A 72089-nucleotide genomic window follows, 5' to 3' on the forward strand; every position below is an offset into this window, starting at 1 on the left:
TTGCAGAGAGCATGCTACAAAGATTTCCGTACAATAATGCAGATATACTATAAGATTTAGTTCTAAATATTTAAAAACCCAATAGGGTATCCTGTCGAAGCGGTTAACATTTCAACACTATATACGGATAGGTAAGACTAGGATGAACCTAGCCTGCTTTCGTGTTTATGACGCATGTCTAGGCGATGCCCGGAAATACCGTGCGAAATGTGTAAATATGCAACCACGTAAAGCATGGTGAAGTCATAAGGTGAAATTAATCTGATTCTTCTTCTAAATAGAGTTAAACGCTTTTTCGCGCTTTAGAACTCTTCTGGCAAAATTCTGCGAGTGGTCGGAACGAGGCATATTGTAAGAAGAAACTTCTACCCAACATATCTACTTTTTATGGACAGTCCAAATATTCTGATGTAAAGACGTTTTATGTTACAAGTATGATTGCAATCACTAATCATTACAAAAATTGATTAAGGTATTATTCATAGTAAGAACAATCAGAAACAAGCACCTGATGTTTTATATCAGTGAAGTTTTGAGCAGTCATTGTCCTAAATCCGACATCGGCGATTGTTACACCACTGTCCAAGTTAAGCGGATTGTTGTGCGCTAACAGACATGTTTAAACCGCCTCATTTTATATGTTCCTGTCCCAAGTCAAGAGCCCGTAATTCAGTAGTTGTCGTCGGTTTTTCTTTCTTGTTTGCTCTTAGTTTATTGTTTACGCACCGTTTTGATTTCGCTTAATTTTTAATTGTTTTATATTGTTTTAATTGCTTTTAATTGATAGCTTACTACACGATATACCATTACAGTATTATTTATTTCAATGCTTATATTCTGCCATTGTTTGATTATTGTTGCAGTATATGGGGTAGTTGTTATGAAAGTGGAATAAATAAACTTATAAATAAGTTATTAAAGAAATCTGCTAGGGTTATAGTAGAAGCTGACATAATGATATCCTCCAGTTTATTGTTTAATAAATCAAACTGGTTAAATGTGGAAAAACGAATTCAATATCAAAAGGCAATACTTGACAATGTATTTAAATCATTGAAGGACATGGTTCCTAACTATTTACAAGAAAACTTTCATTTTACTGATTATCAAAATTATAATTAACGTTCAGCTGATGAAAAATTATTAAATCTTCCGGAGCCAAAAACTAAGTTTTGGAAGAAAACATTTACATATTTTGGTTCTCAAATATGGAACAGTTTACCACAAGAAATAAAGATGAGTAATACACTTGTATCTTTTAAAACAAAATGTTACAAATTTTTCATAAATTGTGCAAATTAATATGCTTTTTCTTTGATATCTATATACAATTGTATATTGTGTATATGTTACAGTGAATTTGTAAAATCAGGGATTTTGTAAAATCCCTGAAATTTCAGGGTTTTTGTATAATTACTGAACTGTTTAGTGATTTTATAAAATCCCTGATTTTGACTAGGGATCTTACAAAATCACTGAAATAATTACGATCTTTTTTACAGATTCCCTGATTGAATTCAGTGAATTTGTAAAATAAATAATTCTTTTTGATTAAACAATTCTTTAAAAAAAAAGTCTACAGCAGTTACACTAAACAAGTTTGAGGTTAATTTAGCCTTAGTACTATATACTTAATACTTAGTGAACAATTTTCACAAAACAACTGACATACTGTAGAAAAATGACTCGGGCACATATGTTTTTAAATCAAGAGCAAACTTATACACAAAAATTACTTCAAATAATTGAGGGAAAAATTAAAATGTAAAATATTGAACCAAGAAAAATATGAAGAAATTTTAAAACCTTTTGCTAAAAATCCACAGAAAGAAGACAAAACAAGCTCTTTATTATTACCTTGTTCGAAACTAAGTTAAAGTTTATTATATAGTGCTTCTGTAATTACTTAAAAGTATAAACCAAGTATGTCAAATTTTATAATCAAATACAAAGACAAACATTGGAGTCATTGCCGTAATGAGAGGAGAAAAAACACATGGAAAAAGTAAGAAATTGATTTGTCACAGTGATCCAGTGGCAGATATTACATGCATATCGGGACGAGAGTATCTTTTTGTGACATGAAAATTAATATATAAAAAGCAAATAAGTGTTGTATTATTAATTTGCAGCCTATAAAAGACATATATATCCACAAAATATTAATAGTAAAACAAATAGACAACATATAAGTATAGGTAAAAATACTTTGTTTTGTACTTGCATTTCTTACTTTGGTCATATCTCAGATACGGCCTTATACATGTGTTCATTCATTGAGTGATAAAAGATTAAATAAGTTTTATACTTTCTTCACTCTTTAGATTCAAATCAAATTACAAGTAAACATTTGTTTGATGTAGGTATAAAGTTTTTCAATGTAGAGATGTGAAAAAAATCTTTAAAAAATGCCGGGCATTCATCAGATAACGATATCAAATCTTAAGCAATATCTTCAGTGATTTTACAAAATCACTGACATTTTCAGGGATTTTACATGCTGTGAATCCATGTCTGTTTGTCTCTGGTGGATTTAGGTCTCATCCTAATTCTTGTACAAATCGGTTTTTTATTTTTAATTGTGAGATAATAAAAATTAAAAAGGCAATATTATTTTTAACATATCATCATGTCAACATAACCATTACACTGAGATTTCCCTAGATGTGTATTGATATCATGGAAAGATTGTCACAAAAACTTGCATAAGGAAATCTGTTTGCAATTACAGTAAATGTATTAGCAGATACGACATGAATAAAATAAGTTATCGAAAATAAAAAAAGAACGCATTTCTTCATCTCGTAGTTTTTGCTTCATATTTTCAATTTTCTTCTGCTTCTTAAAACAAGGATTGGCCAGACTGTTCCAATTGTATTATTTACATAAATAAATAAATATATAATTTGTTTAGAAAATAGCCTTTTTCCTTAACATTTTTAGGTATTGTACATCTTTTTAATTTTTTTAACCTTGATCATATAACAAAATCTTGTATGTGCTGGCGTTGTTGTGCTCGTTAACAGAAAGATGGACACGTGAAATAAACCAATTAGGTAATAGTTTATATTTAAGAATAACCAACTAAAAAAAGTTGCTGTAAATGCAGCGCAGTTAGTTCCCCCTGAACACATCTTTTGCAATCAAAGGGAGGTAAACTGTACGAACATAAAGATACAATTTAGGATCCTAATGGGCAAACTCAGTACAATGTCTAGTTGTAGATGGTTGCTAAACATTTACAATATATAATAACTTTATTGCAAAAAGTAAAACCCCTAGCTATATAGATAATGCAAATGAATATAAACAATACAATTAATAACGAATGTACGAATGATAAATACCTGATTAAACAGTTTAATTGCATAATACAGCATATTTGATGTATATAAAAATAAGGGGATGTGGTATATTTGCCGATGAACACCTTTCCACCAACGTTCAAATGAAGTGGATTTAAGCAATTATAGGCAACCGTACGGCCTTTAACAATGAAAAAAAACCAATACCGTATAGACGTCTACAAAAGACCCCGACCTGAAAACTATGAAACAAGTTTTCAGGTCAGGGCCTTTTGTAGACGTCTATACGGTATTGGTATGAAACAATTCAATTGAGAAAACTAAAAGCCTAATTTCTTGATAACCCTCGAGAATTTTAAATTATGTACGAGGAAAATAGGAATTTGAATGTAAAAATTAAAATAAATATATTAGGATGGATAAGGGAGTAAAGAATTATGATCAACTTCTTGAAATCTGACAAAAACAAAATGTTTTCTTTAATAAATGATTCATTAGCCGGTAAATCAAACCTGAGACTAATATACTGTACAACACTGTAGTCTCAGATCATACTACTCAAAGGTCTATTAAACATCATACAAAAAGTCATGTCATAGTAACTTTCCTCATAATCGGCTAATTCAGTGAACAATGAAAAAAAAAGATTAGAATAACTGGAGTACAAAATTAATGCTTTATTTTCTTTAAATTTGGGTAGAAATATTATACTTTCTCAAACATATACATTTTTTTCAAACGTAATTAGAAACCGGTTTTATATGAAATAAAGTATTATCTGAAACTAATTTCCTTTAAACTACTCCTAACTATATGTATACTATAAAAAATAAATCTCATTAAAGATGGGGTTAAATGTGATCTAACAAGACTTTAATTGCAAATAAACATAACAAAATAAATTCTCTTAAGTTAGAAGTAGAAAATATTTTAGATTCGCGTTATTCGTTATTAAATTCCAACTGTAAAACATTCAATAAATTCTGATAAACTTGAAATATATTGTATTGTAAATTTACTTTAATGTGAATTAATTTTCAGATCTAAGTAATTCAGTAATTTCTGACAAACTTGTAGTAGAATTTCCCTTAAATTTCAAGTATATTTCTAAACTTAAGTAGAAAGGAATTTATTGAAAAAATAAATTTTAGTAAACGCATGCGTTCATGCAGTGTTATAGTCACATAGTAAAAAAGTAATATTTTTATGTCAGGATGGATTGTATTATACAAATGATGCCAATTTTCGAACACAATGACTACAGAATTTTGTTCGCATCAATTCAGAGTGCTAACATGTCTTCTTTTTATTCATAATATTGAATAGTAAACTAGTTTTAGTGTTTTCATACCTTAGAATGACTAGAATAACAAAATTATTTGTCCACATCAACCAAAACTTACCATATTTGCACTTTATACTGTAAATCTTATAGTCGCATAGTAAATCAGTTATATATGTATGTCAGGATGGATTGTATTATACAAATGATGGCAATTTTGGAACACAATGACTACAAAGTTTTATTCGCATCAATTAAGAGTGCTAACATGTCTTCTTTTTATTCAAAATATTGAATCGTAAACTAATTTTAGTGTCTTCATACATTAGAATGACTGGAATAACAAAATTATTTGTCTGCATCAACCAAAACTGACCATATTTACAATTTATAATGTAAATCTTATAGTGCCATAGTAAATCAGTTATATTTTTATGTCAGGATCACTGCATGAAACTATATATTTAATTTGTAATTATACCCTTGATAAACTACAATTAAATTCTCATTTTAAATGTATACTTTTAAGTTTATTTATTATTTAAATTTCGCATTTAATTGTGGTTTAATTTGAATTTAAGCTATTAATTAAATTCCTACATTTAATTGTGGTTTAAACCAACCCTTATGGTAGCTTAAATTTAATGTATAAGTAAGTTTAAATGAATTTATATTTGCATAAATTCTTAATTTAAGCAAGAATAGTTCAATTTAATTTTCATTTTACTTAAAATTTAAGTGCAATTAAGCAAATATAAATACCTATTTTCAAAGTGTCTTTTAATTTAATCTTCACTATACTAGACATTTAAGAAAATTTAATCAAACATTATATAGATATTTTGAAAGTTTAATTTTAAATAATCTTCATTTTACTAGACATTAAAGAAAATTTAATCAAACATTATATAGATATTTTAAAAGTTTAATTTTGAATAATCTTCATTTTACTAGACATTTAAGTCTGAATTTAAGCAAGTTTATTTTAATTCATATTTACAAAATAAATGAATTTAAGCAAATATTGAATTGCTATATTACAAGTTTAGCTGCATTTAATCTTCACTTTATCCAACATTTAAGTCTTTCTTTAGGAATAAATGTTTAGTTTAACAACAACTTGGACTTTGCTCATTTTTGAAGGCCGTACGGTGACCTAAAGTAGTTAAATTCTGTGTCATTTGGTCCCTTGTGGAGAGTTGTCTCATTGGCAATCATACCACATCTTCTTTTTTTTTATATTATCTGAAATTAAATTTGAATAAAAGTAGGATTCAAGAAAAAATACTGAATTTAAATATTAAAGCAGCTTTTCTTTTAAATCGGGATTAAACTTTTTGATCTATTTGTGTCTGATTTGCTTAAGATTCTATGTATAATGTATACAATATAGATACTATGGGTTTGAATCCATAAAATGTATATACTTTTTCAATGAAGCAGGCGAGTTACTTTGCCTGCTTAATATTCTGTTGAAATCCACATTATGTTTTGTACTTGCAAACATATTGTTATTCAAAGGTACAAAAGTAGTTTACCGGCCACTTGTCTTGAAACTTAACCATATTAACAGACCCTTAAGAACATGAAATGATAAAATTAAAGCAGTACTATATTAAAATACATGTACTTGTTTAGTTTTCTTCCAATATATACCCTGTAATTTATCAGTTTTTCTTGCATTTTTTGGAATGATTGTTGTTGTCTTGCTGAAATTTACCCCACATCTGCCCTGTTCTTTATACAAATATGCCATCAACATCAACTAGTGTCTTTTTTTCTTTGTCAGAAATAATAAGAATAAAACAACAAAGTAAAGTTCTAATTTAATTACTAGCCACAACAGTTATAACTTCATTTTGGAATATATACCAGCTAGATCTGACTGCATTGTAAGCCATTCATCCGAAACAACATAAAACATCTTTTCATTTGAACTTCATTAAATTAATTCTATCAACAAATCAGAATATAGAACATGAGTTTTGGAGTTGTCTCTCTTTAATAATTAAATAAATTCTGTTGACATGGCACAGTTGAATATTCTGATAAATTTGTGTGTACTCATCAATAAAACAATTAAAAGAAAAAAATCAGAAATAACCTCATCAGTATAGTCAGTTTAATTTTCATTAAATAAAAAAGTCCTGTAATCAGTGGGACATTTTTTTAAAGAAAGATCTGTGAAAAAACTTATTTTATGGAATTACCAATACTGTAAATCAGATATTAACCTTTCATGACCTTTCAGCAGGGATGGGGTAATCGTAATCTGTAATCGTAATCGATTGTAATTGATTACATTTTTCCAAGTAATCGACAGTAATCTGTAATCGTCAACATTTTCGATTACATGTAATCGTAATTTAATCGATTACAGCAAAAATTATCCTGTAATCATAGATTACTTTTTGATTACATTTCGATTACTTTAGCAATATAGTTTGACAAAATAGAACCTAGTTTAGATGAAAATTGACAACTGCATGTATTCTTCATTTTATGGTACAGATTAAATAAAATGTATAAATAGGACTTGAGATTTCAATCAAATATCTTATTCAGCTTTATGTTTGCCTCAAAGCTGCCTTATGTTCAATCAGATTTCCTGACAAATTATACTGTATTTACAGCTTTTCATACAAATGACTTACAATTTTTGGTAAAACTTAAAGATCTTCAACATATATATGTGTATATATATAAAATGAAAAATAGAAAAATAGCTTAAGTCAAGTTATTTACTACATATACATTGAGGGAAACAGCTTGATTGTGTAAAAATGTTCTAAAGCATGAATATCAATAAGAGATTGAGTATTATCTTGAAATAGATCAACCTTTGGTCCATGATATAATGTTATGAAATTAGAATTAAGACAGGTTTCAAAGACATCTTGACAATGAACCCATGCATTTATAATCTAGTTCAATAAAAGAGACTCATTTACTTGTATCCCATTTTGACAATAAAAATATATAGTGTTTATGAATTTAAATAGAGTATAAAGAAGTCTCAACTGTGGTTTTAGCCTTTCTGTTCAGATGATCAAAGACATTTAATGAGTGACATGCATTATAACTTTGTTTTGATTTCAATTATGTCTAATCATGCTAATGAAGTATAAGATTTACATTATTTGGCCCTAGGATATAAATATTACTCCATTGACAGCTTTATAATCTATAATTAAGAAGATTATTCAAACAAAAACATAAGTCCGTGCATTTAATTAGTTTTAAGTATTCACCTGTCAAATTATCAGATATCTAGACAAATTATAACACTATTATTTTAAAGTTTTAATTTTTATAGTAATGAACATTATGAAATTATCATCTAAAAATTCGAATTTATAATCTGCCAATAAAGAGTTAAACGAGCAACAAAATTTTAGTCAGTAAGACAGTATGTCATAAAATATGTGCAAGATATGAAGCAAATGACCCATAATAAAAAAATGTGACTGGTGCATTGGTGGAAGTCAATGCAGGAACTTTATCACCACTCTCTATTGTTGACCCATATTTCAAGAACTTGCAATTTATTTGGTTTATCGGTCTAGACAGCAACTGTTTAAAACAGGACATTTAGAAGCAGTGATTGTGTAAAGTTCTTAATTTTCACTAACAAACTCATTGACTAGTATAATTGTTGTAAGCTTTCTTTAGTTATCTTAAAAAAAATCAGCATGTAATTGACAGTAATCGAAAAGTAATGTAATTACTTTTGATAAAGAAATCGATTGTAATCGATTACACACGAAAATCCGTGTAATCGCGATTACACAAAAATCATTCATGTAATCATCCCTGCCTTTCAGCCAATAGAAAAAAACAAGCAAATACAAATATTCACATGCTTATTATACTTAGATCTTCTTTTCATTTGAAATATCAAGAATGTTTGGAAATTGTGAGAAAAAAAGTCAGCTAAAAGCAATGAATGTGAAGATAAATAAAGATAAGACTGTTTCAGTGAGTAGAATGGAATCTTATTTTTACTTTTTGGGAAAACAATTTGATATATATGAACAAAAATCATATTAAAACAATGACATAAATATTCAAACAATCTCACCATACCACAAAGGTTATAACAAACAATTATAAAAAAGGAGTTACTTACCCTAGATCAGAGAAGTACAGAATGTCCTTGATATCAAAGCTATATGTTTACATGGATTATTTTGAGTTAGGCTACTTGTATTTATCATAAATGAGGTTCTTAATTTGATATCTTATGTAGACAAGACAGATAAAATATGTTACAAAGTAATCACTTACAATTCATTTTGTACTATCAAACTTAAAGCAGATAAAAGTACAAAGCAAATAAATTTTACTGTCATTGAAATATATTTTGTTATAACTAGCATATGACACATACAGTCACCCATCAGATTATACTATGAGTATGCACAACACAGATATTTCCACGCCCCTACATTGTAAATCACATACAACTCCATAATTGTACTTTAAAAACCTTGCAAATGAAATACATTTGTAATTTACATTGAATTAAAAATGTTTGAGTTACTTCTCCTAGATCAGAAGAGTCAAGTATGTCCTTTATAAATTCTACTCTGTTGTTAAAGCTATATTAACATGTTTTATTTCTAGATGGGATACTTTTATTCATCATAAAGGAGGTTTTGAATTTGAAATCTTATGTAGATAATGGTTGATAAAAATGTGTAGTAGCGTAATGAATTACAATACCATCAAGCTAAATTAAGATAAAACTTTCCAAAGAAGATTTATTTGCAAATGCATTTACTTCATTGAAGTATGTTTTTAGAACTAACAAATGATACAAAGTCACCAATGACGTAAATGCACGACACACATTTTCCCACACCCCAGCATTGTAAATCAGTAACAACTACTTAATTGTACTGTAATTATAACTTTAAAAACTTGTTGACAGGGATATTCAAGAAACAAATCCAAAATGTTTGCACTTAAAAATGTTTCAGTTACTTCCCCTAGATCAGAAAAGAACAGAATGTCTTTTCTGCATTCTACCCTATTGTTAAATCTCCATTTACAAATTACATGTAGCATAAATTAGGTATTGACTTTTATATTTTATGTAGATTAACTAGGATAAAAATATGTTACATTTATAAAAAATTACACTACCATCCAATTAATTGCAAATTAAAGTACACACAAAATTAGTTATACTGCCCATCAAAATAAATATTGTCATAACTAACAAATGACATAAAATACTATTTTGTTGAATACAAACAATACATGTATATAAGATTTCTGACCTCAAAAATATTTATAATCAGAATAATTTGAAATTAAGAATCACCAGTTAATATTATAATTTCAATTTGAACTAGGCGTGTAATTGTCATTGAAAATAAAGTAGATAAATTTAATACTTATAATTTCATTTAAATATATACATGTGTATAGCAAGTCATTAAAATCATTTATTAACATACATATTTTGACTTTTTGATTGAAAGCTGTTGAACTACAGGCAATTTCTCTTCTATCTTGAAAGCTATTGAATTTCACATTTATAATATCAACTTTACATGTATTCATTCAAACTAGTTAACTCAAAGAAAAATTATAAATATCTCCCATCATTTATACAAAAAAATGTTTATAATTCATCTTATGTATAATGTATGTGTGTATCAAATAAAACTATTTCGTTAAAGTGGAGTTACCTCCCCTATATGACAATAATTGATACTTGTGTTAGAAAAATAATTATTGATAGTAGAAACCTAATTGAATGAATAAATCACCATGTATGTCAGGTACTTTTTTAAATCTTCAAAATTTCCAATTTTCAACCACTTTAGTTGAAGTTTTTTTCCTAATGAGCCATTGATATAATCTGGAAGCAATATCTTCTTAGCTTCAAAGTGTTTTTCTTGGTACCTGAAATTAATAAATGCATACATTTAAATATTAAATATAATGCAGGTTATACATGTGAAAAAATATATAGCCAAACATGTATGTTAGTTTTTTTCATGAATGATAATTTTGGTAATACAGATTTGCAGGTAATCTTATATATTAATGCTTCTTTATCATCAGGGCTCGACAAAAACGCTTGTCCGATTGTCCGGTACCAGAGGAAAAAAAGGTCGGACAAGTAAAAGCTATATCAAGCTTGTCCGACGGGACAAGTAAAATTATTCTGCAGAAAATAAATTTAATCCAACTTTGATGAAAAAGTAATCATAAACAAAAAACAAGAAAAGAAGATAAAAACAAGTATTAATTTGACATGTTTACTTGCAATCGATAATTTAAAAACAGGTTCTTTGTCAGGTACTTTTTAACAGGTAAAAGGTATACTATTCTCGGAAACCAGTCTTACTGATCCGAATAAGCGATGCGCTTTGTAGATAAGGTAACTTTACAAGACAGTTGTCACCACCTTAGAAACGAAAGGATTCGTCTCCAAGTTTTATAGACAGTTTGGCACCGTAGGAGACATATTTAATAGACATGATTAATAGACAGTTTGGCAACCCAGGAGACATTTCAGGACCAAGACAAATCAGTACCTCTTTTCCTATCTTGTTCTGTTGCTTTGTAATGCATACCTTACCGGTATTTTTTTTAACAAAAATATTTTTTAAATAAAAATGAAGAAATTATTCACCATAAAATTCACGAAATTATATTTGATCATATGTAAAAAAAAACAATACTTGCAATACGGTGACCTATAGTTGTCAATTTCTGTGTCATTTGGTCTCTTGCAGAGAGTTGTCTCATTGGCAATCATACCTCATCTTTTTTTTTATTCATTGCATTTGAATAAACTTTTTTAATCTTAAAGAACCAGGATACAAATCCAATGAGTGTACATTGTCAAGCCTATCAGACGGTGCCTCATGTGCAGAGTCTACTTTGGCATTAATGAAAACTAGAACCTAAGTCATGCATCGGACAGACTTGTATAACAAAATTATTTCTCTGCAACAAACCAAAACTGACCATATTTCCACTTTAAATTGTAAATCTAAGAGTGCCAGCATGTCATCGTTTTATTCAAAATATTGAATGACAAACAAATTTCAGTGTTTTCATACCTCGGACTGACTCAAATAACAAAATTATTTGTCTGCATCAACGAAAACTGACCATATTTACATTTATTATGTTAATCTTAAAGTCTCATAGTAAATTAGTTATATTTTTATGTCAGGATGGACTGTATAATACAAATGTCAGCAATATATGACCACAATGACTACAAAATTTTGTTAGCATCAATTTAAAATGCCAGCATGTCTTCTTTATATTCAAAATAATGAATCCTTAACAAATTTCAGTAGTTTTCATGCCTCAGACTAACTTGATTAACAAAATTATTTGTCCTCATCAACCAAAACTGACCATATTTACACTTTATAATGTAAATCTTATACATGTAGTCCCATATTAAATCAGTTATAATTTTTAATTTGAGGATGGACTGTATAATACAAATGACAGCAATATATGACCACAATGACTACACAATTTTGTTCGCATCAATTAAGAGTGCCAGCATGTCCTCTTTTTATTCAAAATATTGAATCATAAACAAATTTCAGTGTTTTCATACCTGTGACTGACTCATATAACAAAATTATTTGTCTGCATCAACCAAAACTGACCACATTTACACTTTATAATGTAAATCTTATAGTCCCATTGTAAATCAGTAATATTTTTATGTCAGAATGGACTGTATAATACAAATGACAGCAATTTATGACCACAATGACCACAATATTTTGTTCGCATCAATTTAGAGTGCCAGCATGACCTTTTTTTATTGCAAATATTGAATTGTAAACAAATTTCAGTAGTTTTCATGCATCGGACAGACTCGTATAACAAAATTATTTCTCTGCAACAAACCAAAACTGACCATATTTCCACTTTAAATTGTAAATCTAAGAGTGCCAGCATGTCATCGTTTTATTCAAAATATTGAATGACAAACAAATTTCAGTGTTTTCATACCTCGGACTGACTCAAATAACAAAATTATTTGTCTGCATCAACGAAAACTGACCATATTTACATTTATTATGTTAATCTTAAAGTCTCATAGTAAATTAGTTATATTTTTATGTCAGGATGGACTGTATAATACAAATGTCAGCAATATATGACCACAATGACTACAAAATTTTGTTAGCATCAATTTAAAATGCCAGCATGTCTTCTTTATATTCAAAATAATGAATCCTTAACAAATTTCAGTAGTTTTCATGCCTCAGACTAACTTGATTAACAAAATTATTTGTCCTCATCAACCAAAACTGACCATATTTACACTTTATAATGTAAATCTTATACATGTAGTCCCATATTAAATCAGTTATAATTTTTAATTTGAGGATGGACTGTATAATACAAATGACAGCAATATATGACCACAATGACTACACAATTTTGTTCGCATCAATTAAGAGTGCCAGCATGTCCTCTTTTTATTCAAAATATTGAATCATAAACAAATTTCAGTGTTTTCATACCTGTGACTGACTCATATAACAAAATTATTTCTCAGCATCAACCAAAACTGACCATATTTGAACTTTATAATGTAAATCTTATAGTCGCATAGTAAAAAAGTAATATTTTTATGAAGGATGGATTGTATTATACAAAGGATGGCAATTTTGGAACACAATGTTTACAAAATTTCGTTCCCATCAATTAAGAGTGCCAGCATATCCTCTTTTTATTCAAAATATTGAATTGTTAATAAATTTTAGTGTTTTCATACCTGTGACTGACTCATATAACAAAATTATTTGTCTGCATCAACCAAAACTGACCACATTTACACTTTATAATGTAAATCTTATAGTCCCATTGTAAATCAGTAATATTTTTATGTCAGAATGGACTGTATAATACAAATGACAGCAATTTATGACCACAATGACCACAATATTTTGTTCGCATCAATTTAGAGTGCCAGCATGACCTTTTTTTATTGCAAATATTGAATTGTAAACAAATTTCAGTAGTTTTCATGCATCGGACAGACTCGTATAACAAAATTATTTCTCAGCATCAACCAAAACTGACCATATTTGAACTTTATAATGTAAATCTTATAGTCGCATAGTAAAAAAGTAATATTTTTATGAAGGATGGATTGTATTATACAAAGGATGGCAATTTTGGAACACAATGTTTACAAAATTTCGTTCCCATCAATTAAGAGTGCCAGCATATCCTCTTTTTATTCAAAATATTGAATTGTTAATAAATTTTAGTGTTTTCATACCTGTGACTGACTCATATAACAAAATTATTTCTCAGCATCAACCAAAACTGATCATATTTGCACTTTATAATGTATATCTTATCGTCGCATAGTAAAAAAGTAATATTTTTATGTCAGGATGGATTGTATTATACAAAGGATGGCAATTTTGGAACACAATGATTACAAAATTTCGTTCGCATCAATTAAGAGTGCCAGCATGTCCTCTTTTTATTCCAAATACATGTATTGAATCGCAAATAAATTTCAGTAGTTTTCATGCCTGAGACTGACTAGAATAAGAAAATTATTTGTCCGCATCAACCAAAACTGATCATATTTGCACTTTATAATGTATATCTTATCGTCGCATAGTAAAAAAGTAATATTTTTATGTCAGGATGGATTGAATCATACAAAGGATGGCAATTTTGGAACACAATGATTACAAAATTTTGTTCCCATCAATTAAGAATGTATTCTTCTGACGTTTCAGTCTCGTTGAAATCTCGTTCTAGAATTATTTCCAAAACATGTGATACAAGTGGAAAATAGCAATGAATTTAAAAAATATCATAATCAAACTGAACTCAGTAAAAAAATTGTGTATTTACAATAAGTAGTTTCTGAGTAATAAATTTTTCAAATTTTATTACCAATCAAGTCAGTCTTTTTAGCCAATTTTTTGAGAAAATGGTTGAGGGGTACAAGAAATGTTTTACCAGAAACAGGTACTAATACATCCCATATCACTTTTTTGTTTTCAAATTTCTAAGATATGTATTTTTCAATCATTTATAACAAAGAAGTTGAAATAATGAATCCTTAACAAAAGTATTTTGTTCTTAAAACAGAGAAAAATCATAAATTTACAAAATTGACAGCATGGTAAATTTGACACGAAAAAGCATCAAAATATGATAAAACTTTCTTATATTAACACCTACCTATAGTTTTTTTAAGTTAAATTTATATAGATTGGTCAACTTCATCGTTATTGAAAGTATGAAAAAAAGTGTAATTGTAGAACTGTGATTTTTGTCACGATAATAGCCCAAAAATGGGCAAAAACTGCTGAAAAATGGGAAAATCATCAAAATTGGCTACTTTTAAAGGGCCGTAGCAAAAAAGGAATTGCACCACCATAAGATTTTTTCTTCACCAATTTTTTTTTACAGTCATATAATCCCAAAAATCAGGTTAAGAACAAAAGTTTAATTCTAGTAATTTTTGGCTCCTCAGAGGTGTAAATCCTTAAGAGTGCCAGCATGTCCTCTTTTTATTCAAAATATTGAATTGTAAACAAATTTCGGTGTTTTCATACCTGTGACTGACTCATATAACAAAATTATTTCTCAGCATCAACCAAAACTGATCATATTTGCACTTTATAATGTATATCTTATAGTCGCATAGTAAAAAAGTAATATTTTTATGTCAGGATGGATTGTATTATACAAAGGATGGCAATTTTGGAACACAACGATTACAAAATTTCGTTCGCATCAATTAAGAGTGCCAGCATGTCCTCTTTTTATTCAAAATACACGTATTGAATTGCAAAAAAATTTCAGTAGTTTTCATGCCTCAGACTGACTAGAATAACAAAATTATTTGTCTGCATCAACCAAAACTGACCATATTTACATTTATAATGTAATTCTTAAAGTCTCATAGTAAATTAGTCATATTTTTATGTCAGGATGGACTGTATAATACAAATGTCAGCAATATATGACCACAATGACTACAAAACTTTGTTAGCATCAATAAAGAGTGCCAGCATGTCTTCTTTTTATTCAAAATATTGAATCGTAAACAAATTTCAGTAGTTTTTATGCTTCAGACTAACTCGTATAACAAAATTATTTGTCCGCATCAACCAAAACTGACCATATTTACACTTTATAATGTAAATCTTATACATGTAGTCCCATATTTAATCAGTTATATTTTTTTAATTTCTGGATGGACTGTATAATACAAATGACAGCAATATATGATCACAATGACTACAAAAATTTTTTCGCATCAATTTAGAGTGCCAGCCTGTCCTCTTTTTATTCAAAATATTGAATTGTAAACAAATTTCAGTAGTTTTCTTGCCTCAAACTGACTCGTATGACAAAATTATTTGTCAGTATCAACCAAAACTGTCTATATTTGAACTTTATAATGTATATCTTATAGTCACATAGTAAAAAAGTAATATTTTTATGTCAGGATGGATTGTATTATACAAATGATGCCAATTTTCGAACACAATGACTACAGAATTTTGTTCGCATCAATTCAGAGTGCTAACATGTCTTCTTTTTATTCATAATATTGAATAGTAAACTAGTTTTAGTGTTTTCATACCTTAGAATGACTAGAATAACAACATTATTTGTCCACATCAACCAAAACTTACCATATTTGCACTTTATACTGTAAATCTTATAGTCGCATAGTAAATCAGTTATATATTTATGTCAGGATGGATTGTATTTTACAAATGATGGCAATTCTGGAACACAATGACTACAAAGTTTTATTCGCATCAATTAAGAGTGCTAACATGTCTTCTTTTTATTCAAAATATTGAATCGTAAACTAATTTTAGTGGCTTCATACATTAGAATGACTGGAATAACAAAATTATTTGTCTGCATCAACCAAAACTGACCATATTTACAATTTATAATGTAAATCTTGTAGTGCCATAGTAAATCAGTTATATTTTTATGTCAGGATCACTGCATGAAACTATATATTTAATTTGTAATTATACCCTTGATAAACTACAGTTAAATTCTCATTTTAAATGTATACTTTAAGTTTATTTATCATTTAAATTTCGCATTTAATTGTGGTTTAATTTAAATTTAAGCTATTAATTAAATTCCTACATTTAATTGTGGTTTAAATCAACCTTTATGGTAGCTTAAATTTAATGTATAAGTAAGTTTAAATGAATTTATATTTGCATAAATTCTTAATTTAAGCAAGAATAGTTCAATTTAATCTTCATTTTACTTAAAATTTATGTGCAATTAAGCAAATATAAATACCTATTTTCAAAGTTTATTTTAATTTAGTCTTCACTATACTAGACATTTAAGAAAATTTATTCAAACATTATATAGATATTTTGAAAGTTTAATTTTAAATAATCTTCATTTTACTAGACATTTAGGAAAATTTAATCAAACATTATATATATATTTTAAAAGTTTAATTTTGAATAATCTTCATTTTACTAGACATTTAAGTCTGAATTTTAATTCATATTTACAAAATAAATGAATTTTAGCAAATATTAAATTGCTATATTACAAGTTTAGCTGCATTTAATCTTCACTTTATCCAACATTTAAGTCTTTCTTTAGGAATAAATGTTTAGTTTAACAACAATTTGGACTTTGCTCATTTTGGAGGCCGTACGGTGACCTAAAGTAGTTAAATTCTGTGTCATTTGGTCTCTTGTGGAGAGTTGTATCATTGGCAATCATACCACATCTTCTTTTTTTTTTATATTATCTGAAATTAAATTTGAATAAAAGTAGGATTCAAGAAAAAATACTGAATTTAAATATTAAAGCAGCTTTTCTTTTAAATCGGGATTAAACTTTTTGATCTATTTGTGTTTGATTTGCTTAAGATTCTATGTATAATGTATACAATATAGATACTATGGGTTTGAATCCATAAAATGTATATACTTTTTCAATGAAGCAGGCGAGTTACTTTGCCTGCTTAATATTCTGTTAAAATCCACATTATGTTTTGTACTTGCAAACATATTGTTATTCAAAGGTACAAAAGTAGTTTACCGGCCACTTGTCTTGAAACTTAACCATATTAACAGACTCTTAAGAACATGAAATGATAAAATTAAAGCAGTACTATATTAAAATACATGTACTTGTTTAGTTTTGTTCCAATATATACCCTGTAATTTATATGTTTTTCTTGCATTTTTTGGAATGATTGTTGTTGTCTTGCTGAAATTTACCCCACATCTGCCCTGTTCTTTATACAAATATGCCATCAACATCAACTAGTGTTTTTTTTTCTTTGTCAAAATAATAAGAATAAAACAACAAAGTAAAGTTATAATTTAATTACTAGCCACAACAGTTATAACTTCATTTTGGAATATATACCAGCTAGATCTGACTGCTTTGTAAGCCATTCATCCGAAACAACATAAAACATCTTTTCATTTGAACTTCATTAAATTAATTCTATCAACAAATCAGAATATAGAACATGAGTTTTGGAGTTGTCTCTCTTTAATAATTAAATAAATTCGGTTGGCACAGTTGAATATTCTGATAAATTTGTGTGTACTCATCAATAAAACAATTAAAAGAAAAAAATCAGAAATAACTTCATCAGTATAGTCAGTTTAATTCTCATTAAATAAAAAAGTCCTGTAATCAGTGGGACATTTTTTTTAAAGAAAGACCTGTGAAAAAACTTATTTTATGGAATTACCAATACTGTAAATCAGATATTAACTTTACATGACCTTTCAGCCAATAGAAAAAAACAAGCAAATACAAATATTCACATGCTTATTATACTTAGATCTTCTTTTCATTTGAAATATCAAGAATATTTGGGAATTGTGAGAAAAAAAGTCAGCTAAAAGCAATGAATGTGAAGATAAATAAAGATAAGACTGTTTCAGTGAGTAGAATGAAATCTTATTTTTATTTTTTGGGAAAACAATTTGATATATATGAACAAAAATCATATTGAAACAATGACATAAATATTCAAACAATCTCACCATACCACAAAGGTATAACAAACAATTATAAAAAAAGGAGTTACTTCCCCTAGATCAGAGAAGTACAGAATGTCCTTGATATCAAAGCTATATGTTTACATGGATTATTTTGAGTTAGGCTACTTGTATTTATCATAAATAAGGTTCTTAATTTGATATCTTATGTAGACAAGACAGATAAAATATGTTACAAAGTAATCACTTACAATTCATTTTGTACTATCAAACTTAAAGCAGATAAAAGTACATAGCAAATAAATTTTACTGTCATTGATATATATTTTGTTATAACTAGCATATGACACATACAGTCACCCATCAGATTATACTATGAGTATGGACAACACAGATATTTCCACGCCCCCACATTGTAAATCACATACAACTCCATAATTGTACTTTAAAAACCTTGCAAATTAAATACATTTGTAATTTACATTGAATTAAAAATGTTTGAGTTACTTCCCCTAGATCAGAAGAGTCAAGTATGTCCTTTATCAATTCTACTCTGTTGTTATAGCTATATTAACATGTTTTATTTCTAGATGGGATACTTTTATTCATCATAAAGGAGGTTTTGAATTTGAAATCTTATGTAGATAATGGTTGATAAAAATGTGTAGTAGCGTAATGAATTACAATACCATCAAGCTAAATTAAGATAAAACTTTTCAAAGAAGATTTATTTGCAAATGCATTTACTTCATTGAAGTATGTTTTTAGAACTAACAAATGATACAAAGTCACCAATGACGTAAATGCACGACACACATTTTCCCACACCCCAGCATTGTAAATCAGTAACAACTACTTAATTGTACTGTAATTATAACTTTAAAAACTTGTTGACAGGGATATTCAAGAAACAAATCCAAAATGTTTGCACTTAAAAATGTTTCAGTTACTTCCCCTAGATCAGAAAAGAACAGAATGTCTTTTCTGCATTCTACCCTATTGTTAAATCTCCATTTACAAATTACATGTAGCATAAATTAGGTATTGACTTTTATATTTTATGTAGATTAACTAGGATAAAAATATGTTACATTTATAAAAAATTACACTACCATCCAAGTAATTGCAAATTAAAGTACACACAAAATTAGTTATACTGCCCATCAAAATAAATATTGTCATAACTAACAAATGACATAAAATACTATTTTGTTGAATACAAACAATACATGTATATAAGATTTCTGACCTCAAAAATATTTATAATCAGAATAATTTGAAATTAAGAATCACCAGTTAATATTATAATTTCAATTTGAACTAGGCGTGTAATTGTCATTGAAAATAAAGTTCATAAATTTAATACTTATAATTTCATTTAAATATATACATGTGTATAGCAAGTCATTAAAATCATTTATTAACATACACATTTTGACTTATTGATTGAAAGCTGTTGAACTACAGGCAATTTCTCTTCTATCTTGAAAGCTATTGAATTTCACATTTATAATATCAACTTTACATGTATTCATTCAAACAAGTTAACTCAAAGAAAAATTATAAATATCTCCCATCATTTATACAAAAAAATGTTTATAATTCATCTTATGTATAATGTATGTGTGTATCAAATAAAACTATTTCGTTAAAGTGGAGTTACCTCCCCTATATGACAATAATTGATACTTGTGTTAGAAAAATAATTATTGATAGTAGAAACCTAATTGAATGAATAAATCACCATGTATGTCAGGTACATTTTTAAATCTTCAAAATTTCCAATTTTCAACCACTTTAGTTGAATTTTTTTCCTAATGAGCCATTGATATAATCTGGAAGCAATATCTTCTTAGCTTCAAATTGTTTTTCTTGGTGCCTGAAAATAATAAATGCATAAATTTAAATATTAAATATAATGCAGGTTATACATGTGAAAAAATAAATAGCCAAACATGTATGTTAGTTTTTTTCATGAATGATAATTTTGGTTATACAGATTTGCAGGTAATCTTATATATTAATGCTACTTTATCATATTAAGATTAAGTACGAATTTGTAAAATACAATTTGGAAAAAATACCAGTAAGTCATGTAGGTATAAAATTAAGACAGTTACCTTATGCATGCCTCTGTTTTGTTTTTTTTATTTGAAAATATGTCTGTTTTTTTCTATCATGCCAGGGGTTTTTTTTGTTTTTGTTTTTTTATTTGAAATCATAAAATGTCTTTAAGTTTAAACAAAAGATATCTATTTGAAATCAAGAATAAAGTACACAAAACATACAGTTTATATTGAAAAAATAATTTGAAGGATAAATTAAAATGGCAATATTGCAACAGCATGCTTACATGTATGGAAGGTATTATGTTTGATTGCAGTTTGCAATGGAGACGAAATAGAGTTAAACTACTTCAAACACATTTTTTACATATAATTTGCTTTTTATCTAATAAACTAGTAAAATAGGCTCTTACATAAGTCAGAATAAAGGAATAACATGTATTTCATGTTTCAGTAATATCAAATATTATCTCATTTCATCACATACACCATAATGGGTCAGTCTTCAAACATTTCAATGGATACTATATTTTTGCACATGAAACTGTCATATAAACTTTACAACAGCTTGCTCATAACTTCACCATACCTGAATTAAAAAAAAAATAACATGCAAATGATACATTATATAAGAAAAAACACATGCTTTTACTCTGCTACATGAACTTTACATGACAAATATGACACTATTCAAACAAGAAAACTATTAACATGATTAATTGCCATTACATATATATTTTCAACTCTTTGGTTTTAACTAGCCAAAGCTTGAAATCCAAGACCTTCACAATCTAGATCATTGTTCATACTACAATCAGATTCTGTAGGGAACAGTTGGTCAGCCAAATGACACAAATTTGTCTAACATGTGTCCTCTTTTTATTCAAAATATTGAATCTTAAACAAATTTCAGTGTTTTCATACCTCAGACTGACTAGAATAACAAAATTATTTGTCTTCATCAACCAAAACTGACCATATTTGCACTTTCTAATGTAAATCTTATAGTCCCATTGAAAGTCAGTTATATTTTTTATGTCAGAATGGACTGTATAATACAAATAACAGCAATATATAACCAAAATGACTACAAATATTGTCTGATCAATTAAGAGTGCCAGCATGTCCTCTTTTTATTCAAAATACATGTATTGAATCGTTAACAAATTTCATTAGTTTTCATGCCTCAGACTGACTCGTATAACAAAATTATTTGTCCGCATCAACCAAAACTGACAATATTTGCCCTTTATTTTGTAAATCTTATAGTCGCATAGTAAAAAAGTATTTTTTTTTTATGTCAGGATGCATTGTATTATACAAATGGTGGCAATTTTGGATCACAATGACTACAACATTTTGTTCCCATCAATAAAAAGAGTGCCAGAATGTCCTCTTTTTATTTAAATATGAATCGTAAAAATATTTTGGTGTTTCATACCTCAGACTGACTAATAACAAAATTATTTGTACGCATCAACCGAAACTGACCATATTTACACTTTATAATGTAAATCTTATACATGTAGTCCCATATTGAATCAGTTATATTTTTTTATTTCAGGATGGACTGTATTATACAAATGACAGCAATATATAATGTAAATCCTATAGTTGCATAGTAATTTACTAATATTTTTATGTCAGGATGGATTGTATTTAACAAATGATGCGTATTTTAGAACACAATGACTACAAAATTTTATTCACATCAATTTAGAGTGCCAGAATGTCCTCTTTTTATGCAAAATATTAAATCGTAAACAAATTTCAGTACTTTGCATGCCTCAGATTAACTCGTGTAACAAAATTATTTGTCCACATCAACCAATACTGACCATATTTACACTTTATAATGTAAATCTTATACATGTAATCCCATACTAAATCAGTTATATTTTTTTATTTCAGGATGGACTGTATAATACAAATGACAGAAATATATGACCACAATGACTACAAAGTTTTGTTTGCATCAATTTAGAGTGCCAGCATGTCCTCTTTTTATTCAAAATATTGAATCTTAAACAAATTTCAGTGTTTTCATACCTCAGACTGACTAAAATAACAAAATTATTTGTCTGCATCAACCAAAACTGACCATATTTACACTTTTTAATGTAAATCTTATAGTCCCATTGTGTCTGCATCAACCAAAACTGACCATATTTACACTTTTTAATGTAAATCTTATAGTCCCATTGTAAATCAGTTATATTTTTATGTCAGAATGGACTGTATAATACAAATGACAGCAATATATAACCACAATCACTACAAAATTTTGTTTGCATCAATTAAGAGTGCCAGCATGTCCTCTTTTTATTCAAAATACATGTATTGAATCGTTAACAAATTTCATTAGTTTTCATGCCTCAGACTGACTCGTATAACAAAATTATTTGTCCGCATCAACCAAAACTGACAATATTTGCCCTTTATTTTGTAAATCTTATAGTCGCATAGTAAAAAAGTATTTTTTTTTTTATGTCAGGATGGATTGTATTATACAAATGATGGCAATTTTGGATCACAATGAGTACAAAATTTTGTTCCCATCAATAAAAAGAGTGCCAGAATGTCCTCTTTTTATTTAAATATGAATCGTAAAAATATTTTGGTGTTTCATACCTCAGACTGACTAATAACAAAATTATTTGTACGCATCAACCGAAACTGACCATAATTACACTTTATAATGTAAATCTTATACATGTAGTCCCATATTGAATCAGTTATATTTTTTTATTTCACGATGGACTGTATTATAAAAATGACAGCAATATATAATGTAAATCCTATAGTTGCATAGTAATTTACTAATATTTTTATGTCAGGATGGATTGTATTTAACAAATGATGCCATTTTTAGAACACAATGACTACAAAATTTTATTCACATCAATTTAGAGTGCCAGAATGTCCTCTTTTTATGCAAAATATAAAATCGTAAACAAATTTCAGTACTTTTCATGCCTCAGACTAACTCGTGTAACAAAATTATTTGTCCACATCAACCAATCTAGATCATTGTTCATACTACAATCAGATTCTGTAGGGAACGGTTGGTCAGCCAAATGACACAAATTTGTCTAACATGTGTCCTCTTTTTATTCAAAATATTGAATCGTAAACAAATTTCAGTGTTTTCATACCTCAGACTGACTAGAATAACAAAATTATTTGTCTGCATCAACCAAAACTGACCATATTTACACTTTTTAATGTAAATCTTATAGTCCCATTGTGTCTGCATCAACCAAAACTGACCATATTTACACTTTTTAATGTAAATCTTATAGTCCCATTGTAAATCAGTTATATTTTTATGTCAGAATGGACTGTATAATACAAATGACAGCAATATATAACCACAATCACTACAAAATTTTGTTTGCATCAATTAAGAGTGCCAGCATGTCCTCTTTTTATTCAAAATACATGTATTGAATCGTTAACAAATTTCATTAGTTTTCATGCCTCAGACTGACTCGTATAACAAAATTATTTGTCCGCATCAACCAAAACTGACAATATTTGCCCTTTATTTTGTAAATCTTATAGTCGCATAGTAAAAAAGTATTTTTTTTTTTATGTCAGGATGGATTGTATTATACAAATGATGGCAATTTTGGATCACAATGAGTACAAAATTTTGTTCCCATCAATAAAAAGAGTGCCAGAATGTCCTCTTTTTATTTAAATATGAATCGTAAAAATATTTTGGTGTTTCATACCTCAGACTGACTAATAACAAAATTATTTGTCAACACAATGACTACAAAATTTTGTTAGCATCAATTAAGAGTGCCAGCATGTCTTCTTTTTATTCAAAATATTAAATCGTAAACAAATTTCTGTATTTTTCATGTCTCAGACTAACTCGTATAACAAAATTATTTGTCCGCATCAACCAAAACTGACCATATTTACACTTTATAATGTAAATCTTATACATGTAGTCCCATATTAAATCATTTATATTTTTTTAATTTCCGGATGGACTGCATAATACAAATGACAGCAATATATGACCACAATGACTACAAAACTTTGTTCGCATCAATTTAGAGTGCCAGCATGTCCTCTTTTTATTCAAAATATTGAATCGTAAACAAATTTCAGTGTTTTCATACCTGTGACTGACTCATATAACAAAATTATTTCTCAGCATCAACCAAAACTGACCATATTTGAACTTTATAATGTAAATCTTATAGTCGCATAGTAAAAAAGTAATATTTTTATGAAGGATGGATTGAATTATACAAAGGATGGCTATTTTGGAACACAATGATTACAAAATTTTTTTCCCATCAATTAAGAATGTATTCTTCTGACGTTTCAGTCTCGTTGAAATCTCGTTCTGGAATTATTTCCAAAACATGTGATAAAAGTGGAAAATAGCAATGAATTTAATAAATATCATAATCAAACTGAACTCAGTGAAAAAAATTGTGTTTTTACAATAAGTAGTTTCTGAGTAATAAATTTTTCAAATTTTATTACCAATCAAGTCAGTCTTTTTAGCCAATTTTTTGAGAAAATGGGTGAGGGGTACAAGAAATGTTTTTACCAGAAACAGGTACATCCCATATCACTTTTTTCTTTTCAAATTTCTAAGATATGTATTTTTCAATCATTTATAACAAAGAAGTTGAAATAATGAATCCTTAACAAAAGTATTTTGTTCTCAAAACAGAGAAAAATCATAAATTTACAAAATTGACAGCATGGTAAATTTGATACGAAAAAGCATCAAAATATGATAAAACTTTCTTATATTAACACCTACCTATAGTTTTTTAAGTTAAATTTATATAGATTGGTCCACTTCATTGTTATTGAAAGTATGAAAAAAAGTGTAATTGTAGAACTGTGATTTTTTTCACGATAATAGCCCAAAAATAGGCAAAAACTGATGAAAAATGGGAAAATCATCAAAATTGGGTACTTTTGAAGGGCCGTAGCAAAAAAGGATGTGCACCACCATTTGATTTTTTCTTCACCAATTTTTTTTTTACAGTCATATAATCCCAAAAATCAGGTAAAGAACAAAAGTTTAATTCTAGTAATTTTTGGCTCCTCAGAGGTGTACATCCTTAAGAGTGCCAGCATGTCCTCTTTTTATTCAAAATATTGAATTGTAAACAAATTTCGGTGTTTTCATACCTGTGACTGACTCATATAACAAAATTATTTCTCAGCATCAACCAAAACTGATCATATTTGCACTTCATAATGTATATCTTATAGTCGCATAGTAAAAAGTTTTATTTTTATGTCAGGATGGATTGTATTATACAAAGGATGGCAATTTTGGAACACAATGATTACAAAATTTCGTTCGCATCAATTAAGAGTGCCAGCATGTCCTCTTTTTATTCAAAATACATGTATTGAATTGCAAAAAAAATTCAGTAGTTTTCATGCTTCAGGCTGACTCGTATAACAAAATTATTTGTCCGCATCAACCAAAACTGACCATATTTACACTTTATAATGTAAATCTTATACATGTAGTCCCATATTAAATCAGTTATATTTTTTTAATTTCTGGATGGACTGTATAGTACAAATGACAGCAATATATGACCACAATGACTACAAAATTTTGTTCGCATCAATTTAGAGTGCCAGCCTGTCCTCTTTTTATTCAAAATATTGAATTGTAAACAAATTTCAGTAGTTTTCTTGCCTCAAACTGACTCGTATGACAAAATTATTTGTCAGTATCAACCAAAACTGTCTATATTTGAACTTTATAATGTATATCTTATAGTCACATAGTAAAAAAGTAATATTTTTTATGTCAGGATTGATTGTATTATACAAATGATGCCAATTTTGGAACACAATGACTACAAAGTTTTCTTCGCATCAATTAAGAGTGCTAACATGTCTTCTTTTTATTCAAAATATTGAATCGTAAACTAATTTTAGTGTCTTCATACATTAGAATGACTGGAATAACAAAATTATTTGTCTGCATCAACCAAAACTGACCATATTTACAATTTATAATGTAAATCTTATAGTGCCATAGTAAATCAGTTATATTTTTATGTCAGGATCACTGCATGAAACTATATATTTAATTTGTAATTATACCCTTGATAAGCTACAGTTAAATTCTCATTTTAAATGTATACTTTAAGTTTATTTTTCATTTAAATTTCGCATTTAATTGTGGTTTAATTTGAATTTAAGCTATTAATTAAATTCCTACATTTAATTGTGGTTTAAATCAACCTTTATGGTAGCTTAAATTTAATGTATAAGTAAGTTTAAATGAAGTTATATTTGCATAAATTCTTAATTTAAGCAAGAATAGTTCAATTTAATCTTCATTTTACTTAAAATTTATGTGCAATTAAGCAAATATAAATACATATTTTCAAAGTTTATTTTAATTTAATCTTTACTATACTAGACATTTAAGAAAATTTAATCAAACATTATATAGATATTTTGAAAGTTTAATTTTAAATAATCTTTATTTTACTAGACATTTAAGAAAATTTAATCAAACATTATATAGATATTTTAAAAGTTTAATTTTGAATAATCTTCATTTTACTAGACATTTAAGTCTGAATTTAAGCAAGTTTATTTTAATTCATATTTACAAAATAAATGAATTTAAGCAAATATTAAATTGCTATATTACAAGTTTAGCTGCATTTAATCTTCACTTTATCCAACATTTAAGTCTTTCTTTAGGAATAAATGTTTAGTTTAACAACAACTTGGACTTTGCTCATTTTTGAAGGCCGTACGGTGACCTAAAGTAGTTAAATTCTGTGTCATTTGGTCTCTTGTGGAGAGTTGTCTCATTGGCAATCATACCACATCTTCTTTTTTTTAATATTATCTGAAATTAAATTTGAATAAAAGTAGGATTCAAGAAAAAATACTGAATTTAAATATTAAAGCAGCTTTTCTTTTAAATCGGGATTAAACTTTTTGATCTATTTGTGTTTGATTTGCTTAAGATTCTATGTATAATGTATACAATATAGATACTATGGGTTTGAATCCATAAAATGTATATACTTTTTCAATGAAGCAGGCGAGTTACTTTGCCTGCTTAATATTCTGTTGGAATCCACATTATGTTTTGTACTTGCAAACATATTGTTATTCAAAGGTACAAAAGTAGTTTACCGGCCACTTGTCTTGAAACTTAATCATATTAACAGACTCTTAAGAACATGAAATGATAAAATTAAAGCAGTACTATATTAAAATACATGTACTTGTTTAGTTTTCTTCCAATATATACCCTGTAATTTATATGTTTTTCTTGCATTTTTTGGAATGATTGTTGTTGTCTTGCTGAAATTTACCCCACATCTGCCCTGTTCTTTATACAAATATGCCATCAACATCAACTAGTGTCTTTTTTTCTTTGTCAGAAGTAAAGTTCTAATTTAATTACTAGCCACAACAGTTATAACTTCATTTTGGAATATATACCAGCTAGATCTGACTGCATTGTAAGCCATTCATCCGAAACAACATAAAACATCTTTTCATTTGAACTTCATTAAATTAATTCTATCAACAAATCAGAATATAGAACATGAGTTTTGGAGTTGTCTCTCTTTAATAATTAAATAAATTCGGTTGACATGGCACAGTTGAATATTCTGATAAATTTGTGTGTACTCATCAATAACACAATTAAAAGAAAAAAATCAGAAATAACCTCATCAGTATAGCCAGTTTAATTTTCATTAAATAAAAAATTACTGTAATCAGTGGGACATTTTTTTAAAGAAAGACCTGTGAAAAAACTTATTTTATGGAATTACCAATACTGTAAATCAGATATTAACTTTACATGACCTTTCAGCCAATAGAAAAAAACAAGCAAATACAAATATTCACATGCTTATTATACTTAGATCTTCTTTTCATTTGAAATATCAAGAATGTTTGGAAATTGTGAGAAAAAAAGTCAGCTAAAAGCAATGAATGTGAAGATAAATAAAGATAAGACTGTTTCAGTGAGTAGATTGAAATCTTATTTTTACTTTTTGGGAAAACAATTTGATATATATGAACAAAAATCATATTAAAACAATGACATAAATATTCAAACAATCTCACCATACCACAAAGGTTATAACAAACAATTATAAAAAAAGGAGTTACTTCCCCTAGATTAGAGAAGTACAGAATGTCCTTGATATCAAAGCTATATGTTTACATGGATTATTTTGAGTTAGGCTACTTGTATTTATCATAAATGAGGTTCTTAATTTGATATCTTATGTAGACAAGACAGATAAAATATGTTACAAAGTAATCACTTACAATTCATTTTGTACTATCAAACTTAAAGCAGATAAAAGTACATAGCAAATAAATTTTACTGTCATTGAAATATATTTTGTTATAACTAGCATATGACACATACAGTCACCCATTAGATTATACTATGAGTATGGACAACACAGATATTTCCACGCCCCCACATTGTAAATCACATACAACTCCATAATTGTACTTTAAAAACCTTGCAAATTAAATACATTTGTAATTTACATTGAATTAAAAATGTTTGAGTTACTTCTCCTAGATCAGAAGAGTCAAGTATGTCCTTTATCAATTCTACTCTGTTGTTAAAGCTATATTAACATGTTTTATTTCTAGATGGGATACTTTTATTCATCATAAAGGAGGTTTTGAATTTGAAATCTTATGTAGATAATGGTTGATAAAAATGTGTAGTAGCGTAATGAATTACAATACCATCAAGCTAAATTAAGATAAAACTTTTCAAAGAAGATTTATTTGCAAATGCATTTACTTCATTGAAGTATGTTTTTAGAACTAACAAATGATACAAAGTCACCAATGACGTTAATGCACGACACACATTTTCCCACACCCCAGCATTGTAAATCAGTAACAACTACTTAATTGTACTGTAATTATAACTTTAAAAACTTGTTGACAGGGATATTCAAGAAACAAATCCAAAATATCTGCACTTAAAAATGTTTCAGTTACTTCCCCTAGATCAGAAAATTCTACCCTATTGTTAAATCTCCATTTACAAATTACATGTAGCATAAATTAGGTATTGACTTTCATATTTTATGTAGATAAACTAGGATAAAAATATGTTACATTTATAAAAAATTACACTACCATCCAATTAATTGCAAATTAAAGTACACACAAAATTAGTTATACTGCCCATCAAAATAAATATTGTCATAACTAACAAATGACATAAAATACTATTTTGTTGAATACAAACAATACATGTATATAAGATTTCTGACCTCAAAAATATTTATAATCAGAATAATTTGAAATTAAGAATCACCAGTTAATATTATAATTTCAATTTGAACTAGGCGTGTAATTGTCATTGAAAATAAAGTTCATAAATTTAATACTTATAATTTCATTTAAATATATACATGTGTATAGCAAGTCATTAAAATCATTTATTAACATACACATTTTGACTTATTGATTGAAAGCTGTTGAACTACAGGCAATTTCTCTTCTATCTTGAAAGCTATTGAATTTCACATTTATAATATCAACTTTACATGTATTCATTCAAACAAGTTAACTCAAAGAAAAATTATAAATATCTCCCATCATTTATACAAAAAAATGTTTATAATTCATCTTATGTATAATGTATGTGTGTATCAAATAAAACTATTTCGTTAAAGTGGAGTTACCTCCCCTATATGACAATAATTGATACTTGTGTTAGAAAAATAATTATTGATAGTAGAAACCTAATTGAATGAATAAATCACCATGTATGTCAGGTACATTTTTAAATCTTCAAAATTTCCAATTTTCAACCACTTTAGTTGAATTTTTTTCCTAATGAGCCATTGATATAATCTGGAAACAATATCTTCTTAGCTTCAAAGTGTTTTTCTTGGTGCCTGAAAATAATAAATGCATAAATTTAAATATTAAATATAATGCAGGTTATACATGTGAAAAAATAAATAGCCAAACATGTATGTTAGTTTTTTTCATGAATGATAATTTTGGTTATACAGATTTGCAGGTAATCTTATATATTAATGCTACTTTATCATATTAAGATTAAGTACGAATTTGTAAAATACAATTTGGAAAAAATACCAGTAAGTCATGTAGGTATAAAATTAAGACAGTTACCTTATGCATGCCTCTGTTTTTTCTTTTTTATTTGAAAATATGTCTGTTTTTTTCTATCATGCCAGGGGTTTTTTTTTGTTTTTGTTTTTTTATTTGAAATCATAAAATGTCTTTAAGTTTAAACAAAAGATATCTATTTGAAATCAAGAATAAAGTACACAAAACATACAGTTTATATTGAAAAAATATTTTGAAGGATAAATTAAAATGGCAATATTGCAACAACATGCTTACATGTATGGAAGTATTATGTTTGATTGCAGTTTGCAATGGAGACGAAATAGAGTTAAACTACTTCAAACACATTTTTTACATATAATTTGCTTTTTATCTAATAAACTAGTAAAATAGGCTCTTACATAAGTCAGAATAAAGGAATAACATGTATTTCATGTTTCAGTAATATCAAATATTATCTCATTTCATCACATACACCATAATGGGTCAGTCTTCAAACATTTCAATGGATACTGTATTTTTGCACATGAAACTGTCATATAAACTTTACAACAGCTTGCTCATAACTTCACCATACCTGAATTTAAAAAAAATAACATGCAAATGATACATTATATAAGAAAAAACACATGCTTTTACTCTGCTACATGAACTTTACATGACAAATATGACACTATTCAAACAAGAAAACTATTAACATGATTAATAGCCATTACATATATATTTTCAACTCTTTGGTTTTAACTAGCCAAAGCTTGAAATCCAAGACCTTCACAATCTAGATCATTGTTCATACTACAATCAGATTCTGTAGGGAACGGTTGGTCAGCCAAATGACACAAATTTGTCTAACATGTGTCCTCTTTTTATTCAAAATATTGAATCTTAAACAAATTTCAGTGTTTTCATACCTCAGACTGACTAGAATAACAAAATTATTTGTCTTCATCAACCAAAACTGACCATATTTGCACTTTCTAATGTAAATCTTATAGTCCCATTGAAAGTCAGTTATATTTTTTATGTCAGAATGGACTGTATAATACAAATAACAGCAATATATAACCAAAATGACTACAAATATTGTCTGATCAATTAAGAGTGCCAGCATGTCCTCTTTTTATTCAAAATACATGTATTGAATCGTTAACAAATTTCATTAGTTTTCATGCCTCAGACTGACTCGTATAACAAAATTATTTGTCCGCATCAACCAAAACTGACAATATTTGCCCTTTATTTTGTAAATCTTATAGTCGCATAGTAAAAAAGTATTTTTTTTTTATGTCAGGATGCATTGTATTATACAAATGATGGCAATTTTGGATCACAATGACTACAACATTTTGTTCCCATCAATAAAAAGAGTGCCAGAATGTCCTCTTTTTATTTAAATATGAATCGTAAAAATATTTTGGTGTTTCATACCTCAGACTGACTAATAACAAAATTATTTGTACGCATCAACCGAAACTGACCATATTTACACTTTATAATGTAAATCTTATACATGTAGTCCCATATTGAATCAGTTATATTTTTTTATTTCAGGATGGACTGTATTATACAAATGACAGCAATATATAATGTAAATCCTATAGTTGCATAGTAATTTACTAATATTTTTATGTCAGGATGGATTGTATTTAACAAATGATGCGTATTTTAGAACACAATGACTACAAAATTTTATTCACATCAATTTAGAGTGCCAGAATGTCCTCTTTTTATGCAAAATATTAAATCGTAAATAAATTTCAGTACTTTGCATGCCTCAGATTAACTCGTGTAACAAAATTATTTGTCCACATCAACCAATACTGACCATATTTACACTTTATAATGTAAATCTTATACATGTAATCCCATACTAAATCAGTTATATTTTTTTATTTCAGGATCGACTGTATAATACAAATGACAGAAATATATGACCACAATGACTACAAAGTTTTGTTTGCATCAATTTAGAGTGCCAGCATGTCCTCTTTTTTATTCAAAATATTGAATCGTAAACAAATTTCAGTGTTTTCATACCTCAGACTGTTTAGAATAACAAAATTATTTGTCTGCATCAACCAAAACTGACCATATTTACACTTTTTAATGTAAATCTTATAGTCCCATTGTGTCTGCATCAACCAAAACTGACCATATTTACACTTTTTAATGTAAATCTTATAGTCCCATTGTAAATCAGTTATATTTTTATGTCAGAATGGACTGTACAATACAAATGACAGCAATATATAACCACAATCACTACAAAATTTTGTTTGCATCAATTAAGAGTGCCAGCATGTCCTCTTTTTATTCAAAATACATGTATTGAATCGTTAACAAATTTCATTAGTTTTCATGCCTCAGACTGACTCGTATAACAAAATTATTTGTCCGCATCAACCAAAACTTACAATATTTGCCCTTTATTTTGTAAATCTTATAGTCGCATAGTAAAAAAGTTTTTTTTTTTTTTATGTCAGGATGGATTGTATTATACAAATGATGGCAATTTTGGATCACAATGAGTACAAAATTTTGTTCCCATCAATAAAAAGAGTGCCAGAATGTCCTCTTTTTATTTAAATATGAATCGTAAAAATATTTTGGTGTTTCATACCTCAGACTGACTAATAACAAAATTGTTTGTACGCATCAACCGAAACTGACCATATTTACACTTTATAATGTAAATCTTATACATGTAGTCCCATATTGAATCAGTTATATTTTTTTATTTCACGATGGACTGTATTATACAAATGACAGCAATATATAATGTAAATCCTATAGTTGCATAGTAATTTACTAATATTTTTATGTCAGGATGGATTGTATTTAACAAATGATGCCAATTTTAGAACACAATGACTACAAAATTTTATTCACATCAATTTTGAGTGCCAGAATGTCCTCTTTTTATGCAAAATATAAAATCGTAAACAAATTTCAGTACTTTTCATGCCTCAGACTAACTCGTGTAACAAAATTATTTGTCCACATCAACCAATACTGACCATATTTACACTTTATAATGTAAATCTTATACATGTAGTCCCATACTAAATCCGTTATATTTTTGTATTTCAGGATGGACTGTATAATAAAAATGACAGCAATATATGACCACAATGACTACAAAATTATGTTTGCATCAATTTAGAATGCCAGCATGTCCTCTTTTTATTCAAAATATTGAATCGTAAACAAATTTCAGTGTTTTCATACCTCGGACTGACTAGAATAGCAAAATAATTTTTCTGCATCAACCAAAACTGACCACATTTACACTTTATAATGTAAATCTTATAGTCCCATTGTAAATCAGTTAAATTTTTATGTCAGAATGGACTGTATAATACAAATGACAGCAATATATAACTACAATGACTACAAAATTTTGTTCGCATCAATTTAGAGTGCCAGCATGTACTCTTTTTATTCAAAATATTGAATCGTAAATAAATTTCAGTGTTTTCGTACCTCAGACTGACTCAAATAACAAAATTATTTGTCCGCATCAACCAAAACTGACAATATTTACACTTTATAATGAAAATCTATATAGTAGCAAAGTTAATCAGTTATATTTTTATGTCAGGATGGACAGTATAATACAAATGACAGCAATTTATGACCACAATGACTTCAAAATTTTATTTGCATCAATTTAGAGTGCCAGCATGTCCTCTTTTAATCAAACTATTGAATTGTTAACAAATTTCAGTAGTTTACATGCCTTGGACTGACTCATATAACAAAATCATTTCTCCACATCAACCAAAACCTACCATATTTGCACTTTATAATGTAAATCTTATAGTCGCATAGTACAAAAGTAATATTTTTATGTCAGGATGGATTGTATTATACAAATGATGGCAATTTTTGAACACAATGATTACAAACTTTTGTTCCCATCAATAAAGAGTGCCAGCATGTCCTTTTTTTATTCAAAATATTGAATCGTAAACAAATTTCAGTAGTTATCATGCCTCAGACTAACTCGTATAACAAAATTATTTGTCCACATCAATCAAAACTGGCCATATTTACACTTTATAATGTAGATCTTATACATGTAGTCCCATATTAAATTAGTTATATTTTTTTATTTCAGAATGAACTGTATAATACAAATGACAGCAATATATTATGTAAATCCATAAGTTGCATAGTAAAAAAGTAATATTTTTATATCAGGATGGATTGTATTATACAATTGATGCCAATTTTGGAACACAATGACTGAAAAATTTTATTCGCATCAATTTAGAGTGCCATCAGTTATATTTTTATGTCAGAATGGACTGTATAATACAAATGACAGCAATTTATGACCACAATGACCACAATATTTTGTTCGCATCAATTAAGAGTGCCAGCATGACATCTTTTTATTGAAAATATTGAATTGTTAACAAATTTCAGTAGTTTTCATGCATCGGACAGACTGGTATAACAAAATTATTTCTCCGCAACATTCCAAAACTGACCATATTTCCACTTTATAATGTAAATCTAAGAGTGCCAGCATGTCCTCGTTTTATTCAAAATATTGAATGACAAACAAATTTCAGTGTTTTCATACCTCAGACTGACTCAAATAACAAAATTATTTGTCTGCATCAACGAAAACTGACCATATTTACATTTATTATGTTAATCTTAAAGTCTCATAGTAAATTAGTTATATTTTTATGTCAGGATGGACTGTATAATACAAATGTCAGCAATATATGACCACAATGACTACAAAACTTTGTTCGCATCAATTAAGAGTGCCAGCATGTCCTCTTTTTATTCAAAATATTGAATCATAAACAAATTTCAGTGTTTTCATACCTGTGACTGACTCATATAACAAAATTATTTCTCAGCATCAACCAAAACTGACCATATTTGAACTTTATAATGTAAATCTTATAGTCGCATAGTACAAAAGTAATATTTTTATGAAGGATGGATTGTATTATACAAAGGATGGCAGTTTTGGAACACAATGATTACAAAATTTCGTTCCCATCAATTAAGAGTGCCAGCATATCCTCTTTTTATTGCAAATACATGTATTGAAACGCAAATAAATTTCAGTAATTTTCATGCCTCAGACTGACTAGAATAACAAAATTATTTGTCTGCATCGACCAAAACTGACCATATTTACATTTATAATGTAAATCTTAAAGTCTCATAGTAAATTAGTTATATTTTTATGTCAGGATGGACTGTATAATACATATGTCAGCAATATATGACCACAATGACTACAAAATTTTGTTAGCATCAATTAAGAGTGCCAGCATGTCTTCTTTTTATTCAAAATATTAAATCGTAAACAAATTTCTGTATTTTTCATGTCTCAGACTAACTCGTATAACAAAATTATTTGTCCGCATCAACCAAAACTGACCATATTTACACTTTATAATGTAAATCTTATACATGTATTCCCATATTAAATCATTTATATTTTTTTAATTTCCGGATGGACTGCATAATACAAATGACAGCAATATATGACCACAATGACTACAAAACTTTGTTCGCATCAATTTAGAGTGCCAGCATGTCCTCTTTTTATTCAAAATATTGAATCGTAAACAAATTTCAGTGTTTTCATACCTGTGACTGACTCATATAACAAAATTATTTCTCAGCATCAACCAAAACTGACCATATTTGAACTTTATAATGTAAATCTTATAGTCGCATAGTAAAAAAGTAATATTTTTATGAAGGATGGATTGAATTATACAAAGGATGGCTATTTTGGAACACAATGATTACAAATTTTTTTTCCCATCAATTAAGAATGTATTCTTCTGACGTTTCAGTCTCGTTGAAATCTCGTTCTGGAATTATTTCCAAAACATGTGATAAAAGTGGAAAATAGCAATGAATTTAATAAATATCATAATCAAACTGAACTCAGTGAAAAAATTGTGTTTTTACAATAAGTAGTTTCTGAGTAATAAATTTTTCAAATTTTATTACCAATCAAGTCAGTCTTTTTAGCCAATTTTTTGAGAAAATGGGTGAGGGGTACAAGAAATGTTTTTACCAGAAACAGGTACATCCCATATCACTTTTTTCTTTTCAAATTTCTAAGATATGTATTTTTCAATCATTTATAACAAAGAAGTTGAAATAATGAATCCTTAACAAAAGTATTTTGTTCTCAAAACAGAGAAAAATCATAAATTTACAAAATTGACAGCATGGTAAATTTGATACGAAAAAGCATCAAAATATGATAAAACTTTCTTATATTAACACCTACCTATAGTTTTTTAAGTTAAATTTATATAGATTGGTCCACTTCATTGTTATTGAAAGTATGAAAAAAAGTGTAATTGTAGAACTGTGATTTTTTTCACGATAATAGCCCAAAAATAGGCAAAAACTGATGAAAAATGGGAAAATCATCAAAATTGGGTACTTTTGAAGGGCCGTAGCAAAAAAGGATGTGCACCACCATTTGATTTTTTCTTCACCAATTTTTTTTTTACAGTCATATAATCCCAAAAATCAGGTAAAGAACAAAAGTTTAATTCTAGTAATTTTTGGCTCCTCAGAGGTGTACATCCTTAAGAGTGCCAGCATGTCCTCTTTTTATTCAAAATATTGAATTGTAAACAAATTTCGGTGTTTTCATACCTGTGACTGACTCATATAACAAAATTATTTCTCAGCATCAACCAAAACTGATCATATTTGCACTTCATAATGTATATCTTATAGTCGCATAGTAAAAAGTTTTGTTTTTATGTCAGGATGGATTGTATTATACAGAGGATGGCAATTTTGGAACACAATGATTACAAAATTTCGTTCGCATCAATTAAGAGTGCCAGCATGTCCTCTTTTTATTCAAAATACATGTATTGAATTGCAAAAAAAATTCAGTAGTTTTCATGCTTCAGGCTGACTCGTATAACAAAATTATTTGTCCGCATCAACCAAAACTGACCATATTTACACTTTATAATGTAAATCTTATACATGTAGTCCCATATTAAATCAGTTATATTTTTTTAATTTCTGGATGGACTGTATAGTACAAATGACAGCAATATATGACCACAATGACTACAAAATTTTGTTCGCATCAATTTAGAGTGCCAGCCTGTCCTCTTTTTATTCAAAATATTGAATTGTAAACAAATTTCAGTAGTTTTCTTGCCTCAAACTGACTCGTATGACAAAATTATTTGTCAGTATCAACCAAAACTGTCTATATTTGAACTTTATAATGTATATCTTATAGTCACATAGTAAAAAAGTAATATTTTTTATGTCAGGATTGATTGTATTATACAAATGATGCCAATTTTGGAACACAATGACTACAAAGTTTTATTCGCATCAATTAAGAGTGCTAACATGTCTTCTTTTTATTCAAAATATTGAATCGTAAACTAATTTTAGTGTCTTCATACATTAGATTGACTGGAATAACAAAATTATTTGTCTGCATCAACCAAAACTGACCATATTTACAATTTATAATGTAAATCTTATAGTGCCATAGTAAATCAGTTATATTTTTATGTCAGGATCACTGCATGAAACTTTATATTTAATTTGTAATTATACCCTTGATAAGCTACAGTTAAATTCTCATTTTAAATGTATACTTTAAGTTTATTTTTCATTTAAATTTCGCATTTAATTGTGGTTTAATTTGAATTTAAGCTATTAATTAAATTCCTACATTTAATTGTGGTTTAAATCAACCTTTATGGTAGCTTAAATTTAATGTATAAGTAAGTTTAAATGAAGTTATATTTGCATAAATTCTTAATTTAAGCAAGAATAGTTCAATTTAATCTTCATTTTACTTAAAATTTATGTGCAATTAAGCAAATATAAATACATATTTTCAAAGTTTATTTTAATTTAATCTTTACTATACTAGACATTTAAGAAAATTTAATCAAACATTATATAGATATTTTGAAAGTTTAATTTTAAATAATCTTCATTTTACTAGACATTTAAGAAAATTTAATCAAACATTATATAGATATTTTAAAAGTTTAATTTTGAATAATCTTCATTTTACTAGACATTTAAGTCTGAATTTAAGCAAGTTTATTTTAATTCATATTTACAAAATAAATGAATTTAAGCAAATATTAAATTGCTATATTACAAGTTTAGCTGCATTTAATCTTCACTTTATCCAACATTTAAGTCTTTCTTTAGGAATAAATGTTTAGTTTAACAACAACTTGGACTTTGCTCATTTTTGAAGGCCGTACGGTGACCTAAAGTAGTTAAATTCTGTGTCATTTGGTCTCTTGTGGAGAGTTGTCTCATTGGCAATCATACCACATCTTCTTTTTTTTAATATTATCTGAAATTAAATTTGAATAAAAGTAGGATTCAAGAAAAAATACTGAATTTAAATATTAAAGCAGCTTTTCTTTTAAATCGGGATTAAACTTTTTGATCTATTTGTGTTTGATTTGCTTAAGATTCTATGTATAATGTATACAATATAGATACTATGGGTTTGAATCCATAAAATGTATATACTTTTTCAATGAAGCAGGCGAGTTACTTTGCCTGCTTAATATTCTGTTGGAATCCACATTATGTTTTGTACTTGCAAACATATTGTTATTCAAAGGTACAAAAGTAGTTTACCGGCCACTTGTCTTGAAACTTAACCATATTAACAGACTCTTAAGAACATGAAATGATAAAATTAAAGCAGCACTATATTAAAATACATGTACTTGTTTAGTTTTCTTCCAATATATACCCTGTAATTTATATGTTTTTCTTGCATTTTTTGGAATGATTGTTGTTGTCTTGCTGAAATTTACCCCACATCTGCCCTGTTCTTTATACAAATATGCCATCAACATCAACTAGTGTCTTTTTTTCTTTGTCAGAAGTAAAGTTCTAATTTAATTACTAGCCACAACAGTTATAACTTCATTTTGGAATATATACCAGCTAGATCCGACTGCATTGTAAGCCATTCATTCGAAACAACATAAAACATCTTTTCATTTGAACTTCATTAAATTAATTCTATCAACAAATCAGAATATAGAACATGAGTTTTGGAGTTGTCTCTCTTTAATAATTAAATAAATTCGGTTGACATGGCACAGTTGAATATTCTGATAAATTTGTGTGTACTCATCAATAAAACAATTAAAAGAAAAAAATCAGAAATAACCTCATCAGTATAGCCAGTTTAATTTTCATTAAATAAAAAATTACTGTAATCAGTGGGACATTTTTTTAAAGAAAGACCTGTGAAAAAACTTATTTTATGGAATTACCAATACTGTAAATCAGATATTAACTTTACATGACCTTTCAGCCAATAGAAAAAAACAAGCAAATACAAATATTCACATGCTTATTATACTTAGATCTTCTTTTCATTTGAAATATCAAGAATGTTTGGAAATTGTGAGAAAAAAAGTCAGCTAAAAGCAATGAATGTGAAGATAAATAAAGATAAGACTGTTTCAGTGAGTAGATTGAAATCTTATTTTTACTTTTTGGGAAAACAATTTGATATATATGAACAAAAATCATATTAAAACAATGACATAAATATTCAAACAATCTCACCATACCACAAAGGTTATAACAAACAATTATAAAAAAAGGACTTACTTCCCCTAGATTAGAGAAGTACAGAATGTCCTTGATATCAAAGCTATATGTTTACATGGATTATTTTGAGTTAGGCTACTTGTATTTATCATAAATGAGGTTCTTAATTTGATATCTTATGTAGACAAGACAGATAAAATATGTTACAAAGTAATCACTTACAATTCATTTTGTACTATCAAACTTAAAGCAGATAAAAGTACATAGCAAATAAATTTTACTGTCATTGAAATGTATTTTGTTATAACTAGCATATGACACATACAGTCACCCATCAGATTATACTATGAGTATGGACAACACAGATATTTCCACGCCCCCACATTGTAAATCACATACAACTCCATAATTGTACTTTAAAAACCTTGCAAATTAAATACATTTGTAATTTACATTGAATTAAAAATGTTTGAGTTACTTCTCCTAGATCAGAAGAGTCAAGTATGTCCTTTATCAATTCTACTCTGTTGTTAAAGCTATATTAACATGTTTTATTTCTAGATGGGATACTTTTATTCATCATAAAGGAGGTTTTGAATTTGAAATCTTATGTAGATAATGGTTGATAAAAATGTGTAGTAGCGTAATGAATTACAATACCATCAAGCTAAATTAAGATAAAACTTTTCAAAGAAGATTTATTTGCAAATGCATTTACTTCATTGAAGTATGTTTTTAGAACTAACAAATGATACAAAGTCACCAATGACGTTAATGCACGACACACATTTTCCCACACCCCAGCATTGTAAATCAGTAACAACTACTTAATTGTACTGTAATTATAACTTTAAAAACTTGTTGACAGGGATATTCAAGAAACAAATCCAAAATATCTGCACTTAAAAATGTTTCAGTTACTTCCCCTAGATCAGAAAATTCTACCCTATTGTTAAATCTCCATTTACAAATTACATGTAGCATAAATTAGGTATTGACTTTCATATTTTATGTAGATAAACTAGGATAAAAATATGTTACATTTATAAAAAATTACACTACCATCCAATTAATTGCAAATTAAAGTACACACAAAATTAGTTATACTGCCCATCAAAATAAATATTGTCATAACTAACAAATGACATAAAATACTATTTTGTTGAATACAAACAATACATGTATATAAGATTTCTGACCTCAAAAATATTTATAATCAGAATAATTTGAAATTAAGAATCACCAGTTAATATTATAATTTCAATTTGAACTAGGCGTGTAATTGTCATTGAAAATAAAGTAGCTAAATTTAATACTTATAATTTCATTTAAATATATACATGTGTATAGCAAGTCATTAAAATCATTTATTAACATACACATTTTGACTTATTGATTGAAAGCTGTTGAACTACAGGCAATTTCTCTTCTATCTTGAAAGCTATTGAATTTCACATTTATAATATCAACTTTACATGTATTCATTCAAACTAGTTAACTCAAAGAAAAATTATAAATATCTCCCATCATTTATACAAACAAATGTTTATAATTCATCTTATGTATAATGTATGTGTGTATCAAATAAAACTATTTCGTTAAAGTGGAGTTACCTCCCCTATATGACAATAATTGATACTTCTGTAAGAAAAATAACTATTGATAGTAGAAACCTAATTGAATGAATAAATCACCATGTATGTCAGGTACTTTTTTAAATCTTCAAAATTTCCAATTTTCAACCACTTTAGTTGAAGTTTTTTTCCTAATGAGCCATTGATATAATCTGGAAGCAATATCTTCTTAGCTTTAAAGTGTTTTTCTTGGTACCTGAAATTAATAAATGCATAAATTTAAATATTAAATATAATGCAGGTTATACATGTGAAAAAATATATAGCCAAACATGTATGTTAGTTTTTTTCATGAATGATAATTTTGGTAATACAGATTTGCAGGTAATCTTATATATTAATGCTACTTAATTATATTAAGATTAAGTACGAATTTTTAAAATACAATTTGGAAAAAAATACCAGTAAGTCATGTAGGTATAAAATTAAGACAGTTGCCTTATGCATGCCTCTGTTTTTTCCTTTTTATTTGAAAATATGTCTGTTATTTTCTATCATGCCAGGGTTTTTTTTGTTTTTGTTTTTTTTATTTGAAATCATAAAATGTCTTTAAGTTTAAACAAAAGATATCTATTTGAAATCAAGAATAAAGCACACAAAACATACAGTTAATATTGAAACAAATAATTTGAAAGGTATTATGTTTGTTTGCAGTTTGCACTGGAGACGAAATAGAGTTAAACTACTTCAAACACATCTGTTACATATAATTTGCTTTTTATCTAATAAACTAGTAAAATAGGCTCTTACATAAGTCAGAATAAAGGAATAACATGTATTTCATGTTTCAGTAATATCAAATATTATCTCATTTCATCACATACACCATAATGGGTCAGTCTTCAAACATTTCAATGGATACTGTATTTTTGCACATGTAACTGTCATATAAACTTTACAACAGCTTGCTCATAACTTCACCATACCTGAATTAAAAAAAAATAACATGCAAATGATACATTATATAAGAAAAAAAAACCTGCTTTTACTCTGCTACATGAACTTTACATGACAAATATGACACTATTCAAACAAGAAAACTATTAACATGATTAATGGCCAAAAAATATAAATTTTCAACTCTTTGGTTTTAACTAGCCAAAGCTTGAAATCCATGACCTTCACACTCTAGATCATTGTTCATATTACAATCAGATTCTGTAGGGAACCAAATTTGTCTAACATGTGTACTTGCACTAAAACTAGTAGAATACTAGCTACTACCATCTATATTATATGTAAATGTCATCATTTTGAAATGGAATACGCATATCATCATGATCATTGATAAGATTTTATTTATCTAAACAATTAAGAAAATACAAACTACATGTACATGTATGAAGTCATTTTTTAACTATGAATTGCAATGGTTCTCTGAACCACAATGGTCATGCGGTAGTCCAGTGGTTTACTGCTAAAGTATTACTCTATCTTGTTGAGAGTTACACAGAAGTTTTTGGTAGTAACGCTGAAGTGTGATTGACTACATAAACTTTATATTTTATATATTTTTTTCATTTTGATATGTTGATACAGAAGCCAAATTGTTTGTTCCATTTATATCTTGATATTGTATGGTGACATGTCAGACTATCATTTTTTTCCACTCTGTATACATAAATGGCATGCGTGTAAAAATCAGAAAAGCATCTTTAATGTTTTAAAGTATATCATCACCCTTCTAATGTAAAACATTCATGTCCTTGATAAATAGTCATTGAATTTCCAGTAAGGCTGTTAAAGTGTAAACAGGTAAATCATGTAAATAGGCTTAAACAAACGAAAGCCAAGGTTCATAAATTCACTATGAAAGCTTAGTTCTAAGATCATTTGCCTTTAAATGAAACAAGTACTATACTAAATTCAATTACAAAAGTTGTTTGATATACACTTCATGCAAATACTACTTTGAAAGACAAATCTTTTTGGATGCCTGCATGTGATCAAGGAACAAAATGGATTACTGTACACAGTATTTACTACAGTGTTGGGAGTAAATTGTTAAATATGTGAGACTACTATAACATTAACACTGGGTTATAACTTATAGTAGTCTCAGTAAATAATAAATGTTTGATAATGATAAGCCTGGGACTCTATCTTTTCTTTCAAAGCCAAAATACAGGGCTCGACAATAACGCTTGTTCGATTGTCCGGTACCAGAGGAAAAAAAGGTCGGACAAGTAAAAGCTATATCAAGCTTGTCCGACGGGACAAGTAAAATTATTCTGCAGAAAATAAATTTAATCCAACTTTGATGAAAAAGTAATCATAAACAAATAACAAGAAAAGAAGATAAAAACAAGTATTAATTTGACATGTTTACTTGCAATCGATAATTTAAAAACAGGTTCTTTGTCAGGTACTTTTTAACAGGTAATAGGTATACTATTCTCATGTGACATGACTAGATTCAGTTGTTCTCGACTCATATTTTTGTAAAGTATTTCAAAAGATATAAATCAAATTCTGTTCTATTGTTTTAATTCATTTTGTTCCTTGAATCAACTTAAAATGCAAAAAAGGTTATTGTAAAGATTTTTTTTGGAGAAGTTACAATTTCATTCGGACAAGTAAGTTTTGGTATGTACTTGTCCTACTGGACAAGTTGAAAATAAAGTTATTGTAGAGGCCTGAAATACTGAAAAAAGTACATTTCAAGGATTGCTTCTAGGTTACAAAATGTCCTTTATCAAATTGTGAGGTCATTTTTTAAATATAACTGGGTTAAACCCTTTCATTACCTAGGAAATTGTGTTGATGCATATATTTGAATTTGACGCTCTTCATGATGAGTTATCGAAAAAGTCTGAGGCATTGTGGCGTGAGTAACTTAAGAATGACAAACGGATCAGCAATGAATATGTTCCGAAATCGGGTATAATGCTGATATGTACGATTAATAGTGTTGTTAAATATATACATAAAATAAAGATGTATGACAAAACATCGAATTTCACAAGTAGCAAAAGTTTTAAGACTAGAAATTATAATTTAATAAAAATGATAAGTCATATTTATCTCATAACTCGAACTACATCCCGGTCCGGGGGGGGGGGGTGGTTACTGACTATCCCTTTGGTCATAACTGTATCAACAGCACTTGCAAAATCATACCCTGTTATAACCAGAAATATTGAAAAATATACCCTGTTCTCAGACACGCTCAGAAAATGTTTACCCTGTTCTAGGCCTAAATCATGCATGTATGTTCTAGACTAGTTCCGAAATATATACCCTGTCAGCAAACAAATTAATGTAAGAAAAAACATACTTGTGTCAGTTTCCCGCATCCAAACTGTTGTTTTAACTCGATTACAGGCAGTTAAATAAGCGATCCTGTTCTAGACAAATACTTTGTTTAAAAAGTGACCCTGTTCTAACCAGCAGGACATGAAAAAAGGACCCTGTTCAAACCAGCCGGTAGTGAAAAAGCGACCCTGTTTTGCGGAACAATCGTACCACTAAAATATAGGAAGTAACGTCCTGGGAACTACACTAGCATTTTATGAAATTTGAATGGATGCCTCTGTTATTTTCTATTTCATATTAAAAGTGCATGTTTTTGTGTTTTATTGAGATTTTTGTTCGAAACACGAACACGTTTAAATTTCATGGCGGTTTTGTTTTGCAAAAATGGGGATGGGGTTGCGTTTGTGTGTATGTGTGTGGGGTCTCGATAGATTTTTTTTAATTAAGTTTTTCACCAAACATTGAACTTTTGATGGGGTTCAGTAGCTGAAACTTGACCTCTAATATTTGCAAGCATCAACTGGTTCTTATGTTCTGTGTGTACCTGTATAGATATGTTGATGACTCCAATATAGCTTGTTCATTGTCTATTAACCTGTCTACCTAAATAATGTCTCATTGGCCTGGCTATCAGATATCTCATTTGGATTGGCTTTAACAATACTATGTATACTTAGTATGCTTATATATTGATATGTTTGTACAACTATCTGTGTCCACTAGCGTGGCATGCAAGATAATATTGTGACTTCGTCATATATCCACAAATCTGAGTCCATGTCTACATGGACACTCGTCTGTGTAAATGTCCATTTGTCGGTCTTCATGTCCACGAGTCTATAAACAAATGCAAGTCCCTCGATCTGTTTGATAGTCTACCAGTCTGTCTTTCTATCAACAATTAAGTCTTTTTGCATGTTCACAAGTCGGTCTACGTGTCCACCAGTCATCTAAAATGTAAACCAGTATGTGTATAGGTGTCAAGTAGGCTTCAACTGTAGAACATTGGCCTCACGACCTACAGCATGCAGAAAGTCCCGTAACACATGATATAAATGTCCACGGAAGAGAATTGGTGTGATCACCAGATCAGACCATGATTCTTATATATGTATGAATAAATCATCAGATATTGAATGTATAATTATACAATGATGGTGTGGTAGTCACTAACGCTCAACTTATAAAAAGAAAGGTACTATTTTAACTCGCCGACATTTTAAGGGGGTAAATAAGCTTATAGTCCTATAGGGGATAACACTGACCCTATCCTGTTCCCCCCATGCAATCACTTTAGTTAGAATGCGGAGACATGCCATTCTCCTGGGGGACTGGACCTCTTGAAAAAATCATATGGGGTAAAATTGAGTGGCTTTCGTTTGGTTGTGCGGGATGTAGAAATTCGCAGCCACATCAGGTCCAAATCGGGACATTAAATCCGATGCCTTGAGATAAGGGATTGGCATACATTTCTGTACGTTAAGAACCCAATAAGGTGCATGATTGAGCAAGGCTAAATGTCTCCCTATCACATTTACCATCATTTTCTAGTGGTAATCCAAATTTCCAGCTCTTCATTCGAGTCATCCCCTACTACAGGACGTACTTATTATGTGCATTGTTAAAATTGAGAATGGGGAATATGTCAAAGAGACCACAACCCGACCAAAGAGCAGACATCAACCGAAGGCTACCAATGGGTCTTCAACGCAGCAAAAAAATCCCTCAACTGGCCCCTAAATAAAATTGTGTACTAGATCAGTGAAAATGGACGTCACAGTAAACTCCAAAACTTATAAATGAACTAAAATTAAAAACCATTCAAGACTAACAAAGGCCAGAGGCTCCTGATTTGGGAAAGGCGCAAAAATGCGGCGGGGTTAAACATGTTATGTGAGATCTCAACCCCTCCTTATACCTCTAGCCAATGCAGAATAAAGAAACGCATAGCAATACACACAGTAAAACTCAAGTTAAAAGAAGTTCGAGTCCGATGTTAGAATTGGTAACAAAAGAAGAAGAAAAATGACAATGATACATAAATTAACAAAGGACTACTTGCACTTACTGACATGCCATCTCCAGACCTCAATTAAATTTATTGATTGTTAATTTAATTAATTAATCTATAATTTGTTCTCGTCATTAATTCAAATGATCAAAGGATATTACTTAAAACTATTATAGTAGGAACGATTCTGGGGTGTATAGTGGACTATCAAATACGTATATATAACAAAAAATTTGCGAAAGCAAATTTACAGATCTAACATTGTTGGGCTGATGTTTAGACGAGTTGTATATACAGAATGTACACAGCCATTTATCACCATCACTGCTGGTGATCCGATGGATAAATCTGTTGTAGAGTTGTCACTGGTTCGTACTTAAAGATATAATTATTTCTGTGACTGTATCTTGCATTAATTTGTAGGATCCTTTACAATAGATATTTCAGCTGATCTGTAACAATTCCATCTTCATGCCTTATATATCATGTACTGTATTACGACGCTAGATTAAAACGGACGAGGAAAGGTAACACCCGGCCACCGAAAGCTTTATTATTTGTGAAGCCTAGGTGGTCGAGTGGTCTAGCGCGTCGGATACAGTGCAGGCGATTTGGTGTCCCGATATCTCAGTAGCATGAGTTCGAATCCCGGCGAGGGAAGAACAACAAATTTGCGAAAGCAAATTTAAAGATCTAACATTGTTGGGCTGATGTTTAGACGAGTTATATATATATATATATATTAATTATAAGATCTATTTTGTTACATCTTGTGATCCGTTTATTTGGCAATCGCCAATGGCAGTCAGCAGGGTTTAAGAACATCAGTTGTTCGACCTCGTCAAATTAAAAACAACGTTCAAACCTATGATAGCGTTGGATAAAAACCGCAATTTTTATACGTGTGCATGCAAAACAAATTTCGTGGTAGAGGGGTCTAAATACAGCACAAACAACAGTTTCCAAAAGACCAAATGAGTGAAAAAGTATATTTTAACAAAACGCATTTGACTAGCAAGTCGAACAACTGATGTTCTTAAACCCTGCTGACTGCCATTGGTGATTGCCAAATAAACGGATCACAAGATGTAACAAAATAGATCTTTTTATTTATTTATTACCAAACAGAAAACAATAAACTTGCGGAAAAGATGGTATACCGCAAACACGAGGTGCAAAAAATGTGTACACCATATCCGGATTTCGACAATTAATGTCTCTTCAGTGATGTTAGGAATCCAAACGGTATTTGGAAGGCCATATATTTTACCTCAATTTAGGATGGACTCTTGAATTTTGAAAGAGTCAAAATAGGATGAACGGATCATATCAACCCGAAGGCAAATATAATACAAGCCCAAACGAAAAAAATATAAACAAGTCTAAATTGAAAACAATGTTCAAACCTATGATTGCGTTGGATAAAAACCGAAATATTTATACGTGTGCATGCAAAACAAATTTCTTGGTAGAGGGGTCTAAATACAGCACAAACAACATTTTCCAAAAGACCAAATGAGTGAAAAAGTATATTTTAACAAAAACGCATTTGACTAGCAGGTCGAACAACTGATGTTCTTAAACCCTGCTGACTGCCATTGGCGATTGCCAAATAAACGGATCACAAGATGTAACAAAATAGATCTTTTTATTTATTTATTACCAAACAGAAAACAATAAACTTGCGGAAAAGATGGTATACCGCAAACACGAGGTGCAAAAAATGTGTACACCATATCCGGATTTCGACAATTAATGTCTCTTCAGTGATGTTAGGAATCCAAACGGTATTTGGAAGGCCATATAATTTACCTCAATTTAGGATAGACTCTTGAATTTTGAAAGAGTCAAAATAGGATGAACGGATCATATAAACTCGAAGGCAAATATAATACAAGCCCAAACGAAAAAAATATAAACAAGTCTAAATTGAAAACAACGTTCAAACCTATGATTGCGTTGGATAAAAACCGCAATTTTTATACGTGTGCAGGCAAAACAAATTTCTTGGTAGAGGGGTCTAAATACAGCACAAACAACATTTTCCAAAAGACCAAATGAGTGAAAAGGTATATTTTAACAAAACGCATTTGACTATCAGGTCGAACAACTGATGTTCTTAAACCCTGCTGACTGCCATTGGCGATTGCCAAATAAACGGATCACAAGATGTAACAAAATAGATCTTTTTATTTATTTATTACCAAACAGAAAACAATAAACTTGCGGAAAAGATGGTATACCGCAAACACGAGGTGCAAAAAATTTGTACACCATATCCGGGTTTCGACAATTAATGTCATATATATATATATATATATATGTGTAGGTCTCGGGACCGCGATGGTACTCAGAACCGCGATGGTACTCAGAACCGCGATGGTCACGCTGAAGTGGGATGGTTCACACTGAAGTGCGTTGGTTAACACGCTGAAGTGCGATGTTGACATTGTGACGCCAACTTGTTGTTACATACGCTGAAGTGCGTTGGTGGGTACGCTGACGTCCGATGGACACACCGAGACGTCTACAGTACTAACTAAGCAGGACACATTTAATTTTGTCAAATGTACTAGTAACTTGTTTTTGTCATGTCATAGCACAGAAATTAATCACAACTCTCATTTATCTATTTAAATGATATCATAAAAGGTTTTTAAGAAATGAAAACAACCAAGTACATTTATGCTTGATTCATATATAGTGAAACGTGACGCTTTTTCTGTAAAGAAAGCTTGAAAATTAGCTGCTTCTCTACTAAGTATCAGAAATTGAAAAGTACACCACGTTTGGACCATTCCAGTTTATTTTGGCCTAACCAATTGCAGAAGATAAATACAGTATATAAACACAGTTTACTGCAAGTACTTTAGATCTGTACCTAGTGTCTTTTTGTTGTTGGGATGTACAAGTACCCGTCCGTGTCCACTTGTATTTTTGTCCATCTGATGAGTTAAGCCTTTTTCAACTGATTTTTATAGTTTGTTCTTATGTTGTACTGTTACACCACTGTCCCAGTTTAGGGGAGGGTTGGGATCCCGCTAACATGTTTAACCCCGCCACATTCTGTATCTATGTGCCTGTCCCAAGTCAGGAGCCTGTAATTCAGTGTTTGTCGTTGAATGTGTTACATATTTGTTTTCGTTCATTTTTTGTACATAAATAAGGCCGTTAATTTCACGTTTGATTTGTTTTACATTGCCATTTTAGGGCCCTTTATAGCAGACTATGCGATATGGGCTTTGCTCATTGTTGAAGGCCGTACGGTGACCTATAGTTGTTAATTTCTGTGTCATTTTGGTCTCTTGTGGAGAACCGGTATCATTGGCAATCATACCACATCTTCTTTTTTTATACAATAGAATTATTAAAATTGCGTGTTTTCTTACAAAGCAGGTTTCATCTCAAGAATAAAACAAAATTATAGCTACTTGATATCACGAAAACATTGCTAATAATTAATTTTATTCTATTATTAAGTTGTCCACACAAAATAATGTGATGCATAATTGAAGAAAAGTAAAAAATAATATGAAGATCAAAACATTTTATTTGTCTAACAAAACGTTTTTGGTATGCATTATACATGTACATGCTTCCGCAAACACTGGTTAGCCCATCTACAGACCACAATCATCTTTTAGTCGCCTTTTCCCCTATGGTTTGTTGTCTGACTTAGTTTGACACATGTTTGTAACTCCCACCTCTAATGCCCAAAACTGTTCGGGATTCGAATCGTTCGTTTCATTCTGTTTCCTTTCCTTAGTACGTATGAAACCTTCATTTACAAACTCTTATTCTCCTGCCTATGTAGATATGAGATGTGGTATGAGTGTCAATGAGACAACTCACCATCAAAGTCACAATTTGTAAAAGTAAAGCATTTTAGGTCAAAGTGTGGTCTTCAACACGGAACCATTTAATTTAATAACGTTGTATTTGAAAACGTTACATTGTCCAAACGTAATTGCAAAACCATCGCACTTCAGCGAAAGGACCATCGCACTTCGGTGTAGACCATCGCACTTCAGCGTGACCATCGCACTTCAGCGTCCCCATCGCACCTCCGAGTCCTACATATATATAAATGCGCATTACTATCAATAGTTTATAACAAACAAAATTGGTAAAATGCATTAATGCATTTCTTTAAATGGCGGTTTATTTTTAATTACAATTGCTTACATGCTGTTTAAAACATACACGTATTGTTAATGATAGTTTTTCCTGTTTGGTGACAGACAGAAACCCGAATTGACACTCATTAACAGAATCTCGTTTTGTCGAGCCTTCGACTTTTGTCGAAAAAGCGAGACATAGCGATCCTACATTCCGTCGGTGTCGTCGTCGTCGGCATCGTCGTCGTCGGCGGCATCCTCAAATATTCACTCTGTGGTAAAGTTTTTGAAATTTTAATAACTTTCTTAAGCTATCCTGGATTTCTACCAAACTTGGACAGAAGCTTGTTTATGATCATAAGATAATATTCAAAAGAAATTTTGTAAAAAAAAAATTCCATTTTTTCCGTATTTTACTTATAAATGGACTTAGTTTTTCTGCCAGTTAACATTACATTCACTCTGTGGTTTAAGTTTTTCAAATTTTAATAACATTCTTAAACTATCCTTGATTTGTACCAAACTTGAACAGAAGCTTGTTTATGATTAAAAATAGTATCTAGAAGGAAATTTTGTTAAAATTTTGTTCCATATCTTCAGTATTTTACTTATAAATGGACTTAGTTTTTCTTCCAGTTAACATTACATACAGTCTGCAGTTTAAATCTTTAAAACATTTATTAGATTCATAAACTATCCTGGATTTTTACCAAACTTGGACAGAAGCTACTTACAATCAAAAGATAGTATAGTGAGGAATATTTTTATTAATTTTTTTCCTCATTTTTGTTGAGCCTGCGATTAACAGCAAAAGTAGGCGAGACACTGGGTTCCGCGGAACCCTTACGAATTTTTTCTTAAATACCCTAAAGTTTGAATATATGAGAGCGATTAGAGAGGTCTTAAAATAGTGTTGTATCAAATGTAAGTGCATATTAATATGACGATTTTCGTTAAAAATTACTGCGTGTTAATTACGAGGATATTCGATTTTATAGAGATACAAAAACGTGTTAAACAATTATTAAACCTGGTAGTTTCTCGTCTGTTTGGAAGTTGATAGTGTATTTGTTGACCTAAAATGTTTGGAAAAGAAAAGTAAAGGAATATTAAGCTAATTGTGAGAATTTAATGTGTTCAAGGCGGATGTGCGGGTGATTATATTGGCCATTATATATACGGTTCATTTATTTTCTCCAGTGGCTCTAGAATATTTGAACGTTTATTAAACAAATTCAACATCTATTGATATAGTTTGCATCTACCTGTGTTCGTGTTTTCAACAATGACCTGTACTAATTATAACCTTGAATGTAAACTTCAAAATTAAGCCAAAATCTCGACTTGCCATTGTCACAAACCTCATATATGATAACACTTGCAACAAACAAAAAAACTATAGGGACATTGTGAACGAAATGGTTCAGCCATACAATTGTCACTTTTCCAAAATATTGAAAATACAGAAGAGTCGTCCTCGAGTACCATTCTGATTAGAGGACCATGTATCCAAGATACATAGTAATCACTAGTTTGGTGATGCAAATTTACAAAGTAGCTATAATCTTGGACTAAATATATATCACGATATCTCAGTAGTATGAGTTCGAATCGCGGCGAGGGAAGAACAAAAAAAGTTGCGAAAGCAAATTTACAGATCCAACATTGTTGGGCTGATGTTTAGACGACTTATATTATATTATTAAATTACTCTAAATATCAGCACAACAAAGCCAAATATGCAAAATTGCGGAAGCAAATTTTTATTCTTCCCTCACCGGGACTCGAATTTAAGCTATTATGATATCAAGATCACACTGCATGCACTGTGTCAAGCGCTCGAGACAACTCGGCTGCCTAGAGTGAACTCAAGAATAAGTGTTTGGTGGCCTACTGTTACCTTTCCTCGTTAGTAGAATCTAGAGATATAACAAAGTCACCATGATATATTATAGGCTCGTTTTTTAATATAGATATATAAGACCGTTGGTTTTCCCGTTTGAATGCTTTTATACTAGTATTTTTGGGGCCCTTTATAACTTGCTGTTCGGTGTGAGGTAAGGCTCCGTGTTGAAGACTGTACCTTGACCTATAATGGTTTACTTTTATATATTGTGACTTGGATGGAGAGTTGTCTCATTGGCACTCATACCACATCTTCCTATATATATTCAAGATGGAAAATATTCATAAATATATATCGTAAAGGATCGTAAGATGCAATCACAGAAATAATTATTTTGATAAATACGTTTAAACAAGTCACAGCTCTGAGACCGATCCATCTAGGGGATTACCAGTGAAGGTGATACTTGGCTGAAAACACATGGTATATTCATAAATACTCTAAATATCAGCACAGCAATGTTCTTCCCTCGCCGGAATTCAAACCCATGCCTTTTGGATATCGAGAAAACACCGCATGCTCTGTGTCCACCGCTCTAGATCACACGGCATATATATATGGTGTCAATATTCTGCTAGGTTTCTTTGAATAAATATTTTCAACTAATGAAAACCCTTTCATCCCTTCTAATATTGAAATATGAAATAAAGAGATTTAATAGTCTTGTCAATAACACCGACCCCCGCAAATAAAAAGACCAAAGAAAAAGTAGGAAATCAACTAAAGTTGCCGAGTATCACCAGAATGCCATGCGATAACGTTATGGAAAGGCATGTGATAAAAGTCGAAGCATGTGATAAACTTTTCATATCAGCCCGTTAAGCACCAATTCGAAAAATATGGAATTTACGTAAATTTGATGCTATTATCATTCGGTAAAAATTATATGTTATTTAGTCTAAGTATACGATAATTATATATATAAGATAAAGATAAGATAAGAAGATGAGAATTTTATTAATCTAAGCAAGAACCCATAAAGGGCATCATTTTACAACAATATTATGCACAATATGAATGGAAAAAAGCAAAACAGAAACCTAATACCACACTATAACGTTATGGACAGGATCAGAACCTAACACAACATGTGTCTTACATAACTATTACATCAAATCTCATAATCATAAAATATTATTTCATATATTTTGTTTATATTTACATCTGGATCTTATTTCTAAACCTTTAATAATGTAATTTCCTACGCACATGAGAGTTGGTAAATGCTCATTTGTGAACAGCCTGAAATATTTTTTATCCTTGGGTAGTTCTTTAAAATTAGTACAAGAGTATCAAATAATAATTTCCTCTGTTCATTATATAAAGGACAATTTACTGTAAAATGGGTCTCATCTTCAATAGAATTTGATCCATGTGATAAGCAGTGATGACATAGACGCCGAGTTCTCTCTATGTATTTTTTACTATATCTATCTTTCGCAATTCTAAGATCATGAGCACTTACTCTTACTTTACATATAGCTCTTCTTATATTAAAATCTTTAATTGACAAATAAGCCTCCTTTACGAAGTCAGTCTTGAGGTTGAAATAATTTTCTAATTTACTATTACCTTGTGATAAGGTATCAGATCTTTTGACCACCCAAAATGTTTTAAAACTGTTACAAAGTTTATTACATTTTACAAATTTAATTAATTTATTGAGCTTTGTATTCAAATTTTGTATATCAAGTGATTGAAGTACATGTCTGATAGATGAATACCAACAATTAATGTTTCCTGCATCTAAAATTTTATTACAAACATAAGCATCATAAAGTAACCCTTCGTCCAATTTGTTAAGCCTGTGTGCATAATTTACCATTGATAAAATGTCAGAAAAAAAAAAAGAGGAAATCTTGCAACCTCTGATAACACTGCCAAATTTGAGCCTTTTTAGATTTACACCAAGAAAATACTTTAGAAATCTGAAATGTGATTTTTCCAAATAATCATTTATGTAGATTAATTCAAATAGATAATCACTTTTTTTCTTGCAAGCAGCAGGGTTAATCTTAAATGAACCCCAAATTTCACTACAATATAATAAAATTGGTTTTATTGTGTGATCATATAAATGAATTGCAGTATCAATACTTTGGATTACAAGCTGACATGGATTTTTGTAATTTTAATTTTGCCTTTAAGGATTTTTTGAATAGCTCTTCTTTCCCCTGTTGAAAAAGACCACTAGAAGTAAAGACTATCCCTAAATATTTATATCTATTAACACATTATATAGCCTCTTTATCTAAATAAAGTGATTCCTTCAAAAATTTTCCAGGCTTGTTAAAATTAAAACTTTTGTTTTGGACAAGTTTACATCTAGACACCAATCAATACAATAAGTATCCAGTATATCAAGTCGGTTTTGAAAACCCTTTTTAGTGTTTGATAATACAATAAAATATATATATATACATCTTACAAAAATCATGTTTTTATATAGATGTAAAAAAAAATGAATATATCAGTATAATATTTAGGCAGTATAATATTTAGGCAGAATAATATTATACACACACAGATTAAAAATATTTTCAAGAAATACAACCAAACAATTGTCCTGTTTGTGTTCCCACATTTTATTAAACGTTCACTAACTGACTTAACAAAAAAAAAAGGTCACGCTTAACATCTGATTTTTCATATTCAGCTGTCGAAAATTATAATGTATGGATGAATCCCAGCATTAAATATTATTGATCATTATTAGTAAAAATATAACTACACATAAATATTGTAAATGTATAATACATTTAAATAATAAGATCACATTAATTACTTTTTAATGACCCAGTCATTGGAGTTGCTGACATTTTCCGGTCTGGGGCGTGTTGATGGTGCCCCAGTTTTGCGTCTGTTAAACACACGTTTTCCTTGTTGGCTAAGCGTGGTCTTATGCTTAGCATCCAAAGCACGTAGGCAGTTGGTGTATTCGTCCGACCGCCAGGTAAGCGGTCGGACGATAAACGATGCTTCATCATCGGTGTCATCTTCTTCTGATGACATATATTGGATGAGCAGAGCCTCCTCAATTGCCTTGGCCTCTTCTTTCGTCCATGATGTTTTAAGCTTTATAGCTTTCAATCTGTAATTCATTTTCTGAAAAGGGAAACAAAAAATACAACAAAATAAGAGAGGCATGTGGCAAATCCGAAATTATTATCACAATAATCATCATGAACTCAAATTAATTATATTTTATGCAATTGCAGACATAAAGGACACACAAATACAGCAACAACACAATCATATATCTTAGTGCACATATTATTAAAAAATCAGAAAGCACATTTAAAACGAATACGCCTTGGATGATGTGATAAAATTGAGAATGGAAATGATCCCTATTTTGCAATGACTTCTATCTTGACACTCATACTATTGAAAACGTTTAAGAGTTCCAACTTTCTTGTATTCAATCAGGACAATTTTCATCAAAATTAAATAATGTATATATACAACTGCAATATCGTAAACTATAGTGTGTGTTCCCTTGGAATATTTTTTATATCGTCTTATTTCTATAGATGTGTAATTGTTGTCACTGACACGAAATTTTGTAAAATAAATATAGTCGATTTGGTCGTAGCTTTATTTAAATTTTCCAGCGGATATACAATTGGTTTCGAATTATTGTATAAACTAGACGTTTCTCTTTTGTGTTATTTTTTCTAAAAATCTTTAAAATTAGATTTGTATTACAAATTCTTTAAAATTACATAAGCAGTTTTTGTTTAAGATTCATATGATAAAAAAATGAGTACTTTTTGCACAAGTAATTTTAACTTTTTCAAGTATTTATGGCTTTTAAGTTAAAGCAGTACATACCATAGTTTGATCAACAATCTTTAAATTCCTAACATAAGTGTTACTTCATAGTTCTATATATATATATATATATATATTTCCTTGAGATGCAAAAAAAAAAGAAGAAAGAAGTGCAAATGTAGAATAAGCCAGATCTAGAGAAATTTAAAGTGTCTCTAACCAGAACAACGATAACCTTTATACAGTTCAATAGAAAAATCTAATGATGGGATCGCAATTTTCACATGCAATTCAATTGAAATCTTACATCTTTTGCGGTAATAAGGATTAAATCTCTCTATAAGAAATAAAATTGTCTTGTCACCCCAGCACATATGTTTTGACGACATCAAAGTGTATTCGGTAAAATAATTTTGACGTCAGACATGATACTTTGATCGCAACTAGGGGCCCAGTTTAACATTTAAAGAGGTAGATTTCCGGCGCCGAATAATATTCATTCGCAGATTTAAGTCAAAAGTTGATAAAAATCTTATGAAAGATTTTTGACAACGCTCAAATTCAAGCTTAAATATGAAAAATCTATCAAATATGCCATTAAACGTCACTTTTCAGATCAGTATTTTTGCATGAAATAATGATGTCAGTACCTGATGCATGTCTATAATATTATCAAAAACAGCCGATATTTATGTAACAAAGGTATTCTACATTCCAATAAATAGCTAAAAGTTACAACTTTTTAAAAACGCTATATTTTGGGGACAAAAAAAGGTCTTACTACTCCTTTGATTAAGAATTATTTGCGGAATGAAATTTGGTATAACCACCAACCATATTGAGCAATGGCATGACTTAGAGCGCATGGTTTGTTAAGAGAAAAACTATTCGGATCTAAAATCATAATAAAAGATGTATAATGACATTATATTGTGAAGATCGAAAATTATGATTATAGGTTTAGGGATAGCAGATAAAAATGTGTACTGGGAAGGGGGTTTGGTGGCAAAGGGGTTATTTTTAGATAACATGATTTCATGAATTTTCCTGCTTGAAGCCCATTATTCGACGTAATTCACAAAATTTTGTGAAAAAAGCCACGTGCAACTGGGGCTATTTTATTTTCGTTCATCATAAAATTACATATATATATTATCTGTTCGTCTGATCACATACCCCCTAAACTGTAGAATATTACAATGTTTGTCCATGTCATTCCAAAATTATCGGACTTTCATCTGTTGATTATTTGCTTACCCTTTGCTTTCTTGAATATTTAAGCATCTTCTTCTTGTGGTCATCCATCTGTCCTGCAGCAACCATTCTTGCTTTATTCTTGAAACTTCTGAAGTATGTCTCGATGCCCGCTGTAAAAGATACGTTGATACTATATCTATCAAGAAAACATATGTCTCTAATCCTAAATCTAATTGGGTATTTGTTACAGAATCTGTGAAGTTTTTTGGGGGCCAATTATACCCTGAAACGGGTAAAAGAAAGCTTCACAAGGAATGCAAGATACGCCCGTCGTTTCTTATCTAAATAATATTCTTATATATATTTAGAAATAAAAATATCATTCCGTTTCGCTTTATTTCCGAAATAATTTGAACAACGTATAAATGTTGTTTCGTATATTTACTGAACTCTGCCTTGCAATAGTTGACCATGTGAATTCGTTTCGTTTCTATTCTTTCCGTTTAGTAGTTTGAGCCTTAATGTCGACCCATCAGATAGATATTGTAAAAAAAGGTTTTAAAAAAGTTTCATCTCACCAATTACAACAAAAGGTGGAGAACATCTATCTTAACATAACTGTGCTAGTGCCAAACATTAGGATCAATGAATTGCCATCATGATTTTTTTTTTTTTGGTTTTTTTTGTCGTTGGGTTGTTATCTCATTGGCATATATTCTAACTCACCTGTATTCCTTTAATTTTGATAGTTGACTAAAATCTGACAACTATATATGGACGACCATCAAAAAGCGTACTAATTAAAAGAGATAATTTAGATACTTTAAAAGTTATAGTTCATGATTTACACTTATATATGTATTCTATTACCATTTATTATCCCATTCTCTGTTGTTGGATATATTCCCTTTACAAAAACTTTGATACTATCTGACATTGGCTTGTTCTCCTCCGAAAAAGGCCTGGGTAAACAAAATAAAAATAATTCTATTAAGGTTAAATTACGAAGCATTCACAAACATTAAGCCACATTTTCAGTTTGAAGTGAATGGTACAGCAGTTTTATTCATCATGTTCATAGACAGGAACATAAACATGTAGTAGTCTAACTTAACAAAAGTGTGAAAAATCAGAAAATGCATTTTATACAAGCATCATGAGTACATTGTAACAGATGAAAGCTAACTGTTTCGATAATACTGTATTCTAAACATATCGGTATTTTCGATTACTGTGTGAAATTACATATAAAACGGATATATATATATGAATCTTTTCATGTATAAATATATGAATGGATTTTATAATGTAATTTCCCACAACAATATATATAAATACAGTTGATACTGTTTAACTTTTTTTATTGTATAGAATTCAAGTTTGCTTTAGTTTAAAAATCAGAATAGATTGATCTGATTCATTTTACATCGTGCTAATTCTTATAAAGGATATCAGTTATCCGAAATATTTAAAATTTGTTCATTTTATTGTTATTTCATGGTGATGATGTACCCTTTGTTATATATTATATTTTGTAGTAAACTGTATCATAATTATATGATCCATCGCCCCGTAAGATTTATCGTTGGCTATCATTCAGTAGTTTATATATATATATATATAAATCTAATTCTAACACTGTTGGGTGTAATTTTCAGACTTATATATATATAAAGTCTCTGATTGAATGTATGATATATATATATAACAAAATGTACCATACGTTTTGGCCATTGTGGCATTCTTCATTAGAACAAATTACAATTTTTTTTATCCTAAATACCTCTTCAGTTTTTCGGTAAATTTCTGTGCCAAATATTCTTTCTATTGCAGTATATATAACGGTTTCGAGATATGATATTTTTCCCTATGTCGCGCTTTCTGCGACAGAAGTCACAGGCTCGACAAAAACAGTTATTTATGAGTGCATATACATGGAACACATAGTTTAATTAATGTATAGGACTCGCAAATAAAGATATATACCTTTCATGTATATCGAAATCATTTTGATTTCAAACTAATGAAACTAATGAAACGGTTATAGGTTTTTCTCACTGTACATTTATATATAATGCTATACGTGATATATGATTTCCAAGAAATAATAGGTAAATATAAACTGAATTCTTACTTCAGTGATGCACCTGTATCGGTTTTAGCTTTCCAAGCAAGGCCACTGTTTTCTGCATCACCAAAACCATCTCTGACTGATTGCTATAAAATTATAAATCGTTTTGATGAAAGGTCAGAAAAAGTATCAAATGCAGACAAAGAAGGTCTTTGTCACAATTTAACAAAATTTAAAATCCATGTAGCGGACACTGACAGCGGAGCACTGCAAACTGTCAGAAGTTGGAACAAAGACTATAAATTGGGGGGGATGGGGAGGATTAGGGGGGGGGGGGGTAATCTCGAAGCTATCTTAATTAGGATTAGGACGTGTCCTAAGACCATCTTATGACACGTCTTAAATTTGTCTTAAATATTTTATCACAAAACTACTTTAACGGTTTAAAATTTCGCACTGAGGACATTTTTAGGACGTCCTAACATAAGATACATCTTAGATAGCATCAAAACACAACTTAAAAGTGTCCTAAGATGACCGGGTTAATTTTAAAATTGTGTCTTAGGACGAATATTAGGATACTTTCGAGAACACCACCTCTGATGTATATAAATTATATTTGTATATATATCGTATATCATCAGTGGCGGATCCAGAACTTTTCATAAGGGGAGGGGGCGCTGACTGACCTAAGAGGGGAGCCGCTCCAGTCATGCTTCAGTGATTACCTATATAATCAACCAAATTTTTCCCACGAAAGGGGGGGGGGGGGGGGGGCGGGCCCCCAGTCCCCCCCTTGCATCCGCCTATGAATTCATGCAGTTGTAGTATATTCTTATCTCTAAGATTACCCTACCGGAATTGACGGAGATAAACCAAGGGAAGTTTTTTTGTCACCAAACTTATATTAAAGTCGAAATAAGTTAAACTTTTGGTGGGAATACTTAATTATATATGTTCCTCTGTTTCAATGGCCAACTTAATTCCGGAACAGACAATTATATAGCCCAAAAATGGTAATATTAAGCAGTAATTCATGAAAGATTTTCACCTTTTCCAATAATCTTGTATCATACAAACACGATATACAAAAATGTGCGTTACATAATAAAATCATTGTCGTGAGCACCCGTATAGATATTGTTAAATCCTTTACTTATGTAATGGGAAGAATTATTATTTATCTTTACATTACCTGAACCTGAGCTGGAACCTCAGGAGCAGCACTTGCTTTGACAGTCTTGCTGGTGTTGGTCTCAGCTAGCCTTTCAAAAATCTGATCTATTTTAGTATCTGTGTTCTTTACGGTTTGATCCAAATCAGTAACTTTCTTTGAGAGTATCTTCAGCTCTGAAAGCACTCCCTGCTACAAAAAGTTTTTTCAATATATAGTGTTTTCTATAGATATTGTGTTCAGCTTAGTAGACGTACATTTTGTACGCAACTATCACTGACAGTACATTATTTATATGAACCGATACTTAATGAGTTAATGTTTCTGTATCTGAAGTACGTTATACCAATTATAACCATTTCACAAAAAGGCATACGAATCGGAGGCGGATACAGGACATTATATAAAAGGAGGGGGGAGTACGATAATAGTTGGACTTGTAAAAAATTGGCTTCTGCGGGGAAAACTTTGTAATATGTTTCAAAATTTAATGTGTGGATATTTAAACGGCGATAGATTGATGAGACTAAGATTAACTGGTTCTCAATAAGCTTTATTTACCTTATCACTGTTCCTTGTGTCTACCAGGGACGAAACATCTCCCATCGCACTAGCATTTGGGATGCTTGTACTTAGAACCGCGCTGACTTCTCTTGCAGTAACAACTCTCTACAACAACAAAGCATGTGCTATTGATAGTTCAAATTAGTGTTTTTTTGAACGAAAAAAAAACAGAACTGTTATACAGAACATTGTATAACATGCCAAACATTGTACTCATCTGTAGTACGTGTTTTGCATACACTGTTATGACTATTTGGGGATAAAGTTAGGTCAGTTCAAAATATATAAATATTGATGTATTGAAAGTTTGACGGTAGTATGAAATTGGACAATTGTTTTTTAAGAATTAGTACAAAAAAATTAATAATTACTAGTACTTATTATTTACGTTATCACTACTCCTTACCTCCATCAAAGACGAAACATCTCCAATAGACTCGTCAGGACACACACCGGTTCTTTCCTTATGATTTGGAGTACTAGTTCTGTTGACCTTTTTAAGTGGTGGTAGTTCGCCTTCTTCAGAGTCGGACCCATCAAATCTCAGATGGAAACTGTTTGTTTTTTGCACTTTATGAGGAATTTCATCATCTGATGGTGGTCTAGAAGTTGACACTGACATCGACATGATGTGAATGAAGTTGGAATCGCTCTACTCGCGCGATTTATACTTGAAGTTTTATTATGCAACCCTTGATAGAATGGACACTTTGTGATGTAACTAGGTGTACCTTCCTAGCATATAACATATTTTGGTTCTTCATCAAACAGACATGAAATTACTGGTCAATTTGTACTGAATAGAGACATCTTTGTTTTCGTGTGTTAAGGATAGGAGTAGATCAATTACTATAATCTGAATGCTTGAAAAATAATATCTGGACGCCTTTGAAGTACAAATACCGATTTATTTTGGTTATAATTGTTAAAAAAATTTGCTTCTCGTTTCTGTTGGTATGAAAGATATCACAGATTGTGGGACAAAGCGGTATCGATCTGTTTATTGTATAATTTGTTCATAAGTCTAATCCAGGTGGGTGCATGAGGATTTCCGCTCTAAACGTGCGTTATTAAATCAGAACATGCATACCATCTAATATTTATAATAAGACATTATACAGAATTCTTGGATGTGCTTATATCAAAGCTTTTGTTTTGACTAAATGAACGGTAATGGAGACTTTGTCATTTTATTTAGGTACTTACTTTCTCATTTACCGCTTTATTAACATGCGTACATGGAGAAATCTAGTGATAAAAAATTACCTCCCGGTAAAAACTGAAAACTAGATCTTCTCAATGTATATCACATTTTAGTAAGGACGCTGTCAATTATGAATTCACGGGAAAACGTTCTGGTATATATAGAGTAAAAATAGAAATAAGTTGAAATAAAAAAAAATCCATTTAATGTTATCATTTCCCTCCTTAAGTAGCAAACGACGAGTACAGCAGGCTATGGAAGCTTGGTGTAATTAATTCCCGGAGTTACATCTTCAATTTATTTTTCTTATAGGGACAGGACAATTTTATTTTTCGCCCTCCCCTTTTTTTCCAAAATAGGTTATTTTTTCGTTCTCTATTTATTTCAATTATTTTTGCGTTTTTCTGTATTATAAGAACATAAAAATATTACAAATAACTTATATTTGCTGTTTACTATCAATTCCAAGTTTAATATTCACAGTCGTCACTGATATTAAAACGATAAAACATATTGAAAGTCAATGATTAAATATGGAGAAAATGTATTGAAGAAAAAAAAATCATTTTCTGTTTTGTCCTAGTTTTCACAAAGAATAAGACAAGAAATGCCAGATCAAACTACCCTGAATCGATTTCACACCAGGTCTAATTCAATCATTCCATATTCCACTAAAATTCATATGTGTGAACTTAAATGTTCTAACTATATGCTATAGATTCTTTCTCAACATGTAACAATAGTAAAGATTCATAGAGATGACTCTAAGCTACAGGTTAGTTTGGAGGTTTTTGGGAAATTTTGATAATATTAAGATAAGGACATTCCTTACTATAGAACGAAAATTAAGTTGAAAATTAAGCATTGTTTCTGTTCCCTTCAGATCGATGTTGGTAAAGCATGTTAAGGTTATCCTTCGATTTGAAAATCCATGGACACGCGTAAAATTTGCAATATTGCATCAACACATTTTCATAAAAAACCTGTTATATGACGAACGACTGCTTGTCTTCATGGTAGTGTAAAACTGTTATAAAACCTATAATGTGTATCATTACCGGGTTTGTACTAACATGAGCAACACGACGTGTGCCACATATGGAGCAGGATCTGGCTACTCTCCCGGTGCACCTGAGATCGACCCCAGGTTTTGATGGATTTTTTGTTGCTTAGTCTTTATTTTTGTACATTGTGTTATGTGTCCTATTGTTTGTCTGTATTTTTCTGTTTTAGCCATGGCGTTGTCAGTTAATTTTCAATTTATGAGTTTGAATGTTTCTCTGGTATCTTTTGCCTCTCTTTTATCACTTAGGCTATTTCCTATTCAAATTCGAGTAGGTGTTTGCAACATTCCGATTTTGACACTGTGGGTGGAATAAACTGATGGGACATTGGCACTGCCTTTTTACACGTCTAGGATTGATTGATTGGTGTTTAACGCCACTTTCAACAACATTCTGCTATTTCATGGCGGTCAGTTTTTGTTGGTGGAAGAATCCGGAGTGCCCGGAGAGAACCTTCGACCTTCGGTAGGAAAACTGACAATTCTAGTCAATTAAGAGATCAAATTGTATTCGTATCAAGTGCATCTGCCCCGAGCGAGATTCGAACTCGCTTCTAGTTCGAATACTTTTTTTATAAGAGTAGACGATTCACCCACCAAGTCCCCTACATGTCTAGGAAGGCACAGTATCAAAAGGAAAGGAAGTAAAATAAAGAAGCTTTTCCCACATAATCAAGAACGTATAACTAATATATTTCCTTGACATAATATATAATGAAATGTTTGCTTGGCCCTTCAGAGGGAAAGGTATTACACTTATTAGAAAACTAGTCCACAGTATAAACACAAGTAGAAGTGGTATGATCGCTAATGATACAAATATTCGCAAAGTGGATGTAGGCAAATAAAGGCAACGTACGGGACTCCAACAATAAGAAAAACCAAATATCGTACTGTCGGCTATAAAAGCTAGGCTACAAATTGATGTTCAGAAAGATTCGTGACTGTAATTGTCGCTCGAAGAGAGCATGGTGCAGTATTTTTCTAACACTTATGGTGTCTGCTCATTCCTAATACTTAGATTTATCATGTACAATTAAAACGGATACTTTTTAGCTAGAAGCATTTCTATGTGTTCCCTGGTTTTGTTATCTAATTTAGGTCATGGTGTTTTTAAAATTCATTTATTGTGAACTGTCAACACTATTTGTAAAACATGAGAAAAAACCAATGAATTAATAATATTTTATTGATACTTAACACTTTATATGCATCATGGACTTACTTTTTACTAACAACAGAATAATGAAGAAAAACATGATTACTAGACAACCCACTAATAATAGGTCATTACATTGATGGTAAGCTGTTTATCTAATAAAGGATGCATTCATTCAAATAAACCTTTTAAAACATATCTCATAATATAACATAAACAACATCCAAACTATATGCACATGCACATAGTAGGCATGCACCAAAATGCACATTCCTCACCTACTGTAGTATTTGTAAAAATATGTTAACAGCACTAGCATTATTTTTTAAAACAAGTAAGGTACTTGTGTTGTGTACAAATTATAATTTGAACAGAATTTTTGTACAACTTATAAGTTTATGAACCACTTTATAAAAATGAATGATACAAACACAGTCTTTTGTTTTGTGTATTTATGTCATATTTCCATGACTACATGATACATTCTAATACTGAGCACAGTATAGAGGGAAAAAGGCAATTAATCTCTACTCATTAACCTTATAAGTTATGATTTTTGATACACCGATTTAAAAGAACACCAAACGGAACTTAAACTGTAGGCGAACTAAGGACATCTAGTATTGCAACAATAGATACATGTAGGTGTCTACACAATATGTCAATTTATCAGGCTAAATCGTCACTAATTTCTATAAAAGTTGTAAATAAATTTAACAGATACGATAAAAAAAAATCTTATTATCTTTTATTAAATTTCTTATACGTGTGTATGTGCGTGTGTGAATAAAAGGAGATGTGGGTTAAACATGAGGAAACAGAAACAAAACGACGGAAAATAACCGAAATAATTGACAGGTGTGTACAAAATATATCAAACACTATATCTACCTCCGTCTATAAAAAATGTGTAAAACCAAAAATTTCCAGGCGACTATAAATGACAAAAATATGGATAGCTAAAGAGTGGTGAAACAGTGAGACTGCATTTCTTAAAATGTACATTTTTCCATTAAATAAAGGAAATTCTTCTCCAGAGGCGCATTTTGCGCAAGGTATATGATGGCGGGATTCGAGCAGTTTCGATGACGATTACAATGTCATAAACATGAACAAATATTGGAATCATCACTGATACGAAATCTATCATTTGACGCTTTTATCTCATTTACTAGTATTTAGTCTCTATTGAAAGATAATTGTTTAAAATGATAAATTATTAAAGTGATTTTATTAGCTATTATTTGTGTTTAAAACCTTAATTTACCAATATATTGTTCAACACGTTTTAAAAAAAAAATAAAACAAGTGAACCATGAATATGTCTTAGACAAACGATTCTATGATCCACAAAGACAATCATTCACAGTACCACAAAGCTCATTTTAGCCTGGGAATGTTCACAGTTTTAAACATCAATAGAATACAGAGATTTACAGTTTCCTTTGTAGTCTTTATAAAAATTGTTACGCTGTTTTAAATAAACAAGGCATGTAGTAGAATCATTGACGATATGATTTAAGATCAGCTGGGATTTTCTACCTTTACTCAATCTTCTATTTATCTTCTAGAATGTATGTCCCAAGCGTACCCTTGCTTGATTATCTTATTCTCATTAAGCTCTATAGGGATGGTTTTTAAACAGAAGGCTGAGATTCTGTCTTCAATACTCGCAAAAATTAAAATACACATTTAAAACTTAAAACGTATTTCTTAACTTTATAAACATTAATATTATTTATATCAATACAATGTTATTGTCATTAAACATTCACAGTCCTTGTGGCAATACAAGTTTAATCAAATAATAATTAAAAAAAATAAAACAAAATAGTATACAACACGAAAACAAAAGTGATAAGTTTACAACATTAAATAGCCATGTTACAATGAGACCTCCGCCCTCAGTTCTAACGACCTTTAAAAAAAGAAGCCAATACTTCTTATGCGGGGTTTAATATATATAACACATTTTTTGTTCATCAGGGAAATGAATGAAATTGTCATCATCTAGTTGTATATCATTATTTTGATTTTGTCTGATATATTCTTTTACCTTGCAATTAAAAATAAAATGAAATTCATCTCCGATGACTTTGCAGGTTTTACACAGTCTTTGTTCTCGAGGATTTTAATGTAACGACCATTTTCTATTTCAAGACCATGGTCACTTATACAAGGTTTAGTGAATACATTCCTGATAAAAAAATCATTGAGCAATGAATAAAAATTTGCTTCAAGTGAAGGTTTAAATTTGTTATACAGAAAACGTTTGCTACATTCGTCATTTGTTTCTATTTTACTTTTATATAAATCTTTATAAAAGTCATTTATTTCATTTTTAATTTCTGATTTTAAATGGCTTACATCTATGTATCTTACAATTGGCCGCTTATTAGTCACAACGTAAGAAACATCTCCTGGATTTTAACTGTTTGCAATAACTGCACTGTGTAAATAAAACAACACACTTTAGTTTATAGGGCGTCCTTATTGTAATTATGTATGACTGTGACACAACTAATTTCAGACTGGAAGAAACAAGTTAGCTTTGTAACAATTGCCATGGAATAAAATAATTGATACAACATGACTTAACTTTTTTAACTATATGTAGGACGTCATTTCATTCGGGAAATACACACAACAAAACATGGATTTCAAAATTTGCAAACCCCATATCTTACATGTAAATGCAGAAAACAGACCTTTAAAACTAAGTATCTATTCGTTCAAAGATAAGTCTTAAAATAAACATGAGCTCATGTACGTAGTTGTAAATGATTCCTCTGACGATCTATGTTTACTTTGTACATAACACAAAAAAAAAATTGTTTTGGATTAAACATTCATACCCCGATTCAAAGGACACACAAAAGCCACAGGTTTGCCTGAAATATTCCCATTTGCCCGTACGTATCTACAGAAAATTCTCTGGACAGGCATGTATGCAGATGGCCCATTTGTTTCATGCATGTTGGAACTCCAAACCTCGACAGGTTCTCCACAGTAGTGGCTTAGACGGTTTGCATCAGGTATCATCCATCGTATTTTGGCGAGCAAATGAATATTATTCTCGTCGCCGACTATCAAATTGTGAACAATGAACCTCTCAATGATTCCTGGCGTTAGCTCTCCCTCTCCGACTTCATTTAGAATGTTTCCACCTGGTTTATTCCAGTAAGCCATAACATATGATGAACGCTTATGTCTTGATTTTTCTGACCCAAATACCTCACCACTCAAGGATACAACAGAACAACGCCTGCATGACGATGGAACTGAAGCGTTTTGTAGCTCTGGGTAAATTGTTCTGTACATGTCTTTCAATACAGTCTGTTCCTCATCTGACAGTACATCAACCACAGCTTTGGTGTAATGGTAGGCTGATATATTAGTCCAATCTTGATTTTAAATCAGAGCACTTCTTTTACTCAAGTATAGTATACGTAAAATGTCATTACTCGAATAGCTTCTTTCAGTACTGTCTTGACTACGAATTACAAAATGTTTACTTAATGTATCTTTATATAATAAAGGCAATTCAGTTGAATTGACGAATGCATCTCTGTTAAACCTCCGCATTATCTGCAATTCTATAGACCTGTTGTTGTTCGGAAGAGAACCTAGATGGCCATTATACCTCTCGAAACTGAACAGCCAAAATGAATAGACAGGACCATAATCACGAATACAGTCAGCTACATGACAATGAAGGTGCATATTAGGTGTCACTCTTTCTTCTCCACATTCTTTTTCGAATTCAGTACAAAATTTATTAATTAAAGATTGAAATTTTCTGATATCAGCTTCATTGATGATCTTTGTTGAAATCAATTTACTTGCCAGTACGAAATGTCTCCAAATATCAATATGCCGGGTAGGAATTACGTTGACAAGAGCAAATATAGAAAATATATTCGTCCAATTTTTCCACTGGTCTGCGGTAAAACCACCAAATGACGAGGCAATTTTTTTGTGGAATAGCTCCAATGTTGCTGGCTGCGTCAACAGAATCAACTTTCTCCTGTATTTCCCTGAGCTTCTCAGCATTTATTATATCCAATTCTACCCATACTTTGATCATCATTTTAGCTGTACCTTGATAAAAATTGTGCATGGGATCTATGGTTGACATTCGTATTGGATCAAAATAATCTAGATCGCACAATGGAGAGTAACGTATTCCATATATACTTTCAAGTCTCTCCCTCTCGGTCTTGGTTCTTGCCGCCTGAATTTGTAACATATTCCTTCTATGTTCTTGTACGTCCCTTGCTATCCAGTTTTCTGTATCAAATCCAGAGTAGTTTCTTGCTCCAAAATCCCCTGAAAAAATCTTTGTGCATTTAGAGCAGCCCAGTTTTGCAGTATGTCCGAGGAATCCGCAAAGTTTTCGTGTTGCTGGAATGTCGCAACCTACACACATGAGTGCACATTTGTATGTGAGTTTGATTTCTGGACTTTCATATGAACATAGTTCGAAACCTCTCTTCCATGCAACTTTTAATTCGTCCACCAGAGGAGCTACAAAAGACTGGACTGGTGGTTCACCGCCAATATCCGGAATGATTCCCAACAAAATTACGTTTTTTAGTTTAAATCGTTCTTCTCTTGGCAAATTTAAAACAACAGCATACATTACACCAACAGAGTACCTGACATGTTCATAGGGCTGAAACCAGTCAAGATTTAACATTATACCGTAGTTTTTTCGCTTTTAAGAAAATTCTTTTTGTCAGATAAATGAAATTCTTTCCAAATTTTCCCATCAAAGACATCTGTCATTATACCCGTCTCCTGTCTTCGTTCTCTCCATTTTTCACATTTACGTTGAAAATCAGGTACTCTCAATAGTTGTTCTAAGGATTGCTCAATCGATTTGTAACAGTAAGTTTTAAACGGATACAAAGATTTTGATCCGTCCGATAATTTCACAACCTTAAGAAGAAGTGCTCCACATGGTCTTCGTCTTGATATTTGAGTATGATTTGGAAATAATATGTTAGTACATGTCGCCGATTGCCTTTCGCCTTCAATGATTTTTACGCAGTCATCATATTTGAAGAGAGCGAAACATTTTCTACAAATGACGTACTTCGAAAAGTTATCTTTTTTTAGTCCTAGGTTTTTGTAGAGTTTGTAAATAGTAGGTGGGAATATTGTAGTAGTGCTTACCAGGAAGACGTTTTCTGCCGTTAAAAGACAGAAAAAATCGTACAGAAATGATAGCAGGTTCGCTAAAACGGAGTCTGGTAAAACATTTATCGATTGCCAAGAACATAGAAACAGACACAACCATTGAAAAAGTAACGTAGATTTCGTCATCAATTCATCAGTGGATGAGTCGTCTTCTCCTGGTTGATCACCTCCTTCTTCTGCAAGAGTGAAATCGCCGTCGATGTCTGATAAACTGATACCGGACCACAATTCCTCATCCTCGTCCTCGTCGTCATCAGATTCCGTTTGGTTGTGTTCAATCCGATGCCTTTTTAATTCTGTACGTAAGTGGCGTTTTATTTCCAGTCCTAGCGGTTCATTGCTGTCTGGTGATTCTAAGTCATCTAAGACTTGTGCAGATGCAGTATCTCTAGAATCATTTTTGCTTGATTTTCCACATAACCACTTGTTTTCCTGAAAAATTTTCAGTTTATGAGTTTCAAAATATCTCGGCACAAATGATTCTTCACAACCAGGGCATAGTTTCCTTTTTTGTTTATTTCTGTAGCTTTGATGGGGAACAGACAGTTGTCGTTTTGTTGATGACATCGTCCTGTAATGAAAAAAGAAGAAGAAGATAGAATTTGTAATTTAAATTAGATTTTTATTTCATGTATTCTACAAGTCAGTCTAGAAGGGTTGAATTAAATAGGCGTTCGAAAAATATATACTTGCACTAAATTGCATGCATATCATTATAATAGAGAGTAAGAAACGTGTAAAAAACTTTTATATGATTTTCCTTAAATTTGTCTGTGTTAGAAAACTAAAATAAAAATATAATCTTATAGAACTTTCAGTGGAAAATTAACCGATAAGGATGTTGTGTAAAACTAGCTGAATCCTTGCGCTTTTTTGGGGAAGCAGAGATGTGGTTCCCCTTTATTTTTATTGTCCATCTTTAAAGCTTATAGATTTCACTTATTCACAAACACATTTTGCAAGATTTCCAACACTACCAGTTACACGACAGGAACCAAAACTTTTTTTCGTTTAATACCGTATTAGAAACTCAGACCAATGTTTCATGTCCCTCAATGTATACACACTGGTTAAACTTGTGAAACAAAACTATTTTGATACAAGATTATTTAAAATATCAACCAATGCTTAAATGTTTAAAAGATCTAGTTTCTCTTTGAAATATACCTTTTTTTTCCAAGAAATGGTCACTTTACTCGCATTGTTTATGATGTCTTTCTATCTTCTCGATATGTTTATCAATTTTGCTGTACAAAAGGATTTTACTGTATTCTTCTCTTAACTTTTATTTGTCAAAGAATAATGTTTGCATATCTTTTCTTATAGTTCTTTATTAAAAGATCAAAATACATTTTTGTCTTGTTTAAAGGGAGCAACCATTTAAC

The 72089-nt window shown here is 29.9% G+C and overlaps 1 long non-coding RNA gene across 1 annotated transcript; it reads right to left on the reverse strand.

Moving 5' to 3' along the window:
• Positions 1–10153: 10153 nt before the first annotated feature.
• Positions 10154–44823, reverse strand: LOC127732347 (uncharacterized). Its single transcript, XR_007996204.1, has 3 exons — positions 44754–44823; positions 42757–42932; positions 10154–10503 (listed from the first exon to the last, which is right to left on the reverse strand). It is a non-coding gene; the product is annotated as an uncharacterized LOC127732347 (long non-coding RNA).
• Positions 44824–72089: the final 27266 nt, after the last annotated feature.

Source organism: Mytilus californianus, unplaced genomic scaffold (assembly GCF_021869535.1).
Source record: "Mytilus californianus isolate M0D057914Y unplaced genomic scaffold, xbMytCali1.0.p SCAF_23, whole genome shotgun sequence".
Classification (NCBI taxonomy): Eukaryota; Metazoa; Mollusca; class Bivalvia; order Mytilida; family Mytilidae; genus Mytilus; species Mytilus californianus.